This window comes from Electrophorus electricus, chromosome 16 (assembly GCF_041902795.1).
Source record: "Electrophorus electricus isolate QZ-2024a chromosome 16, ASM4190279v1, whole genome shotgun sequence".
Taxonomy (NCBI): Eukaryota; Metazoa; Chordata; class Actinopteri; order Gymnotiformes; family Gymnotidae; genus Electrophorus; species Electrophorus electricus.
In genome coordinates, this window is record NC_137512.1 from 12,162,370 (window position 1) to 12,234,458 (window position 72,089).

At 37.2% G+C, this 72,089-nt stretch overlaps 3 protein-coding genes and 1 long non-coding RNA gene across 12 annotated transcripts in view; 2 read left to right on the forward strand and 2 right to left on the reverse strand.

The window, feature by feature from the left end:
* The window catches only part of neurl1b (neuralized E3 ubiquitin protein ligase 1B), a 12,866-nt gene extending 8,315 nt beyond the window's left edge, over positions 1 to 4,551 (forward strand). For 2 of the 4 annotated variants that reach the window (XM_081699256.1, XM_027008655.3), the window contains exons 3-5: positions 1,739 to 2,476; positions 2,792 to 2,914; positions 3,248 to 4,551. In XM_081699256.1, coding sequence (XP_081555382.1) covers positions 1,739 to 2,476; positions 2,792 to 2,914; positions 3,248 to 3,495 — 1,109 coding nt within the window. In that variant the 3' untranslated portion in view covers positions 3,496 to 4,551. Of the gene's footprint in view, positions 1 to 1,738; positions 2,477 to 2,791; positions 3,057 to 3,247 lie in introns of all 4 variants that reach the window. The other 2 variants (XM_027008658.3, XR_003410525.3) reach the window with 2 other exon arrangements.
* Positions 4,552 to 5,663: 1,112 nt separating this feature from the next.
* On the reverse strand, positions 5,664 to 8,119 carry LOC113576545 (uncharacterized). Its single transcript, XR_014117667.1, has 3 exons — positions 7,122 to 8,119; positions 6,084 to 6,272; positions 5,664 to 5,712 (listed from the first exon to the last, which is right to left on the reverse strand). It is a non-coding gene; the product is annotated as an uncharacterized LOC113576545 (long non-coding RNA).
* Positions 8,120 to 13,708: 5,589 nt separating this feature from the next.
* On the forward strand, positions 13,709 to 36,972 carry uvssa (UV-stimulated scaffold protein A). 6 transcript variants are annotated; one of them, XM_027008650.3, is made up of 14 exons: positions 13,709 to 13,883; positions 15,085 to 15,242; positions 15,370 to 15,700; positions 15,849 to 15,990; positions 16,106 to 16,453; positions 17,957 to 18,066; positions 18,348 to 18,476; positions 26,307 to 26,409; positions 31,865 to 32,120; positions 32,386 to 32,523; positions 33,108 to 33,291; positions 33,455 to 33,566; positions 35,809 to 35,983; positions 36,170 to 36,972. In XM_027008650.3, exons 2-14 carry the CDS (start codon positions 15,133 to 15,135, stop codon positions 36,261 to 36,263), a joined length of 2,232 nt encoding a protein of 743 aa, XP_026864451.2. In that variant the 5' UTR covers positions 13,709 to 13,883; positions 15,085 to 15,132; the 3' UTR covers positions 36,264 to 36,972. The 6 variants fall into 6 exon arrangements, with proteins under 6 accessions (XP_026864451.2, XP_081555110.1, XP_026864452.2 ...); XM_081698984.1 differs by having other exon boundaries at positions 31,919 to 32,120; XM_027008651.3 differs by having other exon boundaries at positions 15,103 to 15,242.
* A 1,565-nt stretch (positions 36,973 to 38,537) lies between these two features.
* nkx1.2lb (NK1 transcription factor related 2-like,b) lies at positions 38,538 to 41,551 on the reverse strand. Its single transcript, XM_027008673.2, has 2 exons — positions 41,113 to 41,551; positions 38,538 to 39,619 (listed from the first exon to the last, which is right to left on the reverse strand). The coding sequence occupies exons 1-2, from the start codon at positions 41,549 to 41,551 to the stop codon at positions 38,895 to 38,897; spliced, it is 1,164 nt and encodes a 387-aa protein (XP_026864474.1). The 3' UTR covers positions 38,538 to 38,894.
* Positions 41,552 to 72,089: the final 30,538 nt, after the last annotated feature.

A 72,089-nucleotide genomic window follows, 5' to 3' on the forward strand; every position in this document is an offset into this window, starting at 1 on the left:
GCCATTTCATTCTCTTGATTTTTTGCTTCCTTCTCATATGTATCTGCAAGCTCTCCTTTCAGTGCACTTTTGGCGAACTATGCATAAAAAAACAAAACTCATAATAATGCTGACTTATTCCATACTGAGCACTATGTCTACCAGTTTGTTACTATCAATAAGGCCAAATTGTGCAGTTTATTAATAGATAGGTACGTGGGACTGCTGGAACTGCAAAGGAAGCGGCCAAAATTTCTGACATGTTAGAAATCCACCCATACTTCCGATCGCTATGCTCATTTGGGCAGTCAATCGGACCTCATGTGCCTATTTAACACTGCATGTCAAACGATGATGAAGCTGAAATTCGGACCTGTCCTGATGCTATATCCTAAGTCGTTAAAATCGAACAGTATATACCCGGCTTTAAAGTAGCCTAGCACTGCTTCGTAATGCCAGTTTAATTTCGATAAATTGGTTTAGGCAAGCGCAAGACCGCTTTACGCTGCATGATTATCGTGACGATTAAGTTGTCGCTGACACCAATCGTATGTACATATAGCCAGTGAAATTTTTACTAATAATGACGTAGACGATTTTTTAGAATGCAAAAAAGGATCAGCCCCCTTAGTGATAAATCATAAATTTAATTGGCAAGGGTTCCTGTCATTTTGCTGAATAGCCTTACAATACAGAACCATTCAAAACGTTAACAAGACATGTAGGCGCATAAACAGCCGCGAGTCTTGTTTAGTACAACACCCAAATAGAAATGCGTCCTATAATAACAAAAATATCTAAAGTAGTCAATAAGAATTGGTTGGTGCTTTTTATTTTTATTTATGGAATACGTTTATATCTTTCCATCCGCTTTTTTGTTACCGGTTCTCTGAAGGGTTATGAGGGCACATCACTGATGTAAATGTACGGTAAATTAAAACTAATCTTTAGAAAGTACACAGACAGTCCATCTAGCCCACTGAACAAAGGTTTTCTTGGCCAGTTCAGATGTTTTGAGAGCTATGATAATTAGTTTTTTTGCTATATAGAGCAGTAATTATTCAGGAATTAAATTATTTTATAATAGCAGTGTTTTATAAGAGCTCCCTTTTGCCCTGATAAGATGCTATTTTATCAACTGAATCCAGACTGCTTCAGAGGGGCCCTTGAGCAGAGTGGGAGGGTGGAACACTAGGGAAACATGGCGGTGCGGGTCACTATCACACCCTGACAGATTGTCAGCTTTAGTGTGTGTGGCAGTGAATAATATCCTGCACTCCCCCAAAACACACACACGCACAGCTTAGCAGTCACAAATGCACTCTATTAAACCAGACACAAACCAGTGATGGTCTCTTCCACTCTCCATAACACTCCACAGCATTGTTTATCTTCTGTCTGTTGAGAGCATTGTCTATATTTGGTAGGGGTCATGGTGTATTCATGGAGAGGTAGCATTCCAGCATCACTGATACTGATATTCTGAGTGGCTATGAATCTGCCAGTGGAGTAAAACCAGAGCCATGCAAATGTTGTGTCTGGCTTGCCAGTCACATGACAATTTGATCTAAATTGTCATGTAAAGCAGTTAAATAAAAGAAGACAATTGATACTACTTAGATTTCATATTGCAGTTGTAATCAGGTCTCATTTGGGAAGTCATATGCAATGATATTATTGATCAAAGCAGAATAATTATGAAATTCATTTTGCATTGTGATTATTTAATGATTCACTAACTCTCTCGCTGTTCTAACAGAGAGCACATTTGCTGACAGCACGGGCACAAATTGTTTGAGCACGACCCGCATTACCACCTATCTGCCTCAGAGCAACCATGACTCGGCCAACTACAGTAACAACCAGCTGGAAACCAACCAAGCAGCAGCTGCTAAGATGGCCTCCCTTCAGTTTAGCAACTATCACCAGCTCAGCCCCTGCAGCTCTTCTTCCTCCACCTCCTCCTCCATCCCCTCTTCATCCACCTCTATCATCAGCCAAAGATCCACTCGAGGTGTGCCCCTGACCCTTGATGCTGACATGCGCTTTAACACTGTGCATGGGGCTGACGTGGTCCTGTCCAGTGACCGTACTGTTGCCTGCATTCACTTCCTGGACAGCAGCCGTACTCTGGTGTTTAGTGACAGGCCTGTACGGCTGGGTGAGTCCTTATACGTGGAGGTGGGCCACTTAGGTCTGCCCTACTTTGGTGCCCTCTTGTTTGGGATGACCTCGTGTGACCCGGGCACACTCCACACTGGGGAGCTGCCAGCTGACCCAGATGTGCTCCTGGATCGCAAAGAGTACTGGGTGATGTACAGGGGTTTCCCTTCACCTGGCCCAGGTGATGTGCTTAGCTTCACCATGCTGGACAATGGTGAAGTGCATCATGGTGTGAACGGAGCAGCCCACGGTCGCCTGCTGTGTGTTGATTCCTCTCAGGTGCTATGGGCCTTCTTCACCCTGCATGGTGCTGTCAACCGACTCAAGATATTGGGTAAGTGTACAAGAGACTAAAAATCTGCATAAGGTGTGCTTTTAATTTTTTAAATAAAGTAACATACATAACCTCTCAGAAACAAGGGGAATGTGCTGCAAATAATTATTCTAGTCAACAGCGCAGACAGAAAAGCACAGAAAAAAATGTATGACATTAAATGCTGCATGCTACTTTTTAGATTACTGGTAGATTATGCTGCAGGGGCAGGGCAGTCCAGTATGTCTGGTGTATAGTACAAGCAGTACATATTTTGTTTGTCACTGTCAGTTAAAATGCACAGCTTTTTTTTCACTGAAACTTTGTGCTTTCCAGGAACTTTGCCGGAAAGCCACTGCACCCCCTCCTTTGTGTCCCGAGGAATAGCATGTGATGACAGTAACTCTGACTTGGCATTCAGTGTAAACAGGTCCTCATCTGCCTCAGAATCCTCCCTAGGTGGGTTAGAGCATGCGAAGCTCTTTTATGCTGAGTGTGCAAGTTACTGTTAGCTAACATACTTCTGACCTCTGCTTTTTCAGTCTGGATCTTAACATAAAACAGTGTGACTACTCTGTGAGCAGTTTTTTAAAATGCCAGTGTAAGTGTTCTGTAACTGCCTTGATATTAATTGAAATAGTCCTCAACCCTGAATGAACACGAGTTAATAACTGTTAATTCTGCTTTGCAAAATAAAGTACCACATTTTGTTGGCATATCCAGTAACACTGCACCAACAAAGTCCAATTGTGCAGAGCCTGGAATGTGACAGTTATCTGTGTTGCTCCTCAGTGACAGCTCCCAGCTCTCCTCTCAGTCTTCCTGTCTCACCAAGCCTCTCATTCCCAGAGGTGCCAATAAGCAACAAGAGCAGTGAATGCACTGTGTGCTTCGATCAGGAGGTAGACACAGTCATTTACACATGTGGACACATGTGTCTCTGCAATGACTGTGGACTAAAGCTGAAGAAGCAAAAAAATACCTGCTGCCCAATTTGCCGGCGGCCTATTAAGGACGTAATCAAAACCTACAGGCCATGAAGGCCGGTTGGACATGTCCAAGCAATGAACTGAACAACACCGTCCAGTTGTGAACTTGTATATCAAGGCCCCTTTGTAGCTTTGACTCCCATAGAGTAATCTTCTGCCTAATATTTTGAGCTCCTTTTGAAAATATGATGCCAATGGCAGCTGAAGATATGACTTCTTTGGAATCGATTAATAGGGTTTGTCTGATGTTTGCTCAGCCATTTCAGTGCCTTTGACATTCACCTCTAAAGCATCACTTAACAACCCGACAATTATATTTGATATATTTAGTATATATTAGAATAAAGCAACATGGAACATGTCATCAGGAGGATGTAGTGCATTTTTAACAAACATTCACATGTGTAATGGATGAAAACATGGAAAGTGAATATTTTTGTTTGGTATTTTACAGGTGTTGTGTGTGAAGATGAAAGAAAACCTTTGTATGTGTGTCGATGACTGATGACTTGGTACATTTATTGCACTTTACTAAATGTAGACTAAATCTGCATCACTAGAAACACAAGAATTCTCCCCCTACAAAAATGTATGACATTTATGCATTTACAAAAGGACTGATTTAATTATATAACATTTTTGTAAAAGAAAATTATTTTTATAATCATGTGGTCATGTAAAATTGTAACGTAATGAGAAGATAAATGCATTCTTTTGTTATATCTGAAAAAAGTCATGAGGAAATCCTCACACGTTTTATCTACTATGGACTTCCAGACATTCAACAGATTTTTCAAATGATGTCAGATGTTGTGGTTCAGTTATAAACCACACTAGGAAAAAACAGAAACTTTGTAAGACAAACATGGGATGAGAGAATTTTAATGCAAAATTCCATTTACATATATCTAGAACAGCAATGCAAAGGCAAATATCTGCTATCAATATTAAAGGCCCCTTAACCGTCTAATAAAATTGCTCATTAAACTTAACAGTCACAGTTTAAACTGAAGTCATGTACACAAGCTAACAAGCCTTTTTAATTGCCCTTTTCAAATGAATGTTTCTTAAAACATGCTTCACATTTACTGCTGTACAACACAGGAATATGAATTGCTGCCATCGGACCACAATTTTTTTCCCCCTTGTAGTCTGAAAGAAAATTTTAGGGTGAAGAGCTAAAACAATGGTGTCCAGAAAAATGTCTCCCTTCAGAGTTTATTTAGATCCCTAATTTGACACTCAAATTCAGAATGTTGGAGATTTAGCATTGTTATTCCTCTACAGGCTCAGATTTAGGCATGTTCCATGTTATGGAACTGAAACTGCTCTCAGGAAAGAGTTGACAGGTAAGCCTATTTAGCTGCAAACAGAAAAATAAAAGTTTTCAAAGAGCCATTTTCAGATGACCTAACAAATTATCCTGGCTGACCTGAAAACTCCCACAACAGACAAATAGCAAGCAGCCTGAAGTTTATTATTTGGAGTTACTTACACAGATTTACAAGGAATGTATTACATTTACTATGTTCTGATTATGTATGATTCTTGTATGTACAAAGAATCTTATGAATACAGTTCACTGATTTACTTGACAACCATCAACAGTCAAAACCATCTAATTAAGGAAAAATAAAATCCATTAATAAATGACAAAACAATATAAAGAAATATTGGACAAAAACAATAATTTTAAAAGAGAGACAGAAAGAAAGATGCTCTATATAATTTCTTTTCACACAGCAACAAAAAAAAAAAAAATTGATGTGGGTTGCTGTCAGACTTCATACAGACATCAACACAGTTGATGTCCTGGACGTTTGACTCAACACGACCCTTTCTTAATTACGTAAGTGCTGACCTTTTGTTCCCTGCAGACAAAAAGAAAAGGTGTTTTGGCCTGCACCAAGTAACACACCACTTATTCGTCTGCTGCGTCGTTTTGGAAGAGAAGGCCTGAAAGAAATAAACGGTGTCGTGTCGCGGGACAATCATTTCTGAAATTCAGTTGGTTGAACACTTACATGTTTTCCAAGCAAAGCATGCATTCGTTCGAATATGATCTTCCGTCGGATCCACACACAGGGTCATACTTGCGCGTGCAAACTGGTAGGTAATATCTTTCACAATGAACCTGTTGGAACAAGCAGGAATGATCCAACACCCAAACTTGTCAGCAGACCAGACATAAAACAACTCGACGGGTAAGCCCTCCACTGACCATCCTCTCTTTAGCTCCACCGGAAACAGCAGCTCCCCTTGCCAAGGCTGTGCAGCAAATAAAATAGCGGACATGTCAAATCCTCAAATTAGTCTACAGAATGCATGTACGTAGCTACATCTTGGTACATTTACAAGCCTTGGCAGCATATTGCCTCTCTGTCATTTTCCTCAGTCAAGTAAAACCCCATTTCCGTTTACCCTTACGTCTGGACATTGTTAGGTGCTGGAGAACACTAAAATGAGTTTAATTTAAAATGGAACGCTAAATAGGCTATAGTTAGGTTTCCCAACACAGGTTTTCGCAATATCATCGTTGCAAGACTCACCAGCCACAGAAAAGACAACAATAATATGTGCAAACATCATCGACGAATTTACAAGTTACACGTAAGCAAAAAATCGTGGCACGGACTCACAAGATTATGGCACTGTCCCATTACTAGCGCTTGCTGACTCGCACCCCAGGTTTGCGCGTTCCCGTTTAAGTGTGCGGAACTAGCGCGTCCCATTTATTTGATTTCTTCTAACAGGAGTAATCAGGAGCGCCCCCGTCCATGAGCACTTGATGCGCCCCTCTCGGAAGTGCACACCAGAACACACATTTTCTAAATGAGAAAAGTACAAATACATAGACGACATACAAAATAGTTAACACAAGAGGGCATACACGAGTATCCCAACATACAAAAGCCCAAATATTAATTTCAGCTGGTAGCTTACTAAAGTTTAAACAAAGACTTTAGTTAGAGAGAATCTGATTGTATAAGTATATTCTAAGTATATAATTCTGAAAAACAGAAAAGGGAGGTTGTAAATGACCAAATATACATTCATAAAGGTAGTGTTTGGCAAGTAAAATATTTAAATTAACTAAAATGCACGTTTTATCTTTCTTTTTTTTAGCTAAATATACTAATGCTGTTTTGTTTTGTTTTGTTGTTGACACTTGTCTTTTTTTGTAAGTTTTTGCACTTTGCTCTCCCCTTGATGATGTCACAGATATGCATATAGCCAGCAAATTCTTGTGCTAGTAAACCAGAGGATCATGTGTCCTAGGAATAAAAGCATAATTCAGATATTTTTGCACTATGGATAATATATCCATAATATAGGTTTAACGGTTGTCAAAAAGTCTGATGATTCAGTTGTTGCTACTGCTGGTGATGGTAGACCAGAGCTTCTTGTTGGCTGTTGGCTGTGGTTATAATGGGGGAAAAATTATTTATATATATATATATATATATATATATATATATATATATATATATATATATATATATATATATATATATATATATATATAATTGAATCACTGAAATAAATGGCAACGTTATGCCTCTGCTATATAACTATGCTATAAATTTAGTTATATAGCATAGGCATAACTTTGACATTATTTACATTATTCTTTTGATGATATCCTATACAGTGAAATGAAGGCTGAAATTGCTCACCATCGGGTGTTGATACGGTAGTGAGATGCATCAAAGAAGCATACTCCACTGTCAGGATCGTCTCAGGTTCCTGGGTATTACGGGTATTATGCTTGCTGGTGTTTTCTTCAATTACTGTGTTCTCTCCTCTTGTGCTATCTCTCATTACAAGTTGAATGAGTTGTCTATCCTCATTTGAGCTCATTGCTGATCAGCCAACTGAAGTGTGCAGCTGAAGAACCAGAGCGGGACTTCTCCTTTTAAAGTTTGGAATGCCAGCAGTCCATTAGCCTATGGACTCACACAATCATTTTTGCTATGTTTGTTTGCTGCTCCCTGTTACTCGGGTTTGATTTGTAGCTAGAAATTTGGATTTGGCTGTTGTGTTTGTTCTTTGTGCATTATGCTAGAGTTTGTCCCACTGTTATTTGTGTTCTGCCACAAATTAGGATGACTCTAGCTTCAGTGTGCATTGGCTTTTTAGTGTGCTTTGGTTTTTTTTTAAATCTTGGACTATCCTCTGCTTGGTTAATGTAGGCTCTGTGTTTAATTACTTTTGCCTTAAATTCTGTTAAGTTCAGGGCTTCTTATGTGGACTTAATTGCTGAACTGAATTGGAGTATGGGCATAACACTTACTCCAGTATACACATGCATGTTTGTAGCAATTAAGCAGACTTTCTTTCTGCAGTAGTTCATCACCAACAAAGACTGTACACCTCAAACTCTTCTATGTATAATTTAATCTCAAGATTTCCTAATTTATTTTTACAGTATCCTTCAAGTTTGAAATGTGTTTCTCAATTCCTGTCTGCCTATCCCACTGATCTTGTAGACATCGTCACTGTTGCACCATAATACTAGTAACCCTATCTATCCACAGTGGTTATAACATGGCAGTGACAAGCAAGATCTTCCCTATCTGCCCCCTGACACACAGATGTACTGTGTTGTAACCAGAGAGAATGAAGAACTGCATAGAGAAGGTGGAGGAAATCTCACCTATATTCAGATCTTCACTCACACCAATCTCTCCTGTCCAGGTTCTCACTGCAAGTAACATTTGCAAAATCATCCTACTACAGAGTGAAAATAGAATCATCAGCATCTGATCTACACAAGCTCTTCACTATTTTCTTTCCTCAACTCTCAACTTATTTCTTACCTCTCTACAGAGAAGATCCTTCAACTTCTGGCATCCAGCAACCTGACTATCTGTCCAGTGGGCCCTATTCCTTGAACTGTTCCAAACAAATTTAGGAGACCTTCTTTCATTATCACTACCATCATCACCAACTCCTTATCCTTGGGACATGTACCTACTGCAATTTAAGATGGCCAGGGTGGTAGCAATCCTTCTTTCTTTCCTCTCAAACGTTTTTGAACAAGCAGTCTACAATCAAATGTCTATGTTTTTTTTACCCAGAACCAGCTCCAGGATTTGTCTGGCTTCAAACTGACACATTTCACAGAAACTGCCCCAACATGAGTGACTGAGAAGCTGTCATCTGGTAAAATCCAAAACGCTATTATAGGTGTATACCACATTCACATATTTATATCTGGACAAGGCAATGTATTTCTCTAAAGAATTATAAGATCTCTCCCTCTCTTTTAAATACAGGTGGCATTGTCTGATGTCTAGAATTCTGCATACTTCTTGGCATGCACCTTCCCAGGAGTGTTGCGTCAATCTAGACGGTAACAGTAAGTTCTTTACTCTATGTCTCAGTCTGCTCTCTGCTATAGGATTTATCATCATCACACCCACCCCCATCATCACACCCACCCCCACTTGTTAGTCGAAAAACAGTCAGTTCTTTGGCCTCGTCTGACAAAAGTATTTGCCAGTAACCTTTACACAAGTCCAGTGTGCTCACATACTTAGCCTTACCTAGTCATTTGACTACTCATCCACCCTGGGCATAGCTGAGATCACAATAAGTTTTGAGAAATCTACACAGAATCTCAATTCCCCATCCGTCTTCAGATCAAGGTCCATGGGGCTGCACCATTCATTCCATGAGGGTTCTATCGCACCTAGTATCCGCACGGTCTCGACCTCTTTATTTAGATCTGGGATAAGACGTGCTGGAACTCTGCAGTGTGTTTGTCTAACTGGCCCCAGTGTGAGCAGGTTCTGAGCCTTCTCTGTGCATCCTGGCTGACAAAGAGGGATGAAGGGGGCGTCCTCTCCTCCAGCTCTCTCTTGTGTTTCGGGGTTAGATGTTTTAGGTCAGGCAGGATTATGTCTGATGTCGTCGTGAAATATTGCTCGTCCAGTTCCTCCTCGGCATCCAATGCCTGAGCCCACAGTTGCTCTAACACTGCCTCTGGCCTGTCTTGCCATGGCCAGAGCAGATTAATGTGGAAGACCTGGGTCTTCTTTCTCCAGTGTGGTAAATACAATTCTTACATGTGGCTCATCTTCCTAAGGACCTCATATGGCCAGTGCAATTTCACCAGTAGTCCACTGTCAGATGTAGGTAGCACCTTTTGGCTGAGTATTAGGTTTCTGTGTCTATATGATTTGTCATACCAAGTTTTCTGTTGCTGCTGTGCTTTGCTCATGTTCTCGTGCACTAGCTCCATCATCCTGTCTAGCTTCTCTGTCATTTTGAATACATATAACAAGATATTCAGATGCTCTTTTGGGTTATCTCCTTCCCAGGCTTGTTTTAAGACATCCATTAGCTCTCTGACCTGGCAGCCATAAAGCAGTTTGAATGGTGAATATCATTGTGGAACTTCTCGGTATGCGAAGAGTAAATAAGATAGACACTGGTCCCAGTCTGAACCATTCTCAGTGATGAACATCCGCAGCATTGATTTCAGAGTCTTGTTAAATCATTCAACCATGCCCTTAGTCTGGGGGTGGTATGGTGTGATTCTGATCCCATGTATGCCTAATAGTTAGAAGGCTTCCTTAATCTGTCTAGATGTAAAATTAGTGCCCTGATCTGTAAGAACTTCCCTTGTTATGCCTACACATGAAAATTAATGTATAAGTGCATTCACGATCTGTCTGTCTTCACTTTTTTTCAGCAGAAATGCCTCTAGTTATCATGTTGCATAATCGCACATGACCAAAATATACCGGTTGCCTGTCCTGCTTCTCTCAAGGGGTCCTATGACATCCATGGCTAAACATGTGAATGATATATTGATGATAGGCAAACTCACTAGAGGTGTTCTATTGCCCTTTTTAATTGGAGCGGTTAACTGACACTCGCGGCACGATTTACAAAAGTCAATGGCATCTAGGTACAGCCTCGGTCAGTGAAATCTACTGGCAACTCTTGCCAGTGTCTTTCACTACCTTAGGTGTCCTGCCCATGGTACGGTGTGTCCCAGCTGTAATATTATTGCCCTTAAGCTTTTAAGGACTATTAGCTGTTCTCTGCTGCTGTTCGGCCTGTACAGTTTGCCTTCTTTTACAATGAATTGCCCTTCATCTGAAGTATTCCCTCCTGGGCTTCCCATGTCTGCTTTTTCATTTAATGTCTTGACTTTGTATATCTGCAGTATCACCGGTTAAGAAATCTAAATCTGGGGAAGCTGGACTGGGCAGGAGCTCCATGACAGTCGAGCCCTTAATTTTCTCCCTTTGCCTCTCTTTTCTAGATCTTCTACCCTTGGCAGCCTCAGTTTCTGCAAATGACAGTTTGATAAAACCTGTTTTGTAGCTCCAGCTGCTTAGCCTGTAAGCACGTAACTACTCTTGCATCAGATTCACTATGGTCTCACTGTAACAGATCGGGAAGAATGGGGATGTCTAAAATAATGGTGTTTGGATACTGACCAATAATGCCCACAGTTAAAAGGTAAGTCTGGCCCTTAATTTCTAATTTCAGGACCCAGTACTCTTCTGGCACCTTGATGTTGAACAACAAAATCATAAATGGCCTATCTTATCACGCTGGCCTGGCTTTCTGACCCTTTCCCATTACGTAGATGTCATAAAACCCACAGATTTAAAGGTGAGAACTCCTACCAGTCTGGGTATACTTCAAGGAACTGTGATCATAAATTCCATCAAATTCAAACTTACCAGGACAACCAACTTTTCTCATCCCACAAAAATATGTTCACAGATATATATATATATGTTTCTCTTACCCATAGATTCACAAAGTAACAACTTATCATTTAATCTATTATGATGTCAAATGATAATCAGCCAGTGATTTGTGATTATTTTAATATAATCTCCAAATTGTGATGTTTGCTCCTATTATTTGATAAGTGTGTATTGTTTTATTATTCTGTTCATTATCTGTTACTTATCTATTTGCGTTATTCACCCAGATCACTTCATTTGTATGTTGCTTACCTCATGCTTATTGTACACAAATTGTTAATCACTCCTAGTTGTGTTTACTAGAAACCCTATATGTACCAATTAGACAATAAAGTTAGTAGTTTATAACTTCTAGAAATTAGTTGACTATCCAATTGCTCTATCCATCCCAGGGTTTGTTTACAAACTTCATTCTAAGACCATGAGGCAGAAATTGGGCAAAACAACATCTGAGAAGTCTCATGGAAGACAAGCATTGAGACTATTCTCTGTCCTGGCTCCCAGATGGAAGAATGAACTTCCACTTGTTGTCTGGACAGCAGAATCTCTTGCAGTCTTCAAATACAGACTGAAGACCCATCTATTCGTGAAATATTTAAATGACCACTGACCCTGCTCCTATATTGACTGCTATATTAACTAACTAAACTAGTACTTAGTTTAGGGTATTGTTTATTACAGTGATGTTATCTAAAAAAATTATAGCACTTATTGTTTATTGCACTTATCATTGTTTAAGATAGACCTTATGAATGTTTTACTTCTAGGCATTAGCAGTGATCCTTGGATTCTAGATCATTGGTATATTGGACTCTAACCAACTCTACTGGCTAGGATGTATTCTATGAGTAAATGACAAAGCACTTTTGTAAGTCACTCTGGATAAGATTGCCACTAGAGTTCAATGAGTCAAAAAGAAGATTTCTTTCTTTTTTTTCTGCATAGCCTTTAGTCAAATTAGTGTGACTAGGACATGCAGTTTTGCACTGACACTTTATTTTTACGTTTTGTCAAAATTAATGTCCTGGTAAAAATTTTTAAAAGAACATTTTAAAACAGAAAACATTGAAAAACAAACAAACAATAAGAAGAAATAATATTTTAAGATTTCATTAATTTAAAATTAATTAAGATTTATACATTCATCCAAGAACAAACAGTAAAGCCTCAGTCTATCATGACTGGGAAATTCAGTTTTACACTGGCACGTTTTTGATACTGTCACATTTAGAACACTTGAAACTTTAAGAAAAATGTGTTTTTGAAGGAAAATATACATCTTTGAATAAGTTGGAGCATATCTAGTACTAGGTGATGAGTCAATAACACGCATATTTGTTATTTTGAGTGTAAAGCCTGTATTCAAACTAGTGTATCTGGGAAATACAGTTTTGTGCTGGAACTTTACCAATACTTCATAGTCAAGACACATGACTCATTAAGAAAAGTGTAATTTGGAAGGGGAGGGACGTTTTTTTGAATTGCCATATAAGGTTCTACATTCTGCACATTTGTTCTTATTGGTCAAATGTGATTGCTATGGAAATTAGAATACATTTTTTATGGACAATATATTAGCCAAAGAACTTTATTTCTCTCTCCTTTTTGGGTGAGAGATTTTCACATTGCAAGCCTTCAGTGGTTTCTATGGTTAGTTTTCATTTTACTTGAGCATTACTATAGATCATTTATTACAAACATTTTATTTACCTGAAAATTACTATGGATTTTTTGTAGTTCTTTAAAATTTTGTTGTAACGTTATCCATTCTGAATTAGCAAATCTAGCTATCATGTTAGCATATCATGTAAATGTAATTTGCTAGATTAAGTTCAGAAATACAGCTATCCTTCACCTTCTTAGGTACAATCAAATATTGTTTTATTAAAGAGCAAAATTTATTTATTTTACTTACACAATGGCAAGTAGGTCCCAAAACAGCAAAGCATCCTCACACCATAGTCTATGGATCACCAAGGTGGCATTAAAATTTCAGGCTGTATCACCCTCTGATTAAATAAACCAAACTGAATTAAGATTTTTGACTGATTTCTGTTATGGAACAGGAAAGAGGCACAAAGCGCAGCAATGGCCGAAGTCATAGGTCCCACAAAACAAGAATGGTTATGCATAGACCTCACAATCTTAAACTGGCAACCACACACACATTTACAGGCTACACAACCAAAATGACAAAAATGCCCTGTTGTCAAAATATTGTCAAAATTAATACTTTTTATGTGTTTTAGTAATGGTGCTAGGATAATTTCAGCCAATTTAGCATTATCTTGACTACTATGTTCTATAAACAAAATACCTAAAATTCGGAGGTTTCCTTTAATTAATTAACTAATCAGTACAGGTAAATAGTATATTAACATACTTTGTCTTGCTTAAAATTCACCCCGTCGCTTAATTCGATTTATTTTCCTTTTTTTGTACGACCATTTACATGTTTCCCGTGCTGTCTCTTATTTTGACGGAAAGGTCATATGACCTTCCAGCAACTGTTGCTAATTTCTCGGAGCTAGCTCTTCATTGTCAGTCCATGATCGCGTCATTTGGGCGTACAGAACTACACTTCGAAGCAATGTTTCCAAACGCGTCGCGCTTCGGAGGCATGACACGTCAGTATCGAGCGTCCCATACCTACGTATTTTTTGTTGTGAAATGATCCAATTATAAGTCTACTGGTTGTACACGGTAAGTCTGTATGCACGTTCAGGTTAGATAGCTAATTAACTAGCTAACTAAACTAACCTCGCTAACTATCTAGCTATATTTGAGGTTTTGAGTCCTGTTACTTCGCCAGTCATTTTGCTATTTCTCGCGAAACTATCTTGTCGCTATCAAACCTAGCTAGCTAATGTATCCGTACAAAGGCTACAATACTCACGTACCTGTGGACTGGTGTTCAGTGTAGGGAAAAGGTAGCTAAATGGCTATCCTACCTAGCTAGCTAAGTTGGCGTACCTCTTTCAACTGCCTATCCTTTTAACGCTAACCGGCTGGCCATCTTGAGATTGCATAGGTATATATGGGTAATTATAGCTAGCTAGCGGTTAATCACAGTGTGGTGCTTAACTTGTAGAATCAGAAAACCCACCACTGGTAAATCGGCTAAAGCTGAAGTCGTGACATTTTAATTAGCTAGGTTAGCTGACCTACCCTAGCGGCGTCCCTCTGCATCAGCACATATTAACCTAACCTAGCTATTGCAACTAGACTTTTTTCTGTTTCTCTTCACATTTGACTCAGATAAAATGTAAGAGGAGGGCCAGTCGAAAAAGCGCAAAGACATATGAGTGGAAGAATTAAGTTTTATTCACCAGATAGGACAAACTTATTTGCTTGATGGCTAATGTCACGAGTGTAGATTTGCCCAAAAGGTTGCCGGACACAATCATTCATGCATCCAATATCCAAGGACACTTATAATCCAGGATGTTAATTGTGCTTTTAAAAATGTAGAGATGAAAGCTGCATTAAAGCATCAAAATTATTTTTACGAGATTTTTTAGAAAAGGCGAAAAATATACTGAAGCTTCTTTTTTGGTAGCCATCCAGTGTGCACACAGAAAATATTCACAGTTAAGTTAAGGTGGCCGCTGCCAGCGCCTTTTCCAGAGGCTTTAAACAAAGATGAAATAAATTAAAATAAAGCTAAAAAATTGTCAAGTTTTTTTAATTGCTTAGATCTAACATTTTTGCTGGTAGCGCTTTGATTCAAATTTCAAAATGCGAGCTTATTCTTACAATGTTAACCATTTTTAAAAATAAGAGATTCATTTAAAGATAACTGTGCTGGAGTATTTTGATGTTCACCATCAGCTAAACACTAGCTAGCTATTTTAGAAAGCCAGAATCTTAGCTATGAATCATAAGTGCTCTCTTCTCGTTAAAGTCTTTTTGTAACTGACAGTTGGAGGGGCTCCCACATTTGCAGAACAGAATGGATCAAAAAAAGCGTGATAGGCTGTCAGAGCTGGTGGAGGAGTTGACCACCTCTGGAGAACCCCAGCTCAATCAAGTGAAAATGAAGGAAGTGAAAAAGATATGCAAGTATGATTTGCTTTTGACTTTCACATATTCCACATGGTCACAAATTTGATGAATATTGGAATATTGTATATACTGTTGTATATTTAGTCATTTTTAAATGATGTGCTTAATTCTTTCAATGCTGCAGACTTTCCAGTGACTACATTAACCACTACTATCATCTCATCATGACCCAGCTGAACCAAGATCATGCAGAGATTCGCCTCTCAGCTTTCCAGATGGCTACTGAGCTTTTCAGCCGTTCCCATCACTTCCGCGTCCTCCTGGTGACTAACCTCCAAGAGTTCCTGGAGCTCACAGTGGAGACGGATGTTGAGCAGCCACTGCCCCCACCAAAAGAGGTGGCCAGAAAGCTTAAGACCCATGCCATCCAGACTGTCCAGGCATGGCAGGCCACTTATGGAGAGGCCTATAAGAAGCTGGCTTTAGGTTATCATTTCCTCAAACAGGTTAAAAAGGTAGAGATTCATAAAGACCTTTCTTGCACAGCTGATGAAAGACCTCTGTTTGAAACACTCTGTTAACTTACTATGTTGCAATTTTTACTACGTGTGTGTGTGTGTGCGTGCATGCGTGCGTGTGTGAGAAATGTTAAATCTTCCTCAGGTAGATTTTCAAGACGTTGAAGCTAGAACATTGGCTGAGCGGAAGAGGCAGGAGGAGAAACGGCAGAGATTAGAAAAAATTTATAATGAGAAGTTTGAAAAGGCCAAGCAGGAGATGGAGGGTATATGTTGTGAAGCCCAAGGCAAAATTTAGCAAAAAATAATCTCAGATATGTTTAGATAAGTGCATCATTATATTTGGCATGACTTAATATTTGATCAAAAATCTAGAATTGTGTGGGGATACCTTTTTCACAGAAATGGCTGCTGAGATGGAAGAATCCTTGACGCAGATGAACAGTTGCATGGCATTGCTTGTGCCAGACACCTTTGACCTCTTCAGTGTCGAGCCAACAGTGGGCAGTGAGAGACTTACCTTTTACTCTGGACCAGAGAGGGATGCTAGTATCTGGGATGAACAGCCTTGTTGCAGCAAAGACTTGAGTAGAGGAGCAGATGGGAGGATGACAGAGGCAACCAAAGATGAAGAGGATGAAGACAGTGCTGTCGAAGAGGATGACACTGATGCTGCAGACAAGGTCACATTTATACGCAACACTGGGCTGATGTCTCACAGCTATCGGCTGGATCTCAGTATTTCCACAGGTCAGTTAGGATGTTCAGATCAAGAATTTTTATTCCTGTATGTGATTCCAGACAGTCCAACATTACAGTTTAACTGTAAAATTAATCATATGCAGAGCCAGATTTTAACCAAAATGCTTGTCAGTATGAGCAAAAAGCAAACTTCTGAGTAGAGCTTCAAAGGAAAGCCTGAGAAATAATGTGATCTTTATCCCCCTCCCGCCCCATGTAAGCATACTTCCTAGTTCAAAAACGATATATAAAGCCTTTTACACATGGCTGTGTTTGTGCATGTGTGTGCGTATGCATGTGCAATCATCACCTACAGGTCAGGAGAAAGAAAATAAATTAACAAAACAATACAAATAATCGATACGAAGAAAACGGACCCATGTTCAACAGCAACAAATAATCCATATTCTTATTATGGCCAGGATACAATGTTGCTAAGGCTAAATCCAAAACGCATTTCTCTGAAGTAACAGCCATAACCTGTCGCGTTCTATGATGCACTGTGGAATAACTTCATTTGCCATGGATCATAGAGCTGGGATATTTATTTAGCTACATTATAGTGCATGGCCATAGGGTAGTTAGGATCATGAGTGATGAGTGTTATTCAGACAGTATATCCCTAAATCTCCTTTTTTGTACCACTACATGAATTCTTCATACTAAAAAAGTGATATTGCAATTAGCAGATGTATTTAAATGAAAATAGTTACCAGAAAGAGCATCCACAAGAGAGTCCTCTAACAGAGCAATGATTAAAAGTGCCACATTTACCATTGCTTTTGTGTCTTGGCAGCCATGTGTCTGCACTATGTGGCATTACAACAGAAACCTGAATCACAGCAATGAACTTTTCATGGCCCCTCAACAAATATTTTTCTTTATAGGAAACTAAAGTATTGTCCGTGAAACCCTGAGCAATGTTAATATTTCTTCTAGCACTTGGAGACCAAAAAAAAAAAAAAAAAATGGAGCCAGAGGTAAATGCCATAAATGTCTTAAACACTAGATAAATGAGCATGAAATGCTGGAAGTTATCTTCAGCAGATATTACAGATTCAGAACATGAAAGTTATGACAAAATTAATTACTATTGTGACTTTCCAAGATGAGCCTTTTTAGCACAAAAGCACTGATTATCGTAAACTAAGCTATAGAAAATTGACATTTAGGTTTTTCTCTCCACTTAAAGTATTGATTAAAATGTGGGCACACTTGCTCAAAGGGCAGGCTGAAGACCAGTTATTCTGAATTGTTTAGTTCACCCTTGGACAGCTTGAGACTCATTTAAAGACACTGATGGAACAATGAATATTTATTTATTTGGACTCACCTTTTAAATACATTTTAAAAATACTGCTTCAAAACTGTATTAGGGAAAATTCTGTATTCTAATGATATCCAATCTAATTTACAACTGAATGTTCGCTCATTTTCTAAAGTTTGCTCATTCATTATTTCATTCATTAAATTGGTGAATGATGATCATATCCTAATCTTGCCATATATCAGATTTGAAAGTGAAGGAGACTGAGGAGAATGAGGCTGTATTGAACACCATGAGAGACCTGCACAGACTTATCACTACCAGATACCTCCCTATGGTTCAGTCCTGGATCCAGGTACACAGTGGTCATGATTCGATCTTAATAATCAAATGCCAAATGGCTTTTCATTTGAATGTCCAAATGTCTGCTTTAATATAGCTGCTGGAGGAATAAATAAATAAATAAATAAATAAATAAATGTTGACTATATATATATATATATATATATATATATATATATATATATATATATATATATATATATATATATATATATATCAATATCACACACGCACGAACGAACATCTAATTTTTTTTTTAACAAGCTCTTTTATTCAACTGGACTTGATCTCTAGATTTTTACCAAGGTTGGTGTAGAGGAACAGCTGATGAGGCAGGCCATTAGCCTCAAGAAAGCTCTTGAGAAGGCTTTAAGGAAACACAGAGATCTTAACGTAGATTACAAGAAAAGACAGAGGAAAGTGGTGAGTATCTTTTATATATATTCCTTTTGTCACCCAGTGTGTAAACATAACATAATCTTTTTATTTTTAATGCACACATGTGAATAGCTTAAAATATACTTATTGGCTGGGAGTTAGTTCTCTGGGTTGCTTCAAATCAATTGGTTTTAAGGAGTTCACCAGTGGAGGGCACCATTTCACAACATATGAAAGATGGGTCAAAGTTTTCATGGAGTTTGGGGGAGTATTATTAATGGAACGGAATGTTGTGGTGTAGATTACTCTGTAGGGCATGCCACTTCACTGCAATTATTATTATTATTATTATTATTTTTTAAATTTTTTTTATTTTTATTTTTTTTACAAAAACCCAACAGTAATTACTCTAAAATAACATAATGGTTGTTTTTCCGCATAGTAAAGAAAATTAGATTTGATTTGTCGGAGGAAGCTGAAATGTACTGCCCCTATAAACCGCATAACATGTATATTGGCTCATAAATTCTGGAAATTTTGAAATGCTATAGACTGAAAGTATGACATTTTCTCTGGGGACAGCATCTAAAGGCATTATATAAAACAGAAATTTTAAGCACATACTTGCCATTATAACTTCAGATTGATTTAAAGAAAATTGTGATAAAATTAATAGTTGAACATCTTGTGAATGTACTGGTAAAGCTACCAATGTGCAGTGTGTCAGCCGATCAGGCTGTTGCCTAGGTTAGGAGACATGGCTCAGCTGCAATCGAGATCGCCACAGATCAGGGGCAGAATGGGGACACCTAGCAGTTAGGAGACGCATCATTATGACATGTGGTGTCCGCTTTTAACTGGGCAAAAAAAAGCCATCCAAACGGAGGCAAGTGACATTGACAAAGCGCTTTAGCACACCCTGTAAAGGTTTATCACTGTCGGCAGCCATTTCCAATGCAAAAAGCCAGCACTTTGTGATAAAGCAACAACTTGGAGCCCTTTATCATAATTAGTTTTCTTTTTCTGCCTTTAAAAGCATTCTATTGCTTTAGTTGCTTTATCATGGCTCTGTTGTGGATAAAATTTCTCTTTTTTTTTTTTTTCCCCTAATTTCGTATGCTCCCGTCAACTGTTAGGAAAAGGTAAAAGATTATGTATTTTGCTTTCTCTTTATGTGTGATTAAATTAGATACACAGCAATCAGCCGAGTTCTGATTTTATAAACTTCATTACATGTAGGTGTTTTTTTCCCCATAAAAGTTTGGAATAAAAAACAATATTTAAATAATTTAGAATTGCAAAACAAATATTCTAGGGAGTTACATTTTAACCAATCAGTAAAAAGATGTGAATTTGATGTTTCAATTTTCCATAAAGCTTTGGCATCAGGTCCTCTTATCTTGTACAGCAGATAAATTTACATGGTTTAAAATATCAGGAAATGTCTTTTTAAATATATATGGGTATGACATTATGAAATGATGCCTTAAGGCTGATTGAGAAATCTGTGGACTTGCCATTGTTAGAATTTAACTTAATTTAACTTTTTTTTTGTAGTTTCTTGTTTTACTATTCCTGTTACTATGTTCATTCAGTTTTGGATTTGAATTCTTTAGAGGAATCATGCAGGCAACATAATAGGGGGGAAATGAAAATTTGTTTAAATATTATGGAGGATGAAAAGTAAAAATGCATCAATAAACAGTTGCTTTGAGAGTAGATACACTATGTAGAAAGAATTTCAAAGATGCAAGGGGTAGTGTTTTGTTTTTTGTTTTTAATGAAATTTGAGATTCATTAATGTTGAAGTCAAATGAACATGGCATATAAATGTGTTACCCCTAACCTCAGCAGAGCTGACCAGAGCAGACAACCCATCCAGCTTTCCTGAGATAAGGTGTAACACAGCTTCAGTCACAGGTGGTTAGCTAGAGTCAGTGTTTGGTAGTATTTAGATTTGTGCATTTTTTTAAAAAAAAGTGATGTTCCCAGTTTTAGTGTGCTAAAGAGTGTTTTAGTGTGTTTAACCTGTTTGAGAGAGAAACTGCATATCTAGAAATATTTAGTATCACTTCAGTAATTTAAACAACCTGAGTGTGTCATATTTGACACAACCATGAGCAAGACTACCCAAAACAAACATATGGACCTCATTCTGAGTTATTGGAGCACTATCAAGAGGGGCGCACATGTTCATCTTTCTAAGGTTCTCGTTTCATGAGATATCTCCATGTTTTATATTTGCATCAATGCATTTGAGTAAAAGGAAAAGTGAATGTTGCTGTATTTAAAGTCAGGTAGGCCTGGTCTTGTGTGGATGTGATACTTTTTGAAGATGTTAAACCAAGTAAAAAATATTTAAAAAGCATTATATTTTATTTTTGAAACGGCAGCAAACCTGATGCAGATGCACAAAGTTTAGACATTTTACCATGTGTCCTCCATTTAATTATTGGTCACAGGGTTTTTTTGTTAAACACCCTGAATTTGTAGAGCACACACCTATTCGACTTCCCAAACGAGGAGCATGCTTACCATGCAGCCAGGGGGAATATTGCATTGTTTACACTGATAAGGCATCTTATCAGGACGTTGAGGAAGAGCAATAATTGATGTGTCTCAGTGTGTGTTTTTCCCCATTGGCAAACTTGAGATAAGCCATGTCTATCTAGGTTTCTTTTTGTCATTCCAGACATATCAAGGTTTTCTTATAATGTTTGCAGTGCTTGTTGCAGGGATTCCTATGCAAGTTGGCTGTAAAGTGCATGCAATTTATTTTTATATATACATGCATCATCTCAACTGGCTCATTTTAAAATGTTATGGTCATCCAAAAAAATTAAGCATCTGTTTTTACTTGAATATTACCCTGTCCTTGTATCTCTTCCAATTAAGTTTTTTTTTTTTAATTTTTTTATTGAGTATTCATTTTTCTATACTTCATTTAAGTAACAATATAATTCTAATGACACAATTTTAGTAATTGTAGTATAATTATTCTTCACTTTCACCCACTTTTTAAATTGTAGTTCATTTAGTTTTTAACTGTCTTTAATTTTCTTATTGCTGTTAAGCAACTTGCTAAATGCTCTTGGTGTTTAAATGCTTAATTGTTTTAATTTTTACTCTAAGGTTTTATGAAAGTAGAAAACAGATTTCAGCTTTCTCTATCAAATGCATATCTGACCTGAATTTAACCACATGGAAAACCAGTGGGTCGCTGGTTGCTTTTACCCCATTTACCCCAATCCTCCAGACAGCATCAGTCTTCTGAGAGGGCCTGCTTACACTGTGGTAAATGAAGTGATCTCCTTCCATCATTTACCCTTTATCTGCATATCACACATTTTCAGTAACTATCAAAGCATCACTACCATCAAATCATCACTACTCCTTACTCACTATTAGAAACAATAAAACCAGCAGATGACAATTTTTAGTTGCAGGCTAATATTTGAAGTATTTAACCAATTAAACAAAATTTTGCATATTGAGAGCAGTGATTTTTATGTATCTTTCTTTTTTTGATGGACAAGTTTGTGTCCGTGTGTGTGTGTGTGTGTGTGTGTGTGTGTGTGTGTGTGTGTGAGAAATATAATTGATCATGAAGCATACTTTTTCCACATGAGTTTATTTACCAGAATAGGCTTCAAAGTTGTCTGTACTGCATTAATGCACTGCAATAGCAAGACATTTTGTGGCAATCACAATTGTTAAACTTGCCACTACAAATAATGGAGGGCAACTTATTGAGTTGTTTTGTTTTTTGTTTTTTTTCCCCCCCTCTGGGCAGCCCAGTGCACTGCCGCATTTCTCAGAGCATTTCATTCTGTTGAGTGGTCAGCAGGCCTGCCAGTCCATACACCTAAGTTATTGGCTTGCTTTAATAATTTGCAAGACCTTCCCAGTAAGAGTAGATTAGCATATAAATAGCAGATGCACATAGGACCATCACAGCTGAGTACATTTAATTTTTAGTTTATAAGATTGAATGGGTTTTTAAACACACAGCCATCAAACTTACCCAAAGACAAATGAAGTTGAGAGTTCGGTTGTCCAGGACTACCTCCTCATCTCATTTTTTTAAATGCATGCCAGACTTGTTTAAAGACATGCGCCAGCAGGTGCTTCCCTGGGCACAAAGTAATTGAGATTGCTTACAGAGTTAATTAGACCATACAAAATATATTAGAGGGCATGTGGAATGCTTTAGCCCTCTTGGAATGTGTTTTTTGTCCTCATAAGTGGAGGATATTTAACTGCAACCTCATTATCTACTCTCCCTGCCAAGGAGACGGAGGTTGACACAGCCACTGCACAATCAATAGAGTTCAGTGCAAATGTCTTTAAGGGGTTTGCTCAGAGGAGCACATGCAGTGCTTATTACAGACCTTTATTCAAATATGGTCTGTTCTGTAAGTGCTAATCATTTTTAAATGCTGTGAGATGACATCACATTGCTATTACAGTCAGCTAATAGAATTTCAATTCAGTTTTTTTATATTAAGTCTAAAAGCTAAAACTCAGCAGTCGTTCATGTCTAGATGTTCTTTTTACACCTATGTTACACCTATTGAAGGATATCAGCTTATGCCCCAACACAGTCTATTTGCAAGCACTATGACTTGAAAAATACTGCTTAAAATTAAGTATCTGTAAAAGTGTTGGCACACTTCATAGCTTAGTATGCTGGTCAAATTGTTTTTTCACAACAGAGTAATAGCCATTTGTTTCTCTTAAACTCTCAATGGATTTTACAAGAGAAATGAAATATTGCTTATTTCATGCAAGTTATAGATGCAACCAACTGAATGGTGGTGTGTGGGGTTTTTTTTGTTTGTTTGTTTGTTTGTTTTTTGTTTTTTTAATGCAAAGGAGGCATTAAAAGGGGGTACCATATGTTATCCCGGTCTGTGTCAGCAAAACGCCACCATAGGTCTTCTTTACCACTCATTCTTCTATACAAGACTTACAATGCTGCCATCATGAATTGGTAGTGGAGATTTTATCACAGCAAAATTAAAGTGAATTAAAAATAAAATAATGTTAGCCTGTCAGGTATTTCAGTTGTGTTGGTAATCCTTTTCTACCGCTTTATCTATCAAAGTAAAATAACTGAATTAGATTAAAGAAGGCGACACTTATAAACAAAATGGCAATCTCCTTTTCTGCGACTGCTGGCGGCAAGGAATGGAAAAACTTTTGGTGGTTGGAATAATCTTATAAAGGCCTATTTCTAAGTTTAGGTAGTTCACACTACAGTAAAGATATTTCAGGTAGGATGCCCTCTTTTTTTTATTTTGCTTGCAAATTCCTTATGCCATTGAATGCTAGTGAACTTTTTTTTCTGTCAGAACATTTTAAAAATTTTGAAAGAAATAAAACATATGAATTATGCGTAGCTAATAACAGGTAAATTCTTAAATGCCAGTCACAAAATAAAACCAATGTTTACTTTGTGCCCAAAATAAGTACAGCAGTGACTTTCTCTGAAGTATACCTCATGTTTCCATTTAAACCTTCTCATTAATATAGAGCATAAATTACTCATGTCTGCAGTTCTGTTTAAAGTGAAGCTAGGTCTTGGCTTGTTTTTCTCTCTAGCCCTAGTAAAAGTACAGCTATCACAGTGCACTAGTGTGCCTCATCCACTGCCACCACAAGAAATTCAGACCTCATCCAAAGACACTTTATACCCTAATCTGAAATTGTCAACACATCCAGTCTGCAGTAATGGAATACGTAGGGGGTGGGGGGAGCAAAAGAATAAAAAGGAATAGGCAAAGTGGGCTTTGATCACCCTTTATTGCCTGATATAGAGGTAATCATGAAGGCAATTAAGCAGAATAAATGGGGGGAAAAAAGCACTCTGGGAGCTGCACCTCCTGAAATGCCCTCGAAAAGGAAGGGCGCACACATTATGTATACCATTTTATGAAAATGACCCCCATATTTAAAAACTGGCATTCTGTTATGCATTGTAGCGCAGGGGCACTGTTAAGCACCTTTTGAGTAAATTAAAAGGCATAAATCCTGTTTAGCACTGATGCGGATGCCTCCCTAACCTCGGGGTCTCGTACTGAGTGGAGTGGAGGAGAAAAAACCTTGGGTTGCTTTTCACCTATCATAAATTCCGGCCTGGGGATTTTCTACACACACACACACACACACACACACACACACACACACATATATATATATATATATATATATATATATATATATATATATATATATATATACACACAATATGGCATGGCCTGGCAGTTCATTGTTATTCTGTGTAGATTGATGTTGGTCATTTACCTTGCTGAGGAAGGTAAGTGCTCCTGTCATTCCTGAAGAGCATAATTGGGAGGTTCCACAGGTCAGCACCAGTGACAGTTTTCTCTTTTGATTAGTGTTGGAGTGATAAAACTTACAGGTGAGGTGATGGATGAGCATGTGCAGGCTCCAGGCAGTAGTTGTGGGGGAGGAGGTCAGCACAGTGGCGCTCACCTGCCACTTTAAGAATCTAGGAGACCACCATTTGCACCAAGACTTAATTTAAACTCCAGAAAATATTTTAGCTTGATTTTTGCCCTTGTCTTGATGTGTTGACACTTAAATTTGTTTATTTAAATTTCACATGCAGAAAAATCAGTCTATTTATTTTTGCTGAATGATAAGCACATGTGCTGGCCAGTAATATAGCTTTCTTTGTCATACATTTTTGCCTTTTGATTATAAAGAGTGGGTTTAGGAGAATGTTAATCCATTGAAACCTCTGCAGAGAGCTTTGAAACTAGAAGCCACAACAGGCTTACAACAAAGAGCTACAACAGTCATAGTCTTACATACAGGATCTGCTTTGGATCGACTCTTGGATGGCCTTATCCGCTGTCTGGTGTTAGGTTGATCTCCTTTAAGTGATTGTCAGATGCTAACTGAGAGCTCAGATTTAGGGGTGAGAACCCTCATATCACCCAGTGGGCTCGCTTTTCTCTGACCAGGCTCCACACAGCTGTTATCAGACACACCTACACCTGGCTAGCAGAGATTGAGATAACCCAGTATTACCAACATATCTATCAATCTCTGTTCCACTTTTTTTTCCCCTCATTCCTGCTCTGACTCTCATTAAGGTGGCTAAAACTCCAGTTTAGATTTTTTAGGTTAGATGTCTCTAATCTTTTTTTACTGTCTTCAGATAGCTGTTCCAAGGTTTCAATTTTTGTCTTGGTTATCATGTTAATATTTTAAAATGTGACAGTCACTGTTATAAATTGTCTTTTCAAAATTGCAGTATAAAGATTAGGTTGTGGTGAAATAAGTCTGAGCTTTTGGTCCCTAATTTGCCTAATAATGAGCACTGTTTTATGCAGCCACAAGTAGATGGGACAATGGTCATATGGACTACCACTAGGGGAAAAAAATTGGATGTGGTCAACTGGAAATTCTATTACGAGTTTGAATTAAAATGTAAAGAGGCCTGCCGTTACTGCACAGTTTGCCATTCAGGGTGCTGTAAATCTCTGGAATATCCTGAGGCCACATCTTGGCCTATTTGAGTGTTAATCAGAAAGAAAAGGCAACTAAGGTTCCAAGCCTTGTGTCTGCTGTATGCAGACAAATATTTGCACTCTTGAAGAATGGAATACATCATTTAATTGTACTTGCTCCTGTTTGTGTTCGAGTTTTTGCATTTTTGTCTCTTACATTCTTATTTGCCTTAATTGTCCCTTACATTCTTGTTTGGGGATAAAATAGTCCAGAATGGGAATATCATGTTTAGCTAACAGAGTTCAGATAAAAGGCCTTTTTTTGTTTGTAATTTTTAAAACAAAATTCATGCATGCACTTTATATTTACTTTTCCTCTCTCATCCTAACCTAGATTAAGGCTGGAGATGATGATGATGACGATGATGATTTTGAAGAGGTGCCCGAAAAGGAAGGTTATGAGCCACATATCCCTGAGCATCTGAGGCCAGAATATGGTGAGTTGGTGCTGATGCCCACATACCTGCACTGAGATTTAACACTTTTTAGACAACAATAAGGGATCTTACCCAAAAGAAAGCCTTGTGACGAATCTTGTTTAATTATAGAGATGGACATCAAAACACAATGGAAGTATTATATACAATATACAGTTCCTTCCAGAAGATTTTAAACTTTAAATTAAGCAATCTCAATGTTTCACATCCGATGCTAAAGCAAATAACAGATTTGAAGCTTTGAACTTAGTTTATTCAGTTTGTTGCTACTTGCATTTGTTCACTTTATTTTAGATAGTTGTCTGTATTAATTGTCTTATTTTTAATTTTCTATAAATCTGTTCAGGCCAGTGAAATGTGAAGCAGCTAGAGTTGAGGCAAATACTCTGAAACAAGCATATGTGGCTGCAGCAGCATTGCTTAGCCAAACAGCTTTGTAAAAAGCTTATGTGCATATGGATTTTCAGAAATGCTCTGTCATCTGAATCTCAAATTATATTTCTTTTCTTACCATTTAAAATGAGCGTTTTGAGTTCATGAAACTGAAGTCTACAGTTTATTCGTTTTTATCTTTCATATCTTTGGAAGATTTAAATTTAAGGTGGAATTAAACATTTGAATAAGAGTCTGTTAAGGTGGAAAGAAAGTTTGAGCAAGAAGCCAGCTACATTATTGTGCTTCATTCAGAATTGGTAGCTAAAGAGCAGTTGGATACCATCAAATAAACAATCCTTTACATACAAGTCCCTAACTAAAGTCAAAATGGTTTTTCTTTTGGTTTTGGTCAAATTGGTAGGTTTTTTAATGTGTTCGGTAGCCATAATGTATGACCAACCGGGCAGTGCCCTATAAACCATCATGCATGGGCCTTGTTTGAAGTTAATAAAACTTTTCTGCTTTGCCGAATCACACTTTTTTACTTTATTTAATCTCCTATGCATCTGAAATTTTAATTTTCATGTTAAAATTCTGACTGGTGAGTATGTCTTAAGACTCACTGCAGTAGGTTGTGGTTTTTGAACTTGATATTTTCCACTGTAAATGTTCATGCCTGCTGGTTGTCCAAGCATAGCGAGCATTCTATTTAGTGTGGTTACATATTGACAATTGTGCAAAAAAAACATTGGGGTGAAGAAAATGACTTTATTGCTGCTGCTGATTAATTACTTTGAGGGGGACTTTTACATATAACTTTTAACTTTATAGCACCTTTCATACATAAAAATGCAACTCAACATAAATATATGTAAAACAATGAACAACAAATAAGAACTTAAAGAGGAAAAAAAAGAATAATGGAGAATGACCATGAAAACAAAACTGAATAAGATTTAAATAAATACAGGAATAATAAGTATTGGATAACCGGATACAAATTTAAATAAAACTGCTTTCAACAGTTTCTTTAAAGTAGTAACAATAGGTTTTTGATGAATATGAATTGGTCAAACATTTCAAATTTTAGGAGCATAAAAAACAGAAGGCTGCTTCACCAGTTTTTTTGTGCTTCATCCTGGGAACATTCAATAAAGCAGCACTTGATCTCAAAACATGATTTGGAATATATTCTGTAAGGCATTTTGAAATGTATATAGGTGGTAATCTGTTGTGACATTTACAAATCAGTAAAAAAAAATTTAAAGCCAGTTACAAATGAAATAGGTAACCAATGTAACGCTTATGGGTGTTGACGCTCAGTGGTAAATGTCTAGTAATCGGAAGGTTACCACTTCAAGCTCCACCACTGCCAAGTCCACACTGTTGGGCCCCTGAGCAAGGCCTTTAACCCTCAATTGCTCAAGATGTATTCAGTCATAATTGCACGTAGTTTTGGATAAATGTGTCTGCTAAATTCCATAAATGAGCAAAGTAGTTTTAGTTCAATATGAGATTTAAAAGTTTAAAGTTGAGTCTAAAATTGTCAATGTTTTCTTGTCTGAACTGTTACAATTATTGTTACCACGATAAGATTGGTGATTTCTACTTCTTTATTGACAATACCTTTACAAAAACACCATGGATCATATACCCTTAAAAACACAGTTTTACCAAGCAAGTTACAAATCCCATCCATAACCAAGTACCTACATTAGATCTAGCTAGTTATTTTACATGGCTTGAATTTAAACATATATGAAAGTATAGATGCTGCAGTCTCAGATCACTGTTCTGTGTTATAGCATTAAGCATGAGCGAAGCACCTGAATGATAGAGAAACTGTTTTATGTTTTGATGTTATTACAAACGAATTTCAAACTTATCATTCTTAATCAAAATATAAAAATATTTGGACAGTCCCTCCTAATTGTTTATTTGAGATGTTTCTGCCACTCCAATTGCTAATGTTTATGAAATCAAGTACATAACTATAGTCTTCATAGTCAAATATTGACAATAGGATAGCTTATCCTGAAGAACTCAGTGACTTTAACTGTGGAACAGTCATGAGGTTCCACCTTTGCTATAAGTCAGTGCAAGACATTTATGCCGTTCTAGATCTGCGCCAGTCAACTTTAAGTGCTACTATTGTGAAATGGAAGCATCCAAAAGGAACAGCAGCTCAGCACACAAAGCAGTAGACAACACAAACTCAGTGTGGGTCTGTATAGTGTTGAAACATGTAGCACATAAAAATCATCTATCCTGTGTTGCATCACTCAACAGTGATGGTTTCCATTGCCAAACAGCTGAACACAGGCCTAAGATCACTATGTGAAACACCAAGATTTGGCTTGAGTGGTGAACATGCCACTACTTTACTCTGGAGCAGTGGAAATTTTCTCTGACGGATGAACCTGGGTTTGGTGGATGCTAGAAAATGCTGCCTGTCGTAATGCATAGTACCAACAGTAAAGTTTGGTGAAGAGATCATGGTCTGGGGCTCCTTTTCAGGATTTGAGCCTCTGAGGTGCAGTGAAGAATAAGGTTGATGCTACAGCATACAAAGACTTTTTATACAATAATATGCTTCAAACTTTGTAGTAATATGGGGAAAACACTTTCCTGTTCCAGAATGACTGCCCCAGTAGTCAAATTAAGGTCCAGTGGCCTGCACAGAGCCCTTACTTCAACCTTATTGAACACCTTTTAGGATGAATTTGGAACATTGATTGCAAGCAAAGATGTTTTGTTCTCGTATCTTTAGAATGAATGGGCACAAATTCCAACAAACCCAATCCATATATTTGTGGAAAGCCTTCCCAGAAGAGTGAAGGCTGTTATAGCTACAATGGGGGTGCCAGCTCCATTTTGAATAATTTTTTAATGGGATGTCTTCAGCAAGCTTTTATAGGTATAGTGGTCTGGTGTCCACATACTTTTGGTAAGAATATCAATTTTCCTGTTTGTTTATGTTTTTTTCCTGTTTAAGATCTATTCATTTGTGAAACGACAACCATATTGATAAAAAAAAATGCATGCAGAAAGAAAGTTGGTCAGACAAGATAAATACCAAATATTTGACACAAAATCTGCAATCTGTGGCTAATTTAGGTAAATACTATACTTTGTGAAATTGGACACTGAAGGACACATGTATAATTAATAATGACTACTTAGAAGGTTATAAGAACTGTTTGAATAGTTCTCTTTCCTGTCGATATCTGTTCATAACCCTTCCTGATTATAAACATAATGAGTGTTGCACCACCCACATGTACTTGTCTTATTTGCTACATAATCTGCTCACTGTCTCTGCAGCGTTATTAACTAAAGACTCATTAGGCTGTAATTTCCATGGAGCCTGGCTTCTTTGATTAGGAAAGTATGTAATGATCAGCGTGCTGGCCATGCCAAATTAACAATGCAGCGGTGTTAATGAGCTCCCATTAGGCCAGTGTTGTAATTTACAATGTCCACCTGCCCCTCCTGTGAGAGGGGAAGGGGTGAGGGCATTAAACCTCAAAGAGCATCTGTCCTCCTCACACAGCCAGGCAGGTCTATTCCACACTGAGCATCACACTAATGAATTAAACTCTGTACTTACTCTGATCCGCTATCTGCGGAAGAGTGTGCTATACAGTAATTGAGCTCTTAAACTGTTTTCAGGGATTAATGATTAAACTTCAATAATTTGGTCTTTGTGCAGGAGGAATGTTTTAAAAACTATTAAAGAAAGTATAGGTAAAACCAGTGCCACAATGTTTCCTGATTGAATGTGCCTGTTGAAATCACTACATATCGGGTTCAGGCATTTGCAGATCAAAACAGTAACTGGAAAAAGTTATTTAGACATATCTTAAAATGTAATGCAAAAATAACATTTGGATTCACCAATGATAGTGCAAGTTAGTGCAATGTCTGTGCAAGTTATAATTTTAGCTAATTTTCCTTTTCTGGAAAACATTTCTTTCATAAGGAAAGCATTTTTCCTTTTCCTCTCTGCTCCTTTCGCTGCTGATTTTTTAAATCTATTCCTTTGTCCTAGCACTCCTGTCAGGACGTTATCTCTTTCTCAAATTTACATTTTAATTATAAGGCCTGCTGAACTCAGGAAAATCAATAATGCCACCATTGGCAGCTCAACTCTGTGTCTACTGCTGGCCCTCTCCATTTCCTTTATTGATTTATCTCTTTAGCACCTGCAACTTTATTGCTTCAGACAAATACCTACCATTTTGGTCAATTTGAACAGAAGAAGAAAGTGTTTGGCGTATTTCATGATGGTGTGGACCAGAGGTCAAGTATGAAGCAAAAGAGTGAAAGAGACTGGATTAACTGTACAATTAACCTGAACCTGGTCAGGATAGCAAATACCTTTGTCACATTTAGCCCCATACCTCAGACTACCGTGTGTAAATTGTTTACAGTCACCATGAGGAGTGTTTTGGACTGTGTCTCCATGTTCAGCTCTGTGTTCAATTTAACTAAGATTATTAGTTATACTGTAAGATAAATGTAGTAGTCTGCACTTGTCATTCAAGTGGATGAGGGATCCTTTCCTCTTGAAAGCTGCGGGCTGTTCTGTGAGCCCTGCCTCACACCCGGTCATATGGTTCATAACTCACACTTGGACTAGTCAGGTGTCCCATAATGTTTTAATATAGCCTCACTCTAGGGATTTGGGGCAGGATGTAGGTTTGGACTCAGTCTTGGATTTCAGTGTCACTTAAGCTTATCTTAAGCCCATGCATGCCCTGTTAGACCCTTAGCCCACCCAATAAGACATACCAGTAATGTTGCTGATGTTCACATGGAGTCTTCTCTTTGATATGATTCCATTTTTTGTTCTGGTTAGTGAAAAATATTTCTACATAAAATGAACAATTCAGTATCTACACTAACACATTTGGCTTCCATATACGCTGTCTGTATTTTGCATGTAATTTCTCAAAAGGAGAAGCTTTACATTTTTCTTTAAAAATAAATACACAGTCAACAAATATTTGGTGCCAAATGGTCTTAAATCCTCTTGGGTAATGAGCTCACCAGAGGCATTCTAACTTAATTCTGTCAGGTCTTGATCCATTACCTTCTACATCCACCTCTGTGGCCAAATCAAACCCATCAGAGCCTTTGGTCAGAGCTGTAGCTCCACCTGTGGCCTCCACTCTCACCCGACTGAAGAAAAAACTACGTGATGAAGAGCAGGACCCCACATCTGCAGCTGCTACTCTGCGGATCTTAAAAGAGAGACTGTCGTCTGCACCATCTACAAGCAAACCGATATGTAATGTGGGTCAGGATCAAGAGGAAAAAAATGACTGCATGGGGTAAATGATTCACCTGTTTTCATTAGCTTCTAAAAGGTTTGCCACTACAATTAAATTTTTGGTGTATGTCATAAATTTATATTGGGAATTCTTCCAGTGATGCTATTTTGTGAAACTAAATTTAGCAATTAAAATGCTTTAGATATTGGCTTATTTAAATGCAAAACTGTATTTTAAAGGTACAGAATCTTTCAAAGTCACTCAAACAGAAATGCTTGTGAGGTTCAGCTCTTCCTTACCTTTTGTCCCTATCTGATTGTTTCAGGGTATCCAAAGACGCTGCTGCCCCTACTGTGAGCCGCAGTGAACAGACCGAGGAGAAAGAGAAAGCCCCCATCATTCCCTTTGGTGTGGACCTCTACTACTGGGGGGAGGAGCAACCCATAGCAGGGAAGATCATAAAGTAAAGTAATAGTCTCACATTTAAACTTACCCACAGCAGAGCCGTGAGAAGAATTTTCTCGCGTCTTTCCTAAAACTTTTATCCTGTTTGCCTTTTGTTGAGACTGTTAGAAAGTTCAAAAGTAGATGACGGGCCATTCAGAAATGTTTTTTTTAAATTTGGGTCTGCTTCTACCATTGCAGCAATCATCTTCCTCTACTTGAGGCACAGTAGTATAGAATTTGATAAAGTCAAGGTCGTCAGTAATGCGTAGTGGCCACTAGAGAGCACTATTGTTCAGATTTCAAATAAATCCCAATAAAGCCAAATTAAAGAAAGTACTGTTGTGCAGACACAAAGTACTTGAAATATTTTTCAGTAGCTGAACTTTGTAATGGATATTTTAGGATAGTTTACACTATTTGGAGAGGAAAAAAAACCTTTTAATATTTGTTATTTAGCAGTGAGGACACAAGCAAGGAAACCCTTGGTATGTTTCTTTAAAGATAGAAAAACTGAATCCTAGTTATCAAACATGATAAAGTTCATTAGAACTTTGGCATTCTCTCTGAGAGTGGAACTCTATTGTCAACTCTGGTTCTTAGGTACACCTCTCAGCACCAGTTCTGGGTACCTCATGAGGTGGAGGAAGAGGTGGAGAATGAAGACCTGTCTGCCCAGATGAAGTCCAGACACATCACCTTTGCTGGTTGTTTCCAACCGGTGGAACACAAGTGCAAAGCCCTGATGCCCAATGGGTCGCTTTGTGAGCGCCAAGACAGAGTCAAGGTAAGTGCTGGAGATGGAATTCAAATACCTCTCTGATACTTCTGCTTGATCTTGCAAAACATGTAGTCATTCAGAACAGGTTGTTTGGACACAGTTAATTATTAATTTATTCGTCCATCTGTCTGTGTCCATTCATTCACTTAATCGTTCATGCCTTTCTAAGTGTCCATTCCATGGGCTCATCATCCCTCGCGATGAACTCGGGAGACCGGTTAACCTAGAAGACGCTGCTCGTCTGGGGAAGGAGGAGATGAAACGCAGGGAGGAGCAGCCAGGTACAACTCAAATATAAATGAAGTTCAGTTTTTCTGTCAGCAAACAACTAATTGTGAATACAATTCTTGCAGCACTTTCAAAATAGTTGTGAATGTCTTGAGCAAATCAAACTATAAGCCAAAAAAACAGACATTATTTTGCATGAAAAAAAGAGTTGAATTACATTTACCTTGTTGCTTTCTATAAAATGCATATTAGTTCTCAATACATTTTGTTGGTTCAGTTGAGAGAGCTATTGTCCTCAAACTGGTAGGCAACTGAATTTGCCTAGATCACTTTTCTGGTGTTTTCAAATCCTCCAGGCCAAATTCTAAGCATCCATTACCACCGGTCCTTCCTCATGGCGCACACTGAGCAGATCCCAGACAAATCACAGGTCAATGGAGGGAGTACCTACTCCTGGGGAAGATGAACTGATGAAATCCCAGTCATCATCAATACCCTGATAATAGGATGGCCAGCATCTCACTCTGTCCCTCTTTCTTTCCCTCAGACACTTGCTCTCTTTCTCGCTTTCGCAGAGTTAGGTGCTAAAAGCCAATTAAGTGTCTGCTCCATTCTGTCAGTGGAGCATCAGATGTGCTTTTCTCTGACCACACTGACTTGTTAACAAACAGGTATCTGAGGCAGCTGACTGTAGAAGCCTGCTAACCACTGGCTTGTGAAATAGCATCTTTTGTAACTAAGTGCGGTATCGATCCCCCAACCCCGACTCCATCATGCCCTCTGGCTGTCTGCATGCTAGTTGTCACGGTAACCATGGGGCACCCCACCTGAACTCATGTGCTGCCAGTATGTTTGCCATGCTAGTGGAGGTCCATCAGTTTCCTGATTGGCCCAATGCTCCCCTGCTGGGCCATTGATTTCTGCTCTGATTCTTTTAAACAGTCACCTTTAGGTGCCACCAGATCTCTGTGTCATTTCTTTATGTGCAATGGAGGCATAGCCAACTTTTTTTATTTGTAACTTAACAATTTGACCGTGCTCTGGATGGATGCATTAGAAAAAAATAGTACTTGTGATGATATGGGAGATGAGTCATTGAATGTGTTTAATGTACATCCCCTATCTAACTTCTTACCTTAACTTATAACCTTTCAACTGTAAATTGCTTCTCAACAATGATATTTGTTAAGACAAGTAGGTATAAATTGCTGTACTTTGATAAGACCTAGTGATGATACACTAAGGTGATGTTCATGGGATGTCCATCCTGTGGAGTGTCTGGGAGGGTGGAGGGAAAGAGCAGCCTATTTTGTGCAATATGGTTGATTTAAACCACCAAGACAAAGTTAAAGGGATGCTGAAAAATATATAATTTGTAAACTTATCATTGATTGGGCCAGTACTGATAACACTTAAGTTTGCAAATCACTTTTTTTTTTCTTGGTAATTTCAGGCATCTCCAATCATAAGTGTTTTGTGGTTATTTTAATGAATCAGCATTACTTAGTAATTTTGTCAATGTAAGCTCATCTAATGTCACCTTTAAGTTTCATCAATGTAATATTAGTATATCGTTAGGCATATTGCAGTGGTGATGGGTAGTAATATCACAGTTTAGTATTTGGTCCACATTGTGCAGCCATAGGCAAAAGAGATATCAATGTGATTCTCATAAAATCAGTATCAAAATACACAAATGTACATTTTACTCTTCATTAATTTTCTTAAGAAAATGAGACTACACTGAACAGTGGCCAAGTAGTACCATGGATATTTGATTGGTACCACAAATGAGATAACAAGATGCAGGTAACAGCTGCAATTGTGCATGTGTGCGTTTAAGTATGTCCAGGGTTCTAGACTACCTAACACAGCTGAAGGGGACATGAAGTGTTGACAGAGAAGTGAACCCTTCTGGACTTCAGTCATAATTTAAGAAGCCTCTCATCTTCACACAAGCATGCCCTCCCCCCAGACATTGAGAAATCAAATATCAACAAACAAAATCAATACTTCTGGAAGACTAAGACCTTTATTATTAAATAATTAGCATGTGTGGTATCCTATTTCTAATGCAACTTATTTTCACTCATGAAATTGTATATAGCTGTGCATCAGTGCAACTTTTAATTAAATAACTCTTTACCTACTCTCTTTCAAGAAAATGTTAATTACATTAAACCTTTCGGATTTCTTGTTTTACCTAGATTATACTAATAATACTGGAATAAATTACTATCAGTGACCTACCAACTTTTTTTCCCCCTCTCCCCCACACCTTTTTTTCTCTCTAAGATTGGTGGGATCCGGAGTTCATGAAAGAGATTGAGGCAGCTACAGGCGAGGATCTGGGTTCCTCAAAAACCTATGGAAAAGGAAAGGGAAAGAAGAGGAAACACCACAACCTCACAGACTTGAAACAAACTACTAACACTTCTCGCTTGAGGCTAGAAAAGAAAGTCTTCAATAAGTGAGCAACTGTTCAATTTCTCCCTGCTGAAATCATGGGTACTGAAAAGTAAAATATTTTATGTGCACTTATAAATTACAGTCGATAGAAGGTGCAAATCTACTTTGTTTAAGTGATGAGCAACAAAGGCCCTATGGTAAATGGTCAGCCATGTTAAAAAAATTAAACCTTTCTTTCTTCCCCAAGGAGTTCCATGAGACGAATAGCAGAAGTCATGAACAAAATGGACAAGAAGAAACATGAGAAATTTGCAAACCAGTTTAACTACGCATTGAAATAACTCTCAACATGATCTTAAAATATCCTCAGCAATGAAGTTGGTTTGACATTAAATGTCTGCATTTTAATCTCAACTAAATAAAATTCCATGAGCCTACAATTTGCCACATATTTTTTTAAAATTTGGGAGGTGAATGTTTTTATAATTCTTAGTAAAATTTTACAATCAAATATGTGTGTAAAATCATAAATGAATCAAGATTCATTTATGATTTTACACACGTCATATTTGATAGTAAAATTTTGTCCTTAGTATGTGATGTTTGATAATAAAATTGCAATAATGGTTGCCATTTCCCCATACAAGACCTTTTTTTTCTGTTAAAATATGCATGCCCTGTGAGTGGGAGCAATTGAATGTGCATTATAGAAAAACTAGTTTTGTATTTTTTTTAAAAACTATATTCATAGCTCTGTGGATAAATGCTCTTCAGTGTAACTGTACTAGAATTTTAGGATGTTTCATATGAGTACCAGTTTGGAAAATGCGTAACACTTGCTTAAGACGCTCACCTTTTCCAAATCAATGCTAATTCTGTGTTAATTTTCATTTATGTTTAAGTACCAGAACTACAGATTTTCTGATAGCTCATATTTTGTTACATTAGAACATTTGGTTCTGATCTGGGCAATTTAAAGCGGTTGATCTTAATACCATTTTGATGTTGGTCTACGTTTCCAACAATTAAAAAAATTCTTATTCAAAGAAAGTTTACGTGTCTAATTGAACTCTTGGGAGCAAAACAATATATTGAGTCGATCAGTGTTTTAAAGAGGCTTCTTAAAGAAGTTTAAGAACCAGTTCGACAAATATTTCGAATGACTTAACCATTACTTAATTTAATTTTGAATTATTGCATACGTACGTCTACATAAATATGTAAGAGCTAAGTGCAGCGGTTTGGTTGGATAATTGGACTCCACTGACCAAATGTTCGCGAACTCATTTGTACTGTTTTCCGCAGGCCTAAAAAAGCCCAAGGAAATGCGTCGTAAACATCTGAGTGTGATACCTTTATGAAAAAACATTCGTAAAATAAAGGAAATGTAGGTCATTAGAAAATACATTTAAAAACTTACATTTTGAGGAAGCTACTGGGTTTGCTTCGCTTTGTGTTGACGTGCTCTTTAAAGATATTTTAAGAAAGGCTCTTTTCGGTGTTTAAATATCTAAATCATTTAGTCTTTAGGAGGTTAGGGGGGTTGTAAGTATTTTTTGTTAATCTACAATGGGAGCAAGTTAATGTAGTATATTGGTATATTTAAAAAGGAAATATAAAAACGAAGTCCTAAATGTTGCAAACGTGTTGAACATTTTAACTCATTTTGATAGGTTGTGGGTAGGTTACTAAATTAGATGCGTCAAGATTGGTTTTAATGATGGTGTGATTGTGTTGAAATGTCAGCAGTAGTCTGAAACTCAAATTCGTTTTACAATCTGTGAGCAGTGTCAATATCTTAACCCTAAGTACTATTTTTGTTTAAAGTCATAGAGAACACACAATCGTACTTAAATGAAATCTATAGCATTAAGAGAATGCAGGCGAAACGAACTTTTTAAATGAGGCTCACTAAATAAAATCGATTCGATAAAAGATTCCAATACTTAGTACTCATAAAACTATATTATTTATTTATTGCTTTTAGTTTTATTTTTGTTTAACAAATCTTCACTTTAACTTTACCATTGTGTTTAAGTCATTGTTAACACATTAACGTGGGGTAGGTTAGATGGATAAAAACCTGTGTCTTTGAAACGGACTGTGCAAGACGCCTGTTTTCCAGAGTCGACCATGTGATGTACCATAACCTGCAATCTATTTAATTCGGCCAATAATTTAATAATATACATCTCGGTAAAAATAAAGGATTGAAATTAAATCTTGCGTCTAAAAATAATTGTGAATCACACAATATGATATAAAATAAATAATATGATTGATCTTATTTTGAGCTAGACGCATTGCATGTCTTCTCAAAAAATTACAAATGTCAATCTCAATCAAATAAGACCAATTAATTGCACTGTCATTTAATTATGGATGTATTATACAGCGTAGATTATGGAATTTCATGTCTTAAAAATTGCAATTGTACTTTGCACCAAAGCAAACAATGAATTAGTATTTAAACTTAATAAATAACCTTTTTTTTTTAGTTTTAGATAATCCTTTCACGATTTGATTATTAATCTCCACGAACTCATCATTGATGGTTTTGATACATAATATGCTTTTATTATTACTAATTCCTTACTATTTTGCATTTGCATTCAAAATTAGTGTCTAAACATATATTCGTGACAACGGAATATTTACATATCAACCCATAGAAATACTTACAAATGATTAAAATAAAAAGTAAAAATAACAATTAATTTGTCAACGGCTTTGACTTCATGAAAAACTTTATATGAAAAATCATCTGATTCATCCTTTGATCGTCAACTATCCGACAAGCTATTAAGCCCATCAAATATTTTTTGCAGTCTTTGTCTGTGGTCAAACATAATAGCAAACTAATATTTGTGTATTTTAAGATAATAGACGTGTCTCAAACGATAAACTTTTTCTTCATGGTTTGACGTGGCAAAGGATATACGCTGACCACAGGTTGTTTTACAGATGTGATCTTACAGGTGTGGTGTGTAAAAGGCTGGCGCTCCGTAGCTCTGAGAGCTCAACATGAAAGGTGACAGTACTGCATGACTTGGCAGAAAAGGTAATTGGGTGGTGCATACTAGTCCGCCAGGCGTATGACCTGGATAGCCCGCGTGCATTGGCAGATGGCCACTCATAGGTGGAGATGGACTCAGTGGACTGAGGTTACCCAGGCCGTTACTTGGGCCATTTGGACCTCCTCCACCACTGCCGCCTGTTGGGGCACTTGTGTCTGCGCCTGGGTTTTGTTTCTTCCACTTGGTCCGACGGTTCTGAAACCAGATTTTGACTTGTGTCTCTGTTAAACTTAACGATAAAGCTAAATTGAGTCTCTCGCAAACAGAAAGGTAGCGCGTGGATTTGAATTTGTTTTCCAGCGCCACTAGCTGTTCATATGTGAAAGCAGTCCGAGCTCTTCTTGGCTTTCCGGACTTTGAGTCCGATCCAGATCGCTTTCGTTTCGGTTTTACTTGGTGATTCTGTCCATTTGAAGAGGACTGTTGAGTCTGCTGGCCACCAGGACTGGGACATTTCATGATCGACTCGTCATCCTCGTTCTGTCCGAACTCAACATCGGCATTTCCAGTAAGGGCACTGCTACTCTCCTCACTACACAAATCGTCTTGAATCTCGTTGTCGGTGTGATTCCCTCGGGAGAAATCATTTTCATCTGCAGATCTGAATACGAAACCGTCCTCTGTTGAAAGACAACATACGTGGTTATCACAAAATTCTCTAATAGACTATTATGCATTACTATGCTGAGTAGACACAAGTCTATTCATATGAAAATATACGAACTAACATTGCTTACTGATACATACATATAGGATAACTCACATGTGCAACATCTTATTCAATTTTCAGTTTTATTTTAAAGACTTTTAAATACTAAACTATTTCAGTTAGACGAACTCATCATTGATGGCTTTGATACACATTGTTTTTATTATTACTAATTCCTTAAATCCATTTAACTGACCAATCCCAGTTCTAATAAATATAAATGTACAAAAGTTAGCATCAATTAGGGTGATAAAACAAACACCAAAATTTAAAGTATTACGTATAATTATTGCATGGTATTGCTTTGTCACACAAACGTTTTAAAATAACAAAAACATATTAAATTTGTTAAACTTACATAAAATATGTTTTAATCAAAATGCTTCCGGTAGCGCCTTAGTTTGTCTTGATATATCTCCACATTGCCATCTAATCACTATTGCTCAGTTTAAGTTGCCACAAATTGTCCATTACTTTATACTTTCAGTCTACGGTTACGGTTTGATAATTTCTTTTCATGTGTTGCCTCCAACCAAATGCTGGGACAGTCATGACCTTGTAAATATCCTAGTTCAGTAATATTAACAATTTGTTTGCAGAAGTTGCTGATATAAAGGATGAGTTCTCTTAATTTTCAAACCATTTAGACTTGAGACAAAGCTATGTAATATATAAAGAAAAAACAATTAAACTCATTCGATCACGTAATTCAACGTAGTTTGCTGCGTTAAGGACGCTGGATAATAGAGAAGATCGCCCCTGAGTGGCTTGTGCAACGGACAGGTCGATATCCTATTATCGAATTGAGTATATCTCTTTCAGGCAGCTTGCAAACTCATCCTCAACGTCTAAATTATAGGGTCAAATTCCGGATAATTACACGATTTAAACCTATTATACTTATCAAGGAAGATATCGACCACGACGCTCTAAAACTCCAGAAGATGCTCTAGATAAGGACACTTTTCTCCTTTCGTCTAATTTCTTATAAGGACAGTACAAACGCAGATCATACATTTGACTTTACGGCAAAGTTTTGTTAACTGGTACATAAATCTTCTAAACTGGAACGTATATTACACTTCTATGTAATCTTCTATCTAATTTTAACCAAACAGTAATCAAATAGTTCTAAAAATATTTAGGGTAAATTCAGATTCTGACAATGAACTTTCGAAGTGAGTTCTATTTATCGGATGCTCACTCACAGAACTGTATCTCCTCTTTTAAACAATTCTAACCACCCCTTTACGTGGAAATGTCCCCCCAAAACACAGTCTTGTGTAAGGAACACTCTCTATAAGGCCTATTTAGGATGGAGTTATTGAGTCCATATTTCCCCTAAAATAAGTGTAAAATAAGTGAAATCATGCAAAAACAAAGAAACAACTCATTAATACTTACTTAATATTCCGGACGATTTCTTACAGTTGTAGTCTTCAGGATAAGATTTCTGATCCGCTGCATGATTTGAATCTTCGCCTCCTCTGTTTTCTGTGCCAAAAGCGAAGTCACAGCCTGTCCGGTTTGGAGGCTGCCTCTTACTTGTAAACTTATTTGGGTCCAAAATATCTAGAACCGAAAAAGAGGTGGTCCGATGAACAGTGGGTGGTGCGACCGCAGGTGGCTCTTGCCGCGCTGAGTTATCTCGACTTTCCCCTTGAAGTGCTTCTCTTCCCGCGGGGCATGAGAATACCGGTAACTCGCTGGTAGTAAGTCGCTTTTCTCCATGGCTGTCCATGTTCTCCGGAGAGGCGACGACGATTACAGCCGTTTGGGCAGCCACGCCAGTCGCAGGTGGATCGATGGAGATGTCGCCCACCTGCACTTTATCCCTATTCATAGTTTCTTACGAGGCAGGAGTGCATACACGTCCCTTTCTTTATACAGCTGAAAGCATAATCGTTACCAACAATTTTAAATGTGTGTGGAAAACATCGGATGCACTCTTTACAGTCTCAACTATGCTAGCCCTCCTGCAGCGCTATACGATCCTGTCGCTCACTGTTCAGTGCTACGTGCAGGAGTTGATAGCTGACCGTTGGATCTCTCTTGCTCAGATCCTTTTTAGGTTTTAACCATCCCCTTAGGGCCCCCAGCGTTTATGTCACGCGCGTACGCCTGCTTGCTCTTACCCCTCCCCTATATGCAGCTCTGACCGTCGCCAAAATGTAGACGCAAGCTATGACTTATTTATGCATTCATATTCTACTGTGAAACGTAATTGGCTACAAATTAATCCCATGCCTCTAATAGCCTATTATCTCTGTCTGCATGCGTGAGAAGCAACAGAGGCGAGCGGCGAGTGAGTGATGATGTGGTCTGTGATATACGCAGCTGTCAGCTCACTTTCCACGTAAGACCATTGAACTGGAAAGTCACTAAATAGGCTTATTTTTCCTTTCTTTCTCCCTCCCTCGCCTCTTGATGGGGTAAGGTTAGGATAATGACTGTTCCACGAGAAATTTATGATAAAACAGGACACTTATAAAAACAGTGATCTCGTGAACTCTTTAGAAGAGGGAAATATTTTACATTCACTATTTAAATCAAACGCGTTAAAAATGCAAAACTCATTTATAGTTTGCTACCATTCTTTTATCTCTGTAACGGAGTTGGCTATACTGTATCCAGTTCATAAAACGACTGAACAAGAATTTGTCAGCTTTAAAAAGCCAACTTCATTACAGCAGCCAATTATGCAGAAAAGTCATTAATAGACCAATTAATTAAAATGTAATTTCCGAATACCTTCATAAATTAAAAAACAGTTTACGCAATTCATAATTCTAATTAACTTTAACTGAAATATTTACCTACTTTGACATAGCAAAACCCAACAGAAAATCTAACAAAATTGGATTTCTAGGTTGAGTGGGTGTCACATACAAGGTCAGTTCTTTGTAATTACCGAGTGCAATGATCCTTTGGAAGGAAAAGATTAAAAGTTGGACAAAATAATGGGTAAAACAATCAGCTGTAATTTTAGTGGGGATGAACATGATTATCCCATCATGATAAGACCCATGGGAGCCGTGATACAGCCCACTTCAATAAAGCACGAGTAGTGGAGACTACAGCGTCCAAGCTTTAATTTAATAGCTATTAGTTGTTAATCAGATTTTCAAAGTGTCAAAACACTGATTTTAATGGGTTCACCAGTTAGTTTAAAGAGCTCGAGGCCCTAAGATATTCCAACTTTAGAAGATGACCATGACTTATTTTGTGAAAAATGTTTTGTTACATCAGTGCTATCGTTTATATGATAACATATGCTCCCAAGCAGGCAACATCTAAAAATGTAGAAATTGTACTTTATATTTCAGTCTGCTTTATTTTTCTCTGTGCCGTTCGGATATAATTTAATTGCACCCCTACGGGTGTTACACTAAAGTCGTGAACATAATGTAACAACTTCACGCTTAGCCACGAGATAACCGTGGACATAAAAAAACCAAAAACAATTACTACCACTTTAATCGCTAAAGTTGGTTTTCACCTATACGTCCTCAAAACACTAACAGTGCGCTCTATCATTCTTTCACACACAAAATCATAACATATTTTCAAATGTTTTACCAGGAAAATTTTGATGATGTTATCATTATTTAATAATAGAAGAAATACAAATAACCTATTTTAAGAGTAAATGGTAACTACATGAAAAATCTAATTTAAGTCATTACAGGTATAACAGTTGTAATGACATAATATTGTCATATCTTTTAGAATTCACAAATCACTGTTTCTTTTACATATAACATCTCTTTTTAAAACACGACCAAAAGGTTACAAATGTGAAGACTTTACAATATTATGTCAGAGAAGTCCTCTCAGAGTCAACATGAGAAGCAAAATGGAAGCTCAGGCTTGGAACTGAGCCAGATTGGGGGACTTGGATCATTGGGGGGAGACAAGACTGCACCATTAATGAGCTTAATTAAGGTTAATGTGCTCTGCTCAACCTCCTGATTATTGAATTAATCTGATCATACAAATGAATCATAATTACAATAATTAGAAGCTCAGACTATTTCTATCCACAAGGGTTCCTGCTTCACACGACATAGATGCTTAAGGTAAATAGACATATATGTGCAACCTATCCTGTTAGTTCAGCAGAGAACACACACTCACACACAAACACTGTACGTGTGTACCACAAAACCTAGTCTGATATTATGAGGTAAGAAATTATTACATTTTTGCCTTCAAACACCTCAGCCAGAATGATGAATGGTAGTGTGTAAAAATGGAAATGTTCCCCTGGAATTTTCAAGCATGCCTAAAACAGCAAAAGACTTACTCTAACAGACAACACCGAGCTGAAATAGAGCCACACCATGCTTGTTAATAAAGCACCATGTCTCTTTCTTTACAGGGACAACACCATGGTAACATTCTCTGTCATTTTATTTTGCAGATAAATTATTGTGTTCTTAAAGGGGACTGAGAAAAGACATGCTCTAGTCGAAGCAGAGGCAGCAATCTAATGATTTTAAATGAACTCAGAGTAGTAAAAACCTGACAATTCCCCATCATGATAGCACATGACAGTTAAAATGACCAGAAATCAATATTCTGACCGGGTGTCTCCTACTGATAAGAGCTGCCAAGACAATGTTGACTATTAAACTCGACAGCTTGAGATATTACACTATTAGTTATGCTATTTTTAATAATCTATAATATTTGCACTATAGTTAATTAATTATATGGGTCAGATAATATCTAAAGCTGGGATGAGGTCATAGGGGTCTATTAAGACTGGTAATGAGAAAGGAGAAATCTAATCTAAAGGATGAGGGGGTTGTGAAGGAACACATATACAACCAGCTATATCAAACACAGAGGGGAGAGCTGGCAAGAGGGAAGGAGAGAGGCCAGAGAGTGGCAAGAAACATGCAAATAATGAGGGCACATAATGCTGAGGTGTATTACAGTTCTATTTAGACTGGTTCTGTCTGTGCCTAAACCAATACATTTACCACAGAATGCAATATATTTGTATATGAAATTCTCAGTATAGAAACCCACTTCGGCCAATGGTTTCATGTATCCTTAGCTATGTATAAGGGTTATTTTTGCTAGTATTATGAAAGGAGTTTCCTGAATAAAGGAAGTTGCCCATCTGTTTAATGCTAAAATAGGCCAGATGGGGGCATGCTTCTTTTCATACAAATTATCTTACAAGATCAGTTAATACACTTACCCAAGAGGGCAATTATGTTGAAACACAGCGTATGAATATGTATAATCTTTATTTTTCCGCAGAACCACTAAAAATAAGAAAATAATTACACAGATTGCTCTGTATATTTTAACATAATTTGACAATTTTTAACCTTATTACTTTATTCTTAAAATCACTCAGGACTCTTACTTTTGAGGTCCAATATGAATATCTTCTATGTGTAATATAAACTGGGCAGCCTTGTACCTATAAGATGCACTCACTTTATAGTGATGAGAAAAACGTCTGCCCCAGGGGTGATCATTCTGATTTCCAGTCAGGGGGTCTCAGTTATTGTGTCAGGTTGTGGTTACTGCACCTCAGTCAATATGCAATACGGTCGTTTGCCTCACTGATAAACATTCCCTGGTAAGTGAGGCAAGCAGACATATTGATGACGAGCAGGATTTTCTTTCCCATGCTGTTTGCCCATTTCTCCATCTGCTCTGGATTAATGCACGGAGCTGTGGCATCTACTGCGGCACATGTGGATCAAGCTTTAAATTGTGCTATACACCATACCAGAGTAGTTTAAATGCATTGTAACCTGAAACCCTATAAGCTTAATTAAAATACACAAACAAGCTATAAACCTGCTGACAAATCCACTCTTTTATGGTAGAGGAATGAGAGGACAGAGCAGTGGGCTGCCTGTGAGTCCACATAAGAGAGTGATCATCTGATCAATCAATATTCATTTGGTGTAGCACCATTCAATCACTTCATGGCACACACAATTCAAATATCTACAAAGCTATTAAAAAGAAACAAAGAAAATGCTATTAGCATATAATTAACTAATAAGACAGCATAACATGTAACAACATTATAAAATGAATTGGTTTACTGGTTAAGGCCCCAGGTATCTCCTCTGCATTCTCTGAAGACCAATAACCTCTTTAGTTTGTTTGTGGTTGAAACATTGTTTGTACAATAAAGAACTGACACAATGTTCTTTGACATAAATGGATGCTATCATAGCACTAGAATTGTCAACTTAATCAAAGCTTGCCATTTTCCAATTATATATAAAAACAGATACAATTTGACTAGATTCTATGCACAAATGTTTGCTTCAGTCTTCACTGTATATTTCTCAAAGTGTTTCTTAGCCCATTCCTAAGTGCTCAGATGGAGTTGTTACAAGAAATAATTCAGTTGCTTACTGAACAATGCCACAAATTAATATAGATGTCACCTCCCCACCACATCCCCCCAACCAAGAAAAATAAATCCACAATAAAAATATGCTGCTCTCACATCCTTGGTGCTTGGGATCCTAATTATTGGATTCCTCTTTTATTGGGTTTATTCAGCCTAAAGAACAATGATTCACCTTTTATTTGCCCAGTGCTACCACCAATAAAATATATTTTACTACAGTAGATGAATGATACTCAGGGAACAAATGTTGTTTCAGTTTAAAACTGGATCTGAATTAGAGTTGGGCCTTAAGGTCTGGACAGAAAGCACTGACTGAAATGTGCTCATGAGTACATAATTAAACATCATGATTTTGCTTCATACAGCCATTAGGTCAGTTTCCACTTAAGGTCCTGCTTGTATGGAAATGGATACCTTTGACATTTACTATACTATACTTAATAAATGACTGAAAACATTAACTTAATGCAGTATCACAATTTAATATAAACAGTGCCTTATGGTTTACACAAATATATTAGGTTGTAAAATGTGCTGTCCTTTGTTAGATACCTTCAAATACAATGTTTATATATGAGTAATAGTTTGGCATTGATATTGTGCTTTAATCATCTTATTTCATGAACAGTTCCCATGTTTGTGTGAAATCCAGTCAAATCACTGAAACACTCTAACTGCCCATATGCAGTTTAAGACAGTATATTCTCCACTGAAGTATTTATTCTGAACTGCTAAATTACTATTAGACTATAGGGAACAATGAAACATACCAAAACAAAACTACCTGTATTGTATCGTGGTATGTTTGACCTATATTGCTTAATATGTTCATCATTATAATATGTTTAAACCGTATTGTGAATAATTAGTCAAAGTTAATTAAATAATTTATTCTCTTGTAATGTTACCAATGTGATTCAAATGTTTCATTTTAAAGAAAGACTTCATTCCTAACTCAGTTTTTTCCATAATGTTCTTTTGCCTCTCTACTACATTTTAAATATATTTTTGGCAAGAATTCATTGGATGTATCATAGAATTAAGAAAGGATCAATAAATACATGCTAATCACAATTAGCTTGACAATTAGGTTCTACTGCCCTACACACATTAACGTGACTATTGTTAATTAAAACCACCCCCATTAAGAGACTAATTAACAATTAGCATAAACATAATTAGTAAGTAGTGACATTTCACTTGTTATATTGTTAACATTTTTAGAAATTGCCCTTAGAGAAATTCTGTCACACTTGCACAAAGGCAGTACTTTGTCACAGCAAGACAGTGACACTCTACAGCTTTCTACATGGCACCCTGAACTGTGACTAAAACAGCCCACTCATGTCAGTTACACCAAAGGAACAATACTATACAGCAACAACAGTGGGCCATATAATATAATATAAAACACTAGCCAGATGCTACACACTCTCAAACCAAAAAGTACGTAAAAGGTATAATATTTGAAGTGAGTTCATGGCCAATTGTTTCCTTATTTAAAAGAGAATGATAATGTGACTTCAGGTTGACAAGACTGATATTTGTTGCTTAGTTATCAGGTTATTAGTTTTACTCTTCAAATTAATGATGCTCATTTAGGTTGGAAAATATTCTACTTTTAAAACTACATATTGTGATGTTTAATGTAACTCTGTTTACACACACACACACACACACACACACACACACACACACACACACACACACACATACATCAGTTAACTTTAGATGTGGTTTTGAGCACACATACAGGAATCTGCTGTGGGAAGTCCCCAACATTCTGACACTGACAAAATCTGTATCTGCCTATGGTAAATTGTTTGTCTTGAAGGTGTAAAATGCTTAGAGAAGACAAGTCTGCCTGGGGAAGATGGGCATCAAAGTGACATTTCTGTAGTCTAAAAAGCTTCATTGTCACACAAGATAAGCAGGTACAAGTGGATTAAAGTTCTCAAGGAACAGATCTTTTCCTACCTTAGAGCAAGGCTTCATTGTGTTCTTCTGATGCATTTCCATGGTGAGGATCTTTGTTTAAAGCACTGTACCTGTATCAATACACAGCAAATTCTCACATCCCCATTACCCATTTTCCAAAACCACACTATGTTAAAGAACTTGTCAAAGTTTGTAACATATTAACTGTGTTTATGTAAACTTGTGATTCTGATGTTATGCTTTTTTAACAGATGATAGCATTTTTCATTATCAAAACTCTGAGCAAGAGCTAATAATTATTTAGCTTTTTTTTTAAATATTTGTACAAAGGCAGCTGAACATCTTAGTGATGGTGTGAAAGGCATATACATGCCCTTGTAGCTTTAAACATTTCTTGAGTGAACCACTATGCAAGTAAAATTAGGTTCCCATGAAAAATTTGTCATAGTGATACTAAAATCTGGGCAAAACTGAAGAAATAGGGCATTCTGTTGCATTAACATAATAAAGCGTTATTACTTTTGCATTTTGCTATTTTGGAATATTATAATAATAATTTGAAAACTGATATCTGCATCTGCAACTTTGCCCATGGTAATAATATATTGTTATATTGCAATGATTGTTATAATCACAAATGTTCTGTCTCCCTCTCAGTTTGGTTTCCATGGCTAGCTAACCCCTTTGCCCAACCACAACAGTCTTTGAAAAGAGGAGACTGCCCAATAAATTTGAAGTCTAGCTGTCAAAGGCTAGAATGAGAATCAAAACTAAGGCTCAAAATTCTTATACCACAATACTACAAACATCATTTTTACAACATACAACATCTAGTATACCTAGTATTTGCCCACTGTATGCACAGTAAGTCTATACATTTTGGCATTATATTTAGAATATTTGTGCAGATCATTGCTCGTGCCAGGCTCATGCTGAGTTCCAGATTGTCAGTGTGACTTAATTACCATTGCAGTAGAGAAACTGTTCATCAAACATCGTCACAGACTCAGGTGTTCAAATCAGGGTCTGGATTGGAAATTCACCAGCCTAAATATTTGAGTGACAGAAGAAAGATAAGCATTGTGACAAAAATAATTTTCTCTTTAACATGTTTTTATTTTTTATCTTTTTATCCTCTTATACCCACTCCTGCCAGTGGGCTAATGGAGGTCAAACACCTACCTGATGCCCAGAACACTGGTCAGAGCTGTAAAGCAGTGTCTCAGCCTTACCAATGGCTCCTGTAGGAGGTCTGAAAGTCTGCACAGGAAGGAAAACTCGGTCTCATCTAAAGCCCACTGGCAAATTTCTAATTTCCGTTTGGTGGGTGAGCTGTCTAATTGCTACTTAGTTTCACCAGTCAAGTAATTCGGCCCAATGTCTTAAAAGCAGCCACTAGTAGTTAGGCCTTCATGCCATGGGCTTGGTTGAACAATACTGACATCTCATCACAGCTCTGCAGCTCCTGGAGAGGAGTGCGAATCAGGTCTCTCTCCTCTTGAATGGGCAAGCAATCTTCAGAAAATTAAGTCTGAAAAGCCAGGGAAGAGCTGCACGATTCATCACGACAGACTCTGTCAGGCAGAGGGCTATTAGAGCAGCTCAGGCTGCATAGTTGCCATGTTGTCATCTGTGCAGTGGCTGTATAAGGGAGCTGATGCACTTGCGGGGCCAGGACAGTTTGCGCTGTCTGAAAAAGTTGCATATGACAGCCACCACTGTCTCATCTGTCAAACTTGCTACTGGATGCCTCAAGCTAAAGCAAGTTGCAGAAATAATAGTGAAAGCATCCAAGGTATGGCCAAAAAATTGAGTTTAATGTAGTTTTTATTTATTTATTTATTTTTAGAGTGAATGTTCAATTCAGCCACACCAGTCAAATACTAACAATCTTTTATTTAAGATTATCATGACATTGGTGTCTTGCAAGGCTGATTTCCAAAGTTTCTTTATATATACACTTTTTGATATATTTACACTGCTCCTCTCATATTATGTAGTACCCCAACAAGCACTAGTGAAACAGTGAAATAAGAGGAAATATATAAGGATTTTGCTTACATTTTATACAAATATAAAAAAAATAAATAAATGTGATATCTAATTAAATTAGATATCGGTTTTGCATTTAAAGCTTTTTCTGTGCATTTATTCTGTGCATTATATATATATATATATATATATATATATATATATATATATATATATATATATATATATATATATATAAATGGCAACTCCCTCTTTTCAGTTAAAACTTTCACAGTCTGTGAAATAGAATGAACAGATTCAACAGTGTTTAATTCAACAGTGAATAAATGATAAGATTCTGATATTAAATATATGATATATATTTTAGGTTAAATAATGATATAATAACCATTCAAAAATCTTTATTATTTATTTGTGACACCTGTTTTATTGTTCCAAACTATTTTATGGCTTTCATAAATTGTCATAATAGCAGTATAATCATACATTTACATGTCTTTAAATATACCCTTTTTTCCATCAAGCATTCATGAGGGTGCCTTGTCCTGGTCAAGGTTGTACTTATCTCATATGATTCTTGAGACATCACCACAGATTGGATACTGGATAAAGTTGTCCATCCTGTACTTAGCTAAATGAGATTGCTGGCAGAAGACCCTCAAATGAACATCAACTCTTTTTTTAAAAAAGCTGCATATTAGCCTAAATGACCCTTTTTACCTGTAAGGGACCACAGCCATCAGAAGGCACCATGGTGTGGAGTAAGGGCAGGATAAGAGCTGCTTAACAATAGAGGAGCCTTGGCTTAGCTCAGTGGGTTAAAGAGGCCCTGCGAGGAGGAACCTATTGATTTTAATTACACCGAACAGCCCTTGGGGACACAAGGACTTTGGCTGTTTATTTAGCCATTGCCTCTTGCTGTAATTGTACAGACCAAGATAAAATCAACCTCCTAATTATTACCATAATAAGCTAGAGAAAGGCTGCAGGCCTTGTCCTTTTTATTTAAAGACAAACCACTGGGAAGAAGAGAAAGATAGAGGCATAGAAATTGGCTTGAAAAAACTGTTTGAGCTTTTCCCCCCTCTGTAGCCTGGAACCTGTAGCATGTGTATAGACTGTTTATTAAAAGTTTACTTCAGTGCAAATTATTTGCAATTCTTGTAATTTAAGGATTAAAGCTTTCACTAGTTCACATACTTGTGTACAAAGACAACTGAGAACTACAGATAATATAATAAACTGTACACGTTAACTCAAGTGGGTTGGTGGAGACCTCATGTCATTGATGCTGCTTGCAGAGTATATCAAGATTTCTGTGCCCTGTGACTGGACAAGGTTTATTCCAATATAGGTTCAATTAGATCAAGATCTGATAATAGTCTTGACCAAGGTTAGATGGTTTCAAAGATTACACTTCAGAGAATGCTGAGTACAAAATTACCTGAATTTGGGTCAACCAAAAGCATGCCTTACTGCCAGCATGTGTGATTTTGGTTGTGGTATCTTATATAAAAAAAAAAACAATGTATAAGAGCATAAATGAAAAATTGCAGAATTCTAGATTACATACAGCCTATATTCTCTTGGTTTTGAGGGAATCCCAGAACTTGTACAGGACAAAACATTTCAGGATTGCAGTCCCTAACCTTTAAATTCAACAGTGGCAAAAGCAATCCCCTGTCAGACAAGAAACCCTGTCCTTCAGTTTGGGTCGGCCACCATGCCTAACAGAGTGAAATTGACCTGTATTAAGCCCCCCTCACTCTGGCTAAATTATTTGATCATAGGCCCTGACAGTTGTTTGGGTCAGTAATTGCTTGTTTATTGGAGGAAAGGGGAGCTGGTCAATGGTAGGCTGAGGACAGGCATGCGGGGACAGCAGACAGGTTCTGGGCTGGCGCTGGCCACTTGAGATAAGCCATTCAGATGGGCTGCAAGGCCTCTATCTCACAGCTGAGAACCTGGTAATCTGCCTCTTTTGCCATAGGCATCCTAACACACAAAACTCCAAAACAGGCTATTCTGGGTATATTTTTGCCCCTACTGCTGACAGGTACCTTGTACAATTTGATTATTTTCCACTTGTTCAATTACTCTCAAATGTCAATTTCATGGCAGTCTGTTGGAGAAATTACAATTACAGGCCACTGGTCAGGCAGAGACAGAATCAGGTATCCATGTTTCTTGTGTGTAGGGATAAGAATTTTGAGTTTTCTTTTTTTGTCATTTTGAGTATAATGTAACTGATGTGCCTATTAAATTGAACACTGTGTTTAAAGGTGCAGTTATTGAACACAAATTATGAGTTAAGAGTCAGTTGCACTAATGGACATTCTAACATTCCTGATTTAGATGATGAGTAAAATAATAAGTTTTGAATTGTCCACTTAGAAACAATACTGAATTGTCTGTTTAGAAACTCCGAAAACATCAGGTTTAGCAATCAAATTTAGAACGATGCCACACACCTGAGAGATAGATTAGTAAGCCTGCTGGAAGGACTGTTCTTGTGTTTTGCAGAACAAACCCTGTACTGCACTCTTGCTGGCTGCAATGTGCAGTCCTCAGACATCCACTATATCGAACACTGGCAGGGCTTTGGCCTCTGCCTTTGTCCTCTGGACTTCCACAGGACCAGATATAATGTACAACTCAGGCAAGCAGCTTACAACCCCATCCACAATAGTGTCAACCTCTAGCTAAAAGCATAAGAATCCCCCTATACACCCTGAGTTTGCACCCATGCCATCATTCACAAACAATGGCTTATATGCAACACATGCAGATAGTGCCGGCTTTCTTGTCCCTGACATCAATAACTGTGGGTTATCAGTTTGGTGGTCTTGACGCCCACACTGGGGTCCGTGTAAACAGCCTTCTTGTGTCCATGTGTTCCTGGTTAACATGGACCTTCCATACCTCTCCACCCCCCATTCTACTGCACTTATAGTAGCACCATGAGCAATTTATCTAAATCTTACCTCTCCTTAAGCAGTTTTATCAAATCTGGCGGTCAGGCAGTTGGCGCATGGTAGTGGCCTCAATCCTAAATGCAGCAGCGCAGATTTTAATTTTGGAAAGATTAATGTGCTTCACTGTCCTAATGCTGCAGCTCTCAGTTATCTCCCTTGATGTCTATCAGCTAATTCCTACAGTTGGGTTGTAAACGACCCACATTTGTCTGCACTCCAGGGCTAAAAACACGATCCAAAACAAGACGCATCAAGCGCAGAAGAGGAAAAAGGAATTGAGCTATTTTCCCAAATTTCCTCTAAATTAGAAAGTGTCTGCACTACTCGCACCATGCACTTAAACAGCTCAGGGGTAACCTTTTTCATTACTGGGGAACACATTCCACAGGGACTTGCACAAAACCCCCGAAATGCCATTACAGGAAAATACAACTGAGAAGTAGGAAAACCCTAAAGAGAACAAGACATTTGATCTTAGAATAGGAAAAAAGCAGAATTTCTATATTTTGTTCAGAAGTGGGTGCATTTTCATGTAATTGCTTACAATGACTTACACTGATTAGCTGCAGTGAATATATCTTTGAAAAGCTGTTGAATTAGATGACTACAAGACTTTTGGAAGCAGTTGAATTAAATAGCTACATTTCAACACAGTTTGGGTATATTGACAAAGTGCTATTTCTATTTGTATTTGAAGGCTGTTTTGAACTATTTGGACTTAAATTTGTTTGTTTACTAATGAAAATGTGATGTTTTCCAAAGACAAAAATGTTTCTTCAACTCTTGATTAAAGAACTATATACCCATTTTGTCTTTAAAAGATAACTTATAGTCCAAGTGCAAGGTTGGCTAAAACATACAGGTACACTATATGCAATCCATTTTAATTACTATACACAGTTAGTTGCACAGTCAAGAGTAAAATTAAAATGGCAATCACAATTAGAACATTGTAGAGTCAATTATAACAGTTATAGGCAGAATTAGCAGCGAGGAGAAAATGTTTCGTTTGCTTTTTATTAATTTACAAATGACACATACAAGCTAGCTACATCTCCATACAATTTGTTGTAAGAATTATCTTACCAAAATTTTTCTCGCTTGTTCAATTTCACTGTGTTCTTGTAGTAACACAGCAAAAACTTGGATATATCATTAGTAAATTATGCAATCTTTTGTGTAGGCAACCAGACAGCTCTCCTACTAGTGCATGTCTCTCTTTGTAGAAAATGAAAGCAAATATGGATGAGAGGTTAATAATATGATCCCATATATATATATATATATATATATATATATATATATATATATATATATATATATATATGTGTGTGTGTGTGTGTGCGTGTGTGTGTGTGTGTGTGTGTGTGTGTGTGCTGGCATGCGCCCCTGCTTCATTTCTTTGTTTCGGAAAACTGCTTTATGTTGCCTCTGCCTGGTTGGGTGTATTATGCTGACTGCAGAATGTACCCTGCAGAATAAATAAGTAGCCTTGATCATTTTCTATTATCATAGCGACTTTGCATTTTTGCACTCGGAAATGAATTTGTACTGCTGGGGAGTGTTTTGTTATGAGGGGGGTGTAGGGTCACTGGCTCCCTTTTATCTGCTACATAATAAAATGACCACTTTCACCTGCTGGTCTCTGCATTCTAAGATGTGTTTAATTCACTAAACATGAAGAACTAATTACATATCTACATTTAAAAAGATTTCTTGGCCAAACACAGGACTTAAAGGCCTTTGCTGAGCATGTCACATTGATATTACCAACAAAAGAAGCTTGGTGTAATAGCTTTTCTTTTTTTTTCAGAAGGACAAAACTTTAATCTTGCTGCAATTTTACTCCAAAATTGCAATAAAAGAGCATGCTTGGTTGGTTTCTTTTAGTTCAGCTTCTGAACTGGAAAGGGTGACATGAAAGGAATCCCTAGCTGCACTGTGGTCAGTGGTCAGTGGAGGACTCTCTGTCCCATATGAGCCCCATGGTGACCCCCATCCTCAGTCTGATGTAAACCCACTACAGTCAGAAACCCTCCATGTCTCACTGTGCATAGAGACATGACAGAAGCAAAATAACACACTGTCAGCTATAAACTACTCATAAGGGTCTCCAATTTTTTGCTTAAGGCATATGAAACAATGAAAACAATGTTACCAGAGCTAGATAAAGAATGTTAAAAACTTGTTTTTAGGCTGTTCAGTGTGTTTTAGACTTTTAATGTCATTAAAGTAAATTCAGCCAAGGATTAGGCTGAATTGTGTTTAAATGTCTTAAATGTGCTTAAATGTGTTTCAATTCTGTAATGTCTGACGTTGACTGGTACACTAAGAGCAGGTTACCTGGACACGGATTAAGGCTATCCTTGGGTTAAATTGTAGCACCAATGGTGAGTCACCATTAAAGTAATTTTTACTCCAGGTTTAGGTTTAATTTGCATCTGACCACTTATCATGACAATCTTTAGGTCATGTATGTATTAGTATGTTTTACATCTTATTACTTAGAAGCAATAATAATTCTACACATAGTTTAAAAGACTCTATATCTGTTACACAGCACAAACTTTAGATTACAGAGTTAATCTATGGTTGCCACTTTGTAGAATTATCTAGTTTTTTTCTGTGGACAAAGATCATAATCATAACAGGTTGTTTAAGAATTATGGATTGAGGGAGATCTGGCAAAGTGCTGGTTTAAAAAAAGGTATTCAGTGCTTGAACAAAGCTGGTGGTAATAGACTGTGTCTGCCATTATCCATTCAGCATGAGTAATAAATTACTCAGCCAAACCATGCAATAACCACCAAACCAAGATAACAGCTGAGACACAGAAATGAAATTTAGCTTTTGTTCGACCATTATGATTTATGTATTTGTAATATACCTCTATGCTGTTGGTGTGTGTACAGTTCTTTATATATGTACATGGAATAAATGTATGTAGACTGAAAACAGGTCAGTAACATAGTCAGCTAACCTACATTCAGTAAAACTGACAATGAAATTAAGAACCTTTAGTTAAGTTTAGTCATACACTATAGAATAATTTACCTTGAGTGCCCAGCATGAGCGATTGACCCTCCAGCTGTGTCTGATGGGCTCATCTGCATGTGTCACCCTCCCAATGAGATTTAAAACTGCAGCTGGGTGTGATGGAGACTTGAAAAGACCACTACCACCTCCCTCCACACTCCTGCTAGACTGGGTTTAGATGTTTTCTGTGTGCACTCTGATTAGAACTACTCAGTGGTTCTCACTGATTAATCCAAATTCTGCCTAATGATTATGCTCACTTAGGTTTTTAGCCAATTATTTATAATTTCATAACTCACTATTCTTAAAACTTAAAAATGAAAATGCATCTTTATTCATTTTGTGTTGTAAGCTTGCCATTCTGTCATGACCAGAGTAACATGATTTCCCTTTCTGAGCCATGGTTTCTTTCGAGGCTTCTTCCTAGTTCTCAGGAAGTTTTTACTTTCCACTGTCACCTTCTGCTTTCTTGCAAGGGGCCTGGATCCAGATTCTCTGTAAAGCTGACTTCTGTAAAGCTGCTTTGTGACAATACCTGTGTAAAACATAGTTTACAAATACATTTTGAACTGAATCAGCTTTATAGTTTTTTACAGTTATTAGTTCAATGGGGAAGCATTAACTGCTAGTTAAATAAGAATATTTTTATATTATAAATATACTTATATTTTATATAAGTGTCATTTTATTTGAAACGTTGTATCATTATATTATCATAATATCATCAAAATCACTAAACTCTGTATTAATAAAAATAACAGTCTTATCATGAAGTTCAGATTCTGACAGGGGAGCTAATTTGAAAAACACATCATGAAAGAAAATCTATATCAGGGAATACAGTACTCAATCACCAATAAATAGGCCTAAAGGTAGGGTGTTTAGTCAGATAATAAATTCCCATTAGAAAGTGAACTTCCACAATAAACAAATTATAAGGTTTTCATATCACATTAAGGCTGATTCCTGCTAAATCTTGCACAAGCATCAGGCCCTTGCTGCCAAGGGACATGGGCTAATGGCTGGAAGTTAGAGTAGCTGCAGTCAATTGACCTGGGGGCAAATCACTTGACCCTGGCTCCTCTACGTTTGCTCTCATATGAACCCTCTGAAACAGGCATGCACACGCAATACACTTATAGACCCACAACCACATAATCATATGGCCACTCAGATAACACAAATAAGTAAAAATTGTGCACCTCTTAAAATAAAAATCATCAATAAAATAATGAATTTAAAAATACATTCTAAAATGTTACCTAGATGGTGAAATGCATCGATCATGCTTTTATATGCAGACACAAAGAATGTACTATTATCTTCCAGAATCCCACTCCCAGTGCTGCTGAGCTCCTGTCCAGGTCAAAGGATGCCATTGCCACTGAAATTAATACCATGTACAATGTTTCATATTGAGGTGATATCAGAATGTATTACACTGTGCTTTTAATAAATCATCCTAGAAGTCAAGCATTAGAGTGAGATTAATGTTGGCTTGTGTTGTTGTGTCCAGGGTCAGGGGGGTCAGGCTTAGTGGACTGGCTTTGTGTGTGCGGATCACTATAGCTCCTCTCTGTAATGCTTTCCTTCCTGGGAGCAGAACTGGACATATATAACATGAGCACTCACGCGCACACACACACACACACACACACACACACACACATATACATATACATATACATATATACATATATATATATATGAGTCAGTTTAGAGTTCCCTGATAACACTCAGTTAGACACTAAGGAATCATTGAATGGATATCAGAAAAGTAACATTGACCTATACTAAAGTTCATTAAAATACCACACATAGTCTTTAATCTGTCTAAAACATTTCAGTACCTCTATATCTGGTGCCCTCTAGTGGAAAATGTCAATGTCGAATCATTTTTTTCTTTATCACTTGAGGCAGAAAAGCAAACTATTTTGAATGACATTTCTGTGAATGGGAGGAATTTTTTTTTTAAAATATATCAGTTATAGATGTCAATTCAGCAACCATGATTTTCAGTGTTGTTTGTTATTGGCTGGTTTATTATTGGCTGTATGTTATTGGTTTAAAACACAAAAGGTTATGGTGAGTCATTTCAGTTACGTGACTTTCCACATGTAAAAAAATGAACTGTCCAACAGACCTGTACCTTAACTATTAGTGTGTCATATTTTACTATAAACTTAACTTTCCATAAATTTTGACAATGGCTTATTTGGGTACATCAACAAATGGACCACAGAATGCTAGTACAAACAACACACTTTGTAGCTAAACTCAAACTGGCCCTGCAATCTGCTGGGGAGTTGAAGAGTACAATCCAAAAATTTCATTATCACTGTGAGCACTTCCAGAATTTATCAAAATGTGCTAAAGGATGCCAATAAAAGTCATGTTAGAATTGGTAATAACTGATAACAAAGATCTTGTCGCAGATATTAAGCTGAGCACCAGTCATTTTCATGCTTGGCAAGCTTTGAAGATGTGTGTCGTAACCATTACAATGCTAATCAGAGCTAATCATGTAATAATTATGACTGCTGGGAACAGAGGGAATTCCTACCAATTAGCCAGCCACATTGGGAGGCTCTGGCTGACATCAAGAGCTGTCTCGCTGGAGGTGCAGACAATCATTAGCTCACTGTCACATCAGCCCAGCCACCACGATGCACCATGAGTGTTTTTTTTTGCCTGTGCTGGTAAATCCATGCCGACAAATCTTTTTTAAAAACTCTGATACTGAGTTTTGTTTCAGTTGGATGCATCCTGAAGAGGAACGTGCTTGACTATTAGACTCAATATGTCTGTGAGATGTAAAATAAGAGGTGCATTCTTTCTTTGAAAACATATCAAAAGTATTGAGATGCCAGGAATATCACTGTGTCTTTGCCCAATAAGCCCGTGCACAGACACACACAGTGTGTGCCTCTACGATGTGCAATCACTCATGCGGCAGAGGCCTTGGCGATAGCTCTTTCGTGAATCAGTGATCCTCTGTGTTCCAGTGGCCCAGGACTGCTGGTTCCGCTGCCAGTAGATACAGGCTATTTAAATGCTCCATTGGAGAGAGATTAAAGTTTATGCAAGGTCACTGGGGATGTGATAATTATAATCACAGGTTTTTGGCTCGGCAATGACAGCCATTTGTTATTTTCAGTTCAGTAATTCCTGCGGCCCAAGGATGTTGACAAGCGTGCACTGATTTAGTGGCTTGTGGACCCCTCCTCCCTAGACAGCTCCCCCCACTGCCAGCCAGCCAGCTAGCCTGCCAACCAGAATTCAGCCAGACCTGAGCTAGCAGCTGACACTCCCTTTGGGACAATGCATTGTTCATTCTACTCTGCAAAAATTATAAGAATACTACAGATTAGAAGCCTGAACCTTTAGTAGATGGCTAAATATAACACTTCAGGTCTTGTCATTCCATCAAGACATAGTTGCAATAATTATTATTTATTATCACAGCAAAAATCTATTAGAAACATTAAGGAATCTAAAATCATTTGAGGCAATACCTTGCCTCTGAGATATGGACACCATTTATCCAAGATTCCAAACTTCTGCAATGTGTTCTATGCCTAATATGCCTAATTTCATCTGCAACATATTTATCTGTCAGCACACAAAGAACAACCACTTTGTATCAAGCAAAATAACCAGAAGGGGGGGGGGGGGGGGGAAGGAAGAGAGAGAGAGAGAGAGAGAGAGAGAGAGAGAGAGTTCATTAGGCATTCCACTCAAAGGGCCTTAATCCCAATTGGATTTGTGGAGAATCTGAAGCCAGTGCAATTGTGCAATTTGCAAACAAAGTGGTCTGAATTGATCTAAAATAAACCCTCAACTTTAAATGTGTAAAAAAGACTAGCAGATAATGACATCATTTAGGAAATTGATTGCAAAAGAGTCAATGCAAGAGCTTTCGGAAACTGAAGATAAATAGCAACAGTGGCCATTTTAAGGGAGCCATTGACGTTGACGATGACCAAAGAGAGATTAAATATTTCAAACAGTGCACAAAAAAGGTGAAGACAAAAATCAAAGCACTTCAGGGGGGACAATGGAAGACAGAATTAGGGCCAACAAAAGATTTCATTAAGCCAAACAAGGCTTAACTACAAAATCAATATGTCATAATTAAAGGTAGAGCAATTCCTTTAGAGTAGAGAAAGAACCAAGGTAAAAGGGACTTATTTGGCCTAAATGATGGCCAGGGTTATTAAGATTAGATGATAAATGCATTTTCCTCACAATAGAAACTACTCCATATGTACTATGTCTTCCTTGAAGATGGATCTTCTTTCAAAACAAGCATTTGAAACTAGATATTTTAGTGAGACTGGGTCAGACGAGTAGAGCATAAATACAGCAACCTTATAATTTTAAGAGGTTAGAACAAACACAATGGACAGTCCCCCAGTTAGTTAATTTCCACTAATTATATATATGTAAGGAATATATATATGTGTGCACAATTAGGCAAGTTGTATTTTTGAGGATTCATTTTATTATTGAACAACTATAGTACATTTGGTAAATCCAAAATGTTAATAAACCTCAAACCTGAATATTTAAGAAAGTGAATGTGAGCTTTTGGCTCTTATGCATGTGTGCAACTATTAATGTGCAGAATTATTATGCAACCTAATGAAAAATGGAAATTTTATTTTCATCTGTTAAAGTAAGAATAATAAACAAACTCAATTTACAAATAAACATTTGACATTTTGAAGAAAAAAAAAAAATCATTTACCAATATAGCCACCCTTAATGCCAATAACAGTCAAGGTTTCCTTTAATGACGTCTGTCTAATTCTTAATCTGTTGACGATCAGCAGGAACTCCAGCCTCCCACAGAGAGTGGTACTGATTTCTATCACTGTAAATCTCCCATTTAGGAAGGGCCCACGAGATCTCAATAGGGTTTAGGTCAGGTGAGGAAAGGGGCCATGTCATTATTCTTTCATCTTTAAGGTCATTACTGGCTAGCCATGCAGTGGAGTACTTCGATGCATGTGATAGAGCATTATCCTGCATAAAAATCATGGTCTTCTTGCAAGATGCAGACTGTACAACTTCTGTACAACTGCTTAAGGAAAAATTGGCAGTAGATTTGGGATTGAGTCCATCTTCATCCTGAAAACATCCAACAAGCTCAACTTTAATACCAGGCCATACCAGTACCCCATCTCCACCTCCACCTTGCTGGTGTCTGAGTCGAAGCGGAGCTCTGATCCAGCCACAAGCCCATCCATCTGGTCTGTCAAGTGTCACTCTTGTCTCATCAGTCCATAAAATCTTTGAAAAACCTGTCTTCAGATATTTCTTGGCCCAGTCTTGACATATCACCTCATGTGTCTTGTTCAGTGGTAGTCGGGTTTCAGCCTTCCTTACCTTGGCCTTGTCTCTGAATACTGAACATTTTGTACTTCTGAGTACTCCAGGTAGATTGCAGTTCTGGAATGTGACAGCACTGGAGGATAATGAGTTCCTGGATGCTTCATGTTTGATTCTTTTCAAATCTTTGGCAGTTAATTTGCATCTTTTTTTCTCAACACGTTTCTTGCGACCCTGTTGACTATTTGCAACAAAACGTTTGAGGGTTCTGTGATCATGCCCCAATAGGTTTTAAAAGTGCTACATTCATCTGAAAGACTTCTTACAATATTTAACTTTTCAGAGTCAGCTAAATCTCTTTTTGGGCCCATTATGCCTGCGGAAAAGAAGCTGCCTAATAATTATGCACACCTTGATATAGGGATTTGATCTCCTTTGGCCACACCCTCCCTCATTACACAAATACACATCACCTGATATGCTTAAATCCAATAAACATTCAAGTTTTTACAGCTTGGTGATATGATGAAAATACCTAATAATTGTGCACAAAGTATAGCTATTATCCACATTGTATATTATGCATTGACATCTGATTCTGCTGGATGCATATATTCATTAAAAATAAATGAAGTGCAAATATCTTAATGGGGAAATTTAATTTTCAAAGCATTGACAGCTGCTTTGAAGAAAATCTAGTTAACCTCATTGAGCTGGTATATATAACTATAGTGAGCAGTGTGCTGACATAGTTAACAATGGAATCACCTTTCTTCTACAGTTTTACCTTTTGAAAGGAGCCCACTCATTTTGTCACTCTGAAGTTATTAAATGAAATCATGGATGAGCAAAACGGCATTTCACAAGTAGAGCTCTGATCAGTCTTTGTGATAGCTGCTTTTTAGGACTCATCTGGGTGGAAAGAGGTCATAATTTGAGTGAATTTGTTTAAGCAGTGCTCCACTCTGGGTGCAGAAGGGGGGATATAATGCATTACACTTGAGTGAGAGTACAAAATACCTGCACATGCAACTGACAAATGTACATTTGTTCTGCCTCATCTGAATTTTATGAATGCAGTGATATAATCAGTCTGAAAGGCACTGTTAGGCACTACACCCCATCTTTTGGAACACTTATTAAGCAACAGGAAAGATGTTTCGTTTTGAATTTTACCCCTTCTTTAAGCATTTATTTTGTAAGATATAAGGATAACTAGATCCTTAGTGAGGTTCATGAGTATGGATGTTTATCATTGGAATGTGTATTTGGCAATGACAAGGTTGTCCTGCAGGTCTCTCTGCGGTCGCATGAACACCTCCAGGCCTGGGAAATGGTCAATACATACACTGTGCCTTCCATACAATCAGTGTTTTATCTATACTCTGCTTTCATTAATTAGCTGTTATCAATTAATAGAATTGCAAATGTATTAAAAATGTTTAAATAAATCTTTAGAAGCACTGTGTTTGAGAAATGAGAAATAATTAACAAAATTAATATGAGGATCAGCACTTTTTTTGACTGCCACTCTATTAACTAATAGTGAGACCGGCCTATTTAATCTTTAAAACAGTGAAACAGTTTTAATGGCAAATACTTAACTCTGTAATTATTGCTAACAGTTTGCATAAATGTAAAGAATATCTTGAATTGGGGCTTAGATTGTTTGTTATGTCTGGAACAACAGCACCTCTGACACTTGGAGGAAAAATGGTTTATTACAACTAGCAAAATTGATAGATTTATTTTCGAAATATTTCCTAAAGACTGAATTGGGATTAGCATAACTAGTGGCCTTTTTCAATTAGGTGACCATACCAAACATGTCTGCTTTATGATAAATAACACCTCAGAAATTAATTATAAAATACATATGTACTCAACATAAATACAGTGTTAATCTGAAGTGGGTCATGACAGCAGAAAAGAGGCTTTCTTTAGCATCCCAGCCAGTAGCTACAGGCAAGGTGGCTGAGGGGATGAGCGGAGGGGCATATCTCTACCAGAAATAACAAACGAGTCCACTCTGCTGATAAGAGGAGCTGGTCGCTGGCTGCATGATGATAGTGAGCCCCTGCTGCATCTATCTAATTTTCAGAGGTCAGCTTTCCCCCACATCTGTGCTGTGCAGAAATGCAGAAATTAATACTACCCTCCAGTACACGATCATTATTGGAATTTAGTTGCCCTTTGAATCAGAATTTTAGCTATCTATTTTCCTTTGTGGCATTGGGGTGAAATTATTTATTTATTACTTATTTTATCTATTGAATGGTATTAATTTATAGTAAGCCTAATATTCCATCTGTGTTTTTCAACCCCACTGCCAGGGGTTTGACTCATTTGTATACAAGTTGCTTTATATTTTCTTTCAACGTGCACTGAATATGTGCAGTTTATATTTTAAAGTTGCATAACCAAGACATGTACATTGCTGCTAAATGCCCAAGAGGCCCTGAAAAAACTTTTTGTTTTTTAAATGAAAAAAACATTCTGTATATAGCTTTTTGCCATTTTTCAGACTTGCTGAACTTGACAAAGCACAGGGTTAACAAATGCTAATCCATTTTTATGCATCTGTAGTGGCAAATATACAGGCTCCAGTGAGTTATGTTAACCCTTGCCTTTTAAAGTCAACACATTTTCGGAGGCATTAATCTATGAAATTAATCTGAGTTTGCATTTGACTCTGACACTTTGGATACTAACATCTTGGTATGCTATTTGGAGAGAGGGTATTGCTGTCCTCTACACATCAGCTTTTCATACTTACATGACAAGGGCATGTCTTAGGCACAAAAACATATCCAGTAGCATATTTTCTTCAGAATAATATAGGTTGTTAACTAATGCCATTGCTCATGTTTAAAATATCCCACAGCTCTACTATAAAAATTCTACCATGCAGCATATTACAAGTTGTCCACTAAATTAGTTGAATACACATATTTAGATAAAAAAATAAAAAAATAAAAAAATACATTGATGTCAATACTTGTGTCACAAAAACCACAAATGAGGGTTGTTATATGCATGGTGTTAAATATTCAACTTACCCATCACCACATTGCTTTCTCTTGACCTGCCATATAAAATGTCTCTTATAGGAAGGGATGCATGGATAAACAGGAGAGCTAATGTCATTATCTCAACACCAAGATGGAGCCTGGATTAGTGGCCAATGTAAATGAGATATGAGAAAGGGCCCGCATTAGCTGGAGCCTTTCTTTGGCAGGATGGCTTCAGCAAAGAGAGGGAGATAAGGAAATCCCTGTAATTACATGGAGACACATTGGTCAATTCAGCACTATAAGTACCTGAGCTCTCCAGCCTCTGTGTGGGAGGGGTGGGAAAATGGACCAGGAAATGTTATCCTTGGCAATATTAAGTGATTCTGTGCGATCAATAGAAGTACATCGAGTCGAATGTAAAGATGAGCCCTAAACGCAAAGGCCTTTTGTGGCCTGCTATCGCTCCATCATTTTTGGTAATATCATTTCTGAATTAAATTTTATGGCTCATTACTTTCCAGTGCAGACTGTCTGTAATGGAATCTAAAGTAGGCAAGGCAAGGCTTTGTGCTGGCTAGAGCTGTTAAGATGTTATTTATTTCTAATTGTCTGATAATAAAATGCTGGCTTATCATCTCTGATATTTACATGCAAGGAGTCAGTCATCATTTGGTAAAAGACTCTTGATGAACAATTAAAGTTTAACAGGACACTTGCTTCTATAATAGGCATCAGGAGACTTGGCTTCGATATCAGAATTTACAGCACAAAATTAATCATCATGGCAAAACTGTATATTTCATTATATAGCTTTCCGATGCCTTACTGCAGATTTGTTTCAGAATATAAAAAAAAATGTTTGGTAAAAATGTTACTGCTGTTACTGCTCATAACATTATCCTTCTCTAGTTTTATGGCAGGTTTAAAGGTATGTTGGATAGGGGTTTTATGTTTAAAAAAAGTATTGTGTTCATAAAACAGTAGTATGTTCAATGTGTCATTGTAATTTTTCTTATTTCTAAATGTGCTTTTAAAAAAAACACTTCTGGCTCTCCTCTTTTTAAAATTAATAAAAGAAGGCTAATAAAATAAACAAATAAGTGTGTTTGTTATTGTACTGACACCTCTGAACCATTTGGGGAACTTTACAACCTTCTATACCTTTAACGACTGTGGGGTTGTGGCAGGGCACAGCTTATTCTAAATCGGTTGTTGTACTATAAAATGGCCTTTGGCCTTCATGGTTCTATTTCACAATGATTTTTACTCCTAGAGGGCTCAGTCCCTTGCAACCTTACTTACAAGATCATGCTAGTCAGTCATCCAGAGAGTGCCTTGAGTCTTAAAGTTGCAGTCTCCCTTCAGAGATAACTTTGTGAACAAGAGAGCTGTTAGAATCCCTTAAGATTCATTTTCTCCCAAGTCCCTCTTATGGATTTAAAATTGAACCTATTCTGGGGCCAAGATAACCTTTTCTAGATCCAGTCTGGCTTAACAGTGTAGTGAATGGCTGTAAAGGGACTCTATTATGATGACAATTCATGTTTTAGCTTTGCAGCAATGAGTTTCATATCCAGTGTAGGAGAAACTAGTTTTACCAGAATATGTTAAAAGAACATGAAGTACTGCATTCCAGACTATACCAGTGATATACCACTGATGGAACAAGTTATGGAAATAAGAATTTGTTTTAGGTACCCTTGCAAACTACTTGGGACATGACCACAAAAAACAATTTTTCAAGTATGTCTTGTGTCTTTCAAGTTATTTCAACAATAAAACATAGTAAGATGAAAATTTATATACACTATTTGCAGCCCATTTGCTATCTTTGTACATGACCATAAAATGCCTTCCACTTTCCCATGGACTCCCAGGTCCTTGGCTGTCACAAGGTCACAAGGAAGGTTTTAATTGCTGTGGGCCGCAAGGTTCTTTCATGAGCTTCGCCATGATAAATTGCTCATTGGTTGAAAAGCTAGTCTATATAAACAAGCTTATCTCTTCCCTTCTGTAATGAAAAATGAGTTGTGAGTATCATTGTTAATCACAGTAATTGTTAATGTTAAGAGGGCTGGATTTCCTATTCCCTTCATTATTGATGTAATTTTTTTCCCCTAAAGTCGGCAGAAGCCCCCAGCTCCTATATCTTCTATATAATTTTCCTAATTAGTCATTTTTAGCCTATTTCTCAAACCAGTAATCAGGAAAATGTATGGAATTACTTGTCAGCTTTCTGTAGCTATAGTGTTGATGTGTTAAGTATAAAATGTGAATTCACCATGGATGTGATAAACAATCTTACCGCGCTTTCATCAACAGATCGGTGACCACCACTCCAATTATCTTCAAATAAGCACAGTAGAAAAGGCTAATTAACTATAACCCTCTAATATCTAAATATCACTTAATTGAGCTTCTAAAACAATTAATGCATTACAATGGAACCAATGTCTGATGTGTGTTAACCTACCTTTACTAAAATCACAGTTATTGACTTGTGTCTTTATGTGAGCAAATACACACAATCTATAAAAGCATGAAATTTTAAATCAAGCATCATATAAAAGTATATAAAGTGGAAATAAGAAAAGCTTTACATGATTAAAAAATTATTTAATTGGTCAAACACTTGGTACAAAATAATGCTTTTTACACCCAAAGTTAGTTCCATAACATGGCATAATTCCATTTGCATTACAAAACTTGCTGGCATTAAAGATTTCAATATTTCATGCCACAGGGATCACAACTATGTTGTTAATTAATTAACTCTCTAACAGTTTAAACAAGCTTTGGGCTGTACCACAGCTGCTGCTCTGCTGTTGCGCAATGGCAAGTAATTAACCTTTCCTCTGCAATGGTATTCGTTACAAGATCATCACCATGTTGATGAAATAATTATTATAAATTCCATCTCTTCTTTTGGTTGACATTGTTAATTACTTGTCAGTAATCAGCTTCTGCTGATTGCACTCCCTTGATTTGCTCTTGGATGAGAAGAAACGGGTCCCTGGTGCACTCCAACCAATCTCTACTGACCCTGTCTTGGGTGCACTCCATGTGACAGTGGCACCAGCACTCATAATTAATTATCTTCTTGCCCAAGATTTGCTCCAGATCACAGACTCTCCCTCTGTAATGAGATAGCTTCTCCAATTATCTCAAGCAAGGAGGCAATGTCTGCTTGTCAATAAATCAGGGAAAGCGATGGAGGCTCATTGAGACTAAATTTCAGAAATTATCCTATTTACAGACATGCCAATAAGGCACATTACTGTGTTGAATACTCTTAAACACTTTCAGCCATGTTTCCTCTCAGTCAAAATTGTTTTAAGAGGTTTAAAAGAAATTTCTGTTGGTGGTAAAGGAAAATGAGGAATAGTAAAGAGGGCTGATCAACACTTATAGAAAATGTTCAGTTGAGTGCTTACAAACTATAAGGGCTTCTTTTAGAGCTCTTAAGCTTGATGATAGGAAAAAAAACATGTGGAAATACATTTTAGTTAAAAAAATGAGCTCTAGGTGCAGGGAGCATTTATATGTTGGTAGTGCTATACATTGGATCAATAAAGGGCATACCATAATCCTGTGTTATCAGGATGACTGATCCTGAATGTGATATGAGACTGAGAAACATCCATCCAAATGACAGGAAACAGTGTTAAATGTTCTGATTACAGTGGTGCATACTGCATTTATACCCCTATCCTCATAATTTTCATCATGGACATTTCCCGATTCAGCAATTTTGTACTCAGTGAGTCAGTGAACAGATATCTGTGTATGAGTATGCACAAATTAATTTTCTTTACTTCTGCAAATTGCTCTTCTATTTTTTTTTTTTAACTTGGATGCTTTAATATAGCAAACTGGAGTGTGCAAGTGGCAGAAAGGGATGTCACCATAAAAATGTTGCTTCCACTAATGTATGGAGAACAATCACATTAAAAATGCCCTTCTAATAGGTAAATTGATTTTGAACAGAATTATGCATTTTTATGCCTTTCGGAAACCAAGTCCAGGTTAGTTAGTGAAGCCACAAATCAAATGCACCAGTCCTGGAGTTACATAACTGTTGAAAAGACATGAAGCAACCACCCTTTTGCATCATGATTATTCTAAATGCATCAACCACTTCAGAACAGGACTTAGGGTCTTGCTGCATGATTTTAATTAAAGATAAGTTCCCCTTTGTCTAAGTCCATGCTTAGGTTACTAATCTGAATTCAATATATCTATATGTTGCATGTAGGAGGCTAATGTGTGAACACGGAAAATATTGAAACCCACTGCATTTAATTTGGGTCTGATCAATTCAGATTGACTGCACTTAATATGCAAATGCTTCCCAGGTCAAATCTGCCTTTGGTGCTGGTCCCAGAACTCTTTTAACATTAACATGTCTCACTAAGCTTTCATACTGCATTAGAATCTTTTTCAGATGTGAAATGGTATGTGTATAATTGTGTATGACTGGGTATAAACTATCATTTGTACCTATAAATGCTATAGATCACATCTATCTCAATATATTCAGTAATATGAATCATGCTACTTGACAAAAAGCTGATCAAAGCATTTTTAATAGCCTTCTTTAAAAACTGTTGATTTACAATATAACTGTTGAAATGCCTAAGAAAAAATAGGTTGTTCATACTTAAATTATAAAATGTGATTAAATGATGGCATATTCTTTGAAAGCTAATGGGCAATTAATGATTGATGGTGAGGGAAGTTGCCAGAAGCCAAAGAGAAGGTACCAAAATCAATAAAAAGCTACAGCCATGCTGTCTTTTGATATTTTCCCAATTTCACATTTCCACACTGCTACTCTGTAAAGCTTGTTTGTTAGGATTCTAATAGATGAACACTCAGGAGTGTTTGATCAGGAGTGACTGGAACAATCACAGTGTTTTACAAGGTAAGCATTTTCAAATTGATTTGTTAAACACCATTTTTAAAGACACTTGTGCATTTGTGCTTTGGCAGAGCAAGAGCCTGAGGTGACTGTAATTACAGCCTGCATTTGTGAATAATTTTATAACATGGCGAGACATTTTGACATTGGTAAGAAGGAGCAGTGCTCTGTGTTTCCCACTAGGAAGCCTCTAGGAAGTTTCAGATTTTAATTACAATCATTGGTACATCAACCTCTCAGACACATTAGAGGGTGCCAGGAAAATGGGTGCGGAAATATTAATAACAACAATAGCAAAAAGATAATAAAGATAAAGATAAAAAGGTAATGTAGGTAGCTCCAGTAGAAAACAACATCATTATGCCCCACAAGGACACAGTAACAGAAATGAACCTCCCAGGGAGAGCAAATGGAATGAAGTAAATACAGTGGCCAATGCCTCTTATCTTCTATTAGATAATGTTTGATAAAAATCCATGTTAGTCACCAAATAATTTCCATATAATTTACTTTTGGAAGATGTGGCTAGTACTTCTGCCTGGACTAAATCTGAAATTTGAAATAATCACATGGTATATTAGTCAGTGTAAGCAGTTTTTAATCCAGAATGTAATTGCGACTTTTAATTTATCCTTTGCAATTTTTCTGGTCTGCATTAGTGACAGACTCTAAGGGTAAGGATATTTTACTGCTATCTTCACTCACAATATCTTTATTCAGATTTTTATTCAGTAATGACATGTTACACAAGTTTAGGATGATTTTACTGAAAAGAAGGAAGATCATATTAGTAAGATCATTAGTATTTTCTAAACTACAACAAACAAAATCATGTGGTGATATCGGTTATTTGATGTTTAGAGTGCCCATTCAACTTCAGAGACTTAACCTCAGGAGATATGAGGCTACATCACAATTATATTATTTACAGAATGTATCTGAAATAATTTTTTCACTTATTAAATATGTACACTAAAGTATGTACTCTGCTTCATCACAATGTACATAAGCAAATACAGCGTTAAAAGAAAATCTAAAGAAAGTCAAAAGGTAGGATTACCAATTAAATTTCATTTCTTTTCCCAAGACCATAAGGAAGAATCGAAGGTGGAAGAAGAATGGAGAAAATACACTGCCCTTAAAATGTGTTTGGAACAAAGGGGCACATAAAAAAGTCAGTATTAGTTGCAAGGTCGTCTCTGGTTGGCCCCTTTGAGGCAGTGCTCAGATTTTCCTGAGTGCAAGAGTGAGTGTTTATTGGGGAAAAGACACAAGTCTAAAGGATGAAATTGAACGGATTAGCATGAGCCGCTCTGGTTTTGATTGCCTCTGACTGGAAATATTTGAAAGCCACCAGGGGCCCCTCAGATGTTATGATGTGGTCAATTCGGCCCCCAGTGTGTTTTGCCACAGTCTCCTGTTATAGAAATTGAATTGATATTTTGTAAACTTCATTTGCGGATAATGTGATCTGACAGGGACAAATGCACAGGCGAATTGTTTTCAAACCGACTCCAAATGAAACTTATTACAGGGTAAATGTGGATTTCTTTGTCTTTCCCTCCTCTCACTTGGCATTGTTCACGGCTCTCTCTTAGACCCTGAATATGTATCCATTTTCAGGGTAATTGAATTGATACTGTCATGTGTGGGAGCCAACAGATTCGCGCAGCAGGGCGGATGACCCAAGTGATTGAATTGAAAAAGGGAGAAAAAATTTCCTTCGCCATGAGCCCACTAGGTCACAATGTCATCATAAGATAGACACACCTCACTGTTTTCTGATTACACCGACGGCCCAATTGTCTTTCCAATAATCTGCCCCTCTGATATAATGCAGACTTTTCCAATTCCACTGGCTCTGGCCAGACCTCAGATGTGTTACATATTAATTTCCTTCCCCGTAAAATTTGCTCAGCTTTAGTTCAAATTCAGTTAGCTGGATTGATGAAAGTGGCAAAAGGATACGACATTTACTGATTCTCCCTTTTCACCTTTGATTAGCTCCACTTGTGAATTATTCCTTTGCTGTCAGTGTGCTATTAAGCGGCAGAGAAGGCCCAGCTCAAAGCTACAGCCTAGAGAGGGAAAATAAGGTAGCCCACAATACAAAAAAATTCAACCTGCCACCAGTACAGATATAGTCAACAGACAATGGAACTAAAGACCTTTTTAATGTAAAGCTAGATGTAGATTTTTAAGATATAAATTGCAGACTCTAATAGGTTTCTGGTAAGCATGTCCTAGCCATGCACATCTCATTATCTAAAGTGGTGGCTTGCATTCATTTTAAGCAATGTTAAAATATTTGCTCAAAGTATTCCCCTTTCAACAAGTATGAACTTATATATTGAACAACATGCAAAAAATGAACAAAGTGTTAATTTATGTAAGCAGATAGACTAATTCACACAAATGCTGTATGAGAGCATGGTCTGAAGGACATAGTTGAAGACATGCTTTCTTGATTTTATCATTTACCCACTCATTTAGCTTCCTTTGTTAGTGAGTAAACACAAGCCTATTTGCCTCTCATGTTAAATTATTTTTTATGGACATTTAGAGGGCATGTAATTGCCATAGCAATAAACATTGCCTTGTGTCTCCCAGACATGACTGGAATCCCACTATAAAAACCAACTTTGATGGTGACCTGCCAGCCTCCCTTGATGTTAGTGAACAGTTTGTCATAAAATGCTAATTGCTTATTGACCAAAACCCTATATGGAGATAAGAAGGCTGGGCATACAGCAGGTATAAAGCTGCCGATATCA

Coding starts and splice junctions, on each gene's coding strand:
- nkx1.2lb (XM_027008673.2), bottom strand. CDS start 41,551: ATGAATAGGGATAAAGTGCAGGTGGGCGACATCTCCATCGATCCACCT. Junction 39,620..41,112: donor GAAATCGTCCGGAATATTAA/GTAAGTATTAAT, acceptor GTCTTTCAACAG/AGGACGGTTTCGTATTCAGA.
- uvssa (XM_027008650.3), top strand. CDS start 15,133: ATGGATCAAAAAAAGCGTGATAGGCTGTCAGAGCTGGTGGAGGAGTTG. Junction 15,991..16,105: donor TATATGTTGTGAAGCCCAAG/GCAAAATTTAGC, acceptor CCTTTTTCACAG/AAATGGCTGCTGAGATGGAA. Junction 16,454..17,956: donor GGATCTCAGTATTTCCACAG/GTCAGTTAGGAT, acceptor GCCATATATCAG/ATTTGAAAGTGAAGGAGACT.